The 72,089-nt window shown below is 39.0% G+C and overlaps 1 protein-coding gene across 2 annotated transcripts; it reads right to left on the reverse strand.

Moving 5' to 3' along the window:
• Positions 1-28,659: 28,659 nt before the first annotated feature.
• Positions 28,660-48,668, reverse strand: Fam174a (family with sequence similarity 174 member A). Of its 2 annotated transcripts, XM_032901700.1 has the most exons (3): positions 48,051-48,664; positions 37,350-37,484; positions 28,660-29,205 (listed from the first exon to the last, which is right to left on the reverse strand). In XM_032901700.1, exons 1-3 carry the CDS (start codon positions 48,482-48,484, stop codon positions 29,202-29,204), a joined length of 573 nt encoding a protein of 190 aa, XP_032757591.1. In that variant the 5' UTR covers positions 48,485-48,664; the 3' UTR covers positions 28,660-29,201. The 2 variants fall into 2 exon arrangements, with proteins under 2 accessions (XP_032757591.1, XP_032757592.1); XM_032901701.1 differs by lacking the exon at positions 28,660-29,205 and having other exon boundaries at positions 37,346-37,484; positions 48,051-48,668.
• Between the last annotated feature and the right edge of the window lie 23,421 nt (positions 48,669-72,089).

The following is a 72,089-nucleotide window of genomic DNA, read 5'->3' on the forward strand; positions in this document are numbered from 1 at the left end:
AAGTGGCTTCTCTTTAATCATTGCCTTGGAACAGTCTCATCCAGAGGTCCTGACCTCAATTGCCCTACTGGGACTATGAGAAACTTCACCATCCAAACCCTTGCTGGCCTTCTATCATGGCCTCATGTGTCTTCTGGCCCTATGTTTTTGGGTCTAGTTGATATTACTATTTGGGAGTTGATACTCCCTTGATCAGGAGCATTTGTCCTAGTTGCCCTTGTGTGATATCAACCGTGCCACAAGGAGTAAGCCACAACTAGCTTTTGGTCGTTTGTCCTTAGTGGATCTTTCAGACAACAATCTGTTTTCATATGCAACAAGCCGAAAGCATTTGATTGTATATTATTATAAATTAATATGAGAAGTATTTTTCATGGATAGATTTGACTTTTCCCTGGTAATAAAAAAGCTCCATTAGTTTGTAACAAGTTGTGTTTTATTTTTGTCTCTGCTTGCTCCGATTTATTATTTGTTCATTTATTACCCCAGTTGTCCCTTCAAAAGTTTCATATATTGCAATTTTGAATCATCTTTCCTTAATCAAGTACGCTTATTTCTATTAAAATTCAATTACTTCCATCTGGTCTACAACTGTGCCCCAGAGCAGATTGGGTGCTACACACACACACACACACACACACACACACACACACACACACACACACACACACACACACACACATACTCAGAGACACCTTGACTCCCAGGAGGACCATTATAACCAGGCTCATAGGACATACAGTCTCCAGACAGTAAAAAGAAGGCCAGTTAACACCAGAGATAACCAGATGGAGAGAGGCAAGCACAAGAACATAAGCAACAAAAATCAATGCCACTTGTCACCATCAGAACCCAGTTCTCCTGGGCATATACCCAAAATATGCCCCAACATACAACAAAGATGTGTGCTCCACTATGTTCATAGCAGCCTTATTTATAATAGCCAGAAGCTGGAAAGAACCCAGGTGCCCTTCAACAGAGGAATGGATACAGAAAATGTGGTACATCTACACAATGGAATATTACTCAGCTATCAAAAACAACGACTTTATGAAATTCGTAGGCAAATGGTTGGAACTGGAAAATATCATCCTGAGTGAGGTAACCCAATCACAGAAAAACACACATGATATGCACTCATTGATAAGTGGATATTAGCGCAAAAGCTTGAATTACCCAAGTTGCAATCCACAGACCACATGAAGCTCAAGAAAAAGGATGACCAAAATGAAAATGATTCCACCCTTTCTTAAAAGAGGGAACAAAAATATCCATAAGAAGGGATATGGAGGCAAAGTTTAGAGCAGAGGCTGAAGAAACGGCCATTTGGAGCCTGCCCCACATGTGGCCCATATATATACAGCCACCAAAACTAGATAAGATTGATGAAGCCAAAAAGTGCATGCTGAAAGTGACATAGATCTCTCCTGAGAGATACAACCAGAACATGTCAAGTACAGAGGTGAATGCTAACAGCAAACCACTGAACTGAGAATGGGACCCCCTTTGGGGGAATTAGAAGAAGGATTGAAAGAGCTGAAGGGGTTTGCAACCCCATAAGAACAACAGTGCCAACCAACCAGAGCTTCCAGGGACTAAACCACTACCCAAAGACTATACATGGACTGACCCAGGGCTCCAACTGCATATGTAGCAGAGAATAGCCTTGTTGGGGCACCAGTGGAAGGGGAAGCCCTTGGTCCTGCCAAGGTTGGACTCCCAGTGCAGGGAAATGTCGGGCAGGGGATAAAGGGAGGTGGATGGGGGAAACACCCTTATGGGAGAGGGAGATATAGGGGGCTTATGGACAGGAAACTGGGAAAGGGAATAACGTTTGAAATGTAAATAAAGAAATATATCCAATTAAAGAAAAAGAACCCAGTTCTCCTAACACAGCAAGCCCTGGATAACCTAAAACACGTCTTAAACAAGATTCTGACCTAAAATCTCATCCAATGAAGATGATAGAGGATTTCTAAGGAGGACATAAATAACTCCCTTAGAAAATACAGGAGAACACAGATTAACAGGTAGAAGCCCTTAAAAAGGAAATGCAAATCCCTTAAAGAAATACAGGAAAACACAGTCAAACAGATGAAGGAACTGAACAAAACCCTTCAAGTATCTAAACATGGAAATAGAAACAATACAAATATCACAAAAGGAGTCAACCCTGGAGATGGAAAACCTGGGAAAGAGATCAGGAGTTACAGATGCAAGATCACCAACAGAATACATGAAGGAGAAGAGAGAACCTCAGGCACATAAGATACCATAGAAGATATTGACAAAATGCAAAAAACTCCTAACCTAAAACATCCATGAAATTCAGGACACAATGAAAAAAAACCAAACCTAAGAATAATAGGAATAGAAGACAGTGAGGATTCCCAATTCAAAGGGTCAGAAAACATCAACAAAACCATAGAAATGGGGGTAAAGAGCTAAACAAAGAATTCTCAACTGAGGAATCTTGGGCTGAGAGGCACCTAAAGAAATGTTTGACATCCATTGTCACTATGGAAATGCAAGTCAAAAGAACCCTGAGATTCTAATATACACCAATCAGAATGGCTAAGATAGATCAAAAACTCAGGTGACAGCAGATGCCTGCCAGCATGTGGAGAAAGAGGGACACTGCTTCATTGCTGATGGGACTGCAGGCTGGTACCACCATTCTGGAAATCAGTCTGGAGGTTCCTCAGAAAATTGGAAATATTTCTACCTGAGGACCCAGCTATACCTCTCTTGGGCATATACCCAAAAGATGCCCCAACATATCACAAAGACACATGTTCCACTATGTTCATAGCAGCCTTATTAATAATAGCTAGATGCTAGAAAGAACCCAGATGCCCTTCAACAGAGGAATGGATACAGAAAATGTGGTACATCTACACAGTGGAATACTACTCAGCTTTAAAAAATGATGGCTTCATGAGTTTTTCAGGCAAATGGATGGGACTTGAAAATATCCTGAATGAGGTAGGCCAGACCCAAAAGGACATACGTGGTATGAACTCACTGATAAGTGGATATTAGCCCAAAGGCTCAGAATACCCAAGATAAAACTCACAGACCATATGAAGCTTAACAGGAAGGAAGGCCAAAGTGTGAATGTTTCAATCCCACTTAAAAGGGGAAAAAATGGGAGGTAGAAGGAAGAAGGAATCTGGGTGAGAGAAGATGGGGAAGGAAAATGGGGGAGGGGTAGCATCAGTTATGGGAAGAGACAGGAGAGAAGTAGGGAAGGCTAGGAGAATGAACAGATACATGTGTCCCTAGGGGATAATGGTGGGACAGGGGGTTAGGGTGAAGCCACTAGAAAGTCCCAGACTCCAGGTGTGCAAGAGGCTTCCGGACAGATGCAGATACTCACAGGCAACCGTTGAACTGAGCCAGGGGCCTTCAATGGAAGAGTTAGAGGAAGAACTGAAAGAGCTGAGGGAGATTGCAACCCCATAGGAATAAGAACAATATCAACTAAATGGATCCCTCAAATCTCCCACGGACTAAACCACCAGCCAAAGAGTACACATGGAGGGAGCCATGGCTCCAGATACATAAGTAGCAGAGGATGGCCTTATCTGGCATCAGTGGGAGGGGAGCAGCTCGGTCCTGTGGAGGCTTGTTACCCTGGCGAAGGGAGATGATAGAGGGGTGAGGCAAGAAGAGACCAGGGTGGGGAACATTATTTAAAATATAAATAAATAAAAGAATTAATAAAAGAAAAACATGCAATTACCCAGTGTTCAGTTTGCCTCTGTCTCATCACTTTCAAATTCTGGGCAATTTAATCTCTTCTATATGAATATAATAATTGTATTTAGGTATCTAGAATGTGATAAGCCTTTTCTATTAAAATACTATGTAATTATTACATATTAATTGTAATATAGTATGATTAATTTACATTACCTTGTATTAATGATTTTATTATTTAATAATTCATTTATATCTTTGATTCTTAGGTAGTCATTGAGAGTTTTCTTTTATTCTATATGAGATATATGGGGCTAGAGAGTACGTTATGCTATTGCAGAGGACTTGATTCTAACTCTCAGTTCCAAACAGCTTACGATCACCTATAACGCAAGCTTCAGGGGATCTCACGCCTTCTGCCTTCCAGGGGCATCCACCCTCATGTGCACCTATGCTCTTACAGACACATATGCATAGTCATAATTGAAATTAAAAATAAATTATCACAAATTTCACATCCGTATGTTCACATTATTTTTCCGTATGCCAGTGACCCCCTAGATGGATTAATACATATTTTAAACTGAACTATTAGAAGTGAAAGCATCACCAAAGACATAGGACCTTGGATTTTAGTGTCAAAACATGATTCATCCACTTTTCAATTGTCTGAAAAAAGAAACAAAAGTCTTGTCCTTTAAGGTAGTACATCTTAGCTCGAAACTCACCTTGTACTGGAATGTTCTACTTTTTCTCTGCCTCCCTGTGCTATGAGGTTATTTCTGCTCAGAAATTCATAGCACAAAAATAGGTCATTGGAAAATGTGTAGAACATGAGGTGAGAATGTATATGCCTCCAACATATGGCTTTGACAGAAGTCCAGTTACACTGCTTTCTCTTTTTTGATTCTCTCTACTAGTACTACTACTGCATATGAGCGCCCGCGCGCACACACACACACACACACACACACACATACATATTCACACATGTATACATACACTCATACTCATGTATTCACACAGAAGCTCAGGCACACATTTATTCACCCTCATACACACTGGCACGTGCGCACACACACACACACACACACACACACACACACACACGGTTTCTTCTAAAATAGAAAAAAAGTCTAACTATTCATGTAGCTCTCCCAGCTATGTTGACACAAGCTGAAGCTACACTAAATCTCTGTCCTCATGCTGAGATGGAATATCATGTCAAATCTCGCTTTTAATTCCAGAATCAATATTCCTTGTTGAGACGGTCTAGATATTGTTTCTATATGTATTTTTTAGCATGGTCGTACTACTTTATTGTGCAATAAATTAGTTCTCTACATTTGTAAAAGAGCAGAGATCTTTGTAAATGTAAAACAATCTCATAAATTCTAACAATTTGCCCTGAATAATATCTACATAGAGCGATATGCAGAATAACATTTGTTTTAGCACCTCTTATAAAAGTGTGAAATAAAAAATTAAACAAATCATCAAGAATATATGTTTGATTAAAAATATCAATGCCATTCCACAGAATCACACTATATGTTGAGTTTTAAAAAAAAAGAGAGAATATACTAAGATTTCTTGATAACCAGAAAAATAAAGTTTGTTTTTTAAAGGAACTATTCACTGGATACACCTACAAAACTCCTGCATGTTAGCCTCCGGGAATATTTGGAAAGTGGAAAGAAAGACAGAAAGATTGTGTGATCCAGGCAAGCAGGGAGCTTGCTCTGAGCCTGCGTTTCTTAGTCATGTCAGAAATAGTTAATGACTACAGTAAGACAGAGAATTATGAATTAAAAATAAGTCTTGAATCATTTTAAGTTAAATTCTTGGCCATCTGTATGTTTCAAAGAAAGGATACAGGAATTCCTCTTCCATATATGTCCTAACTTCTCTTTAAAGTAACATGGAGGAAGCTTACACAGCTAATAGCATACGTGGGCCTCCTTTTACATCACTCTATATAACCTGTGATTATGTAGGCATGTCTCACCAACATGAATGCGCAAATATCAGCTTAACAAAGGCGATACAATGGCCATGCCAAACCCCACAGAAAACAAAACAAACAAAAAACCCACGAGGCCTAACCCAACGTAAAAGATCACAGGCTACTGAGGAAATGCAGGAACAGAATAGGTTGTCATCTGCAGGGGAGAGAATACCCATTGATTGTTCAGTACCAGTCAGCCCCAAGTATACATACAAGTAACAGTACATAGACTAATCAGATTATATTTAAGAATATATATGTACATATACATATCATCATGCATATATATAAAATACATACATTTCGTATACATATATAATATACATATACATCATATACATGTAAATCATATGCATATTCATCATATATATACACATACACATACATATACATGTTCATGAAATAACAGCACAAAAAGAGACCATGAATCTGAAGATGAGAGGGAAGGGGAATGTGGGAGGACTTAGAGGGAAGAAAGGCAAGGGAGAAATGTAATTGTGTTATAATCCAAAAACTAAATTTTTAAAAAATGCTAAGGCTTAGAAAACTTAAAACTCTCAATCCTCTACCCTCAGCCTTTTCTGTACTGAGTTCATAGCCACGCACTGCCATACATAACAAACATCTTTTAAACAAAAGTACCCCACCCTACTCATATGAAATGGATACGTTCGTTTCTCTGTGTGTTCTAATGATGTTTCATAGTAATACAATATATCATAAGCTTAGCAAGCCCAGTGACTTCTTAAATTTGTTATCTATTTTGGAGTGACAAAAATTTTGTCACAGATATCTTTTTATATGTCAAAAAACACGATAAAAATTAAAATACTAAAGGGCATCAGACTTTCAGATAGAAATTGTTGGTGAATAGCACCACCAGAAAGAGAATAGTTTATAATGCAGTTATAGACTTTTACAGAATTGTAAAATAAAGGGAAGAATTATGAAGAAAAATAAGTTTTGCATTACTGTTTTTTCTTGATCATATGCTTAGAAAATAAATAAATATAGGAATTCCTCCTGTGACATGTGTCCTAAATTCTATCTGAAACATGTACAGAGCTTACTTAAAGAAATAGGATAGATTGGGTTCCTTTTAAATCACTCTATATAATCTATGATTTGAAGTGTCTGGATTAACAGGTAGTTAAACAAACAATAAATGTTTACAGTCTAATTCATCTGCCTAGACAGTTCCATGTTATAAGGGATCCTGAGCTCATTATTAAATTCAGTACACTGATACAAAGTGACAAACATTAATCACATAAATGAGAACAATGATACAATTAAGTTCTGAAAATGTAGCTGTATTTGATGCAACTGTTTCACTTTCTCTTTAGTAACCTTTGAAATTTCTGGCAAATTAGAAGACTATCCTTGTATCTTTTTCATGCCACCAGCTTATTCATTTCCCTGCTCTGGCTAAGATCAATGGGAACAGAAATAGATCTTATTTTCCTAGGGAAGTGGTTTTTTTTTTTTAAAGTACATAAATGATTACTATACCTTGGCCCACAGGTTAACTGAAGAGCCCATGATCTGACCCACTCAGGATGACTTACCATCCTCAACTTGGAAGAAATTGATAGCTTTAAGTTTTTAGGTGAAATCAGACAAAAGAGAAAGAGGAAAGCAAGTAACCCAGGAGGGGGCAGGTATGTTTTTGACCCTGATGTTTGGCTAATGGGTATTTTTACATAAAACAAGGCCTGCTGACCATGGGTGCATAACCTAACTCATAGGAGTCCTTCAATGCGGATGGTAGGGCACAGCTGCAAGGCAGAGTCAGACTGCAGCAATGAACTTGGCAGTTCTCCATGTTGCTTCAGTTAGCATGCATTGATATCAGCTCTGTGGGGTAATGGCTAAGGACCCAGGGTTGTGGCAAGGGTAAAAGGACACAAGGAACAAGCAAAGTAAGAAACTAAAATTCATAGTCCACTAAGAAACATTCTGCCATGATAGCTGTCACATCAAATATTATCCATAATTATCTCTAATTCTTCTTTAGGTAATCACAAACTTTGGGTGATAATATTCATTTTTTCTGAAGGCAGATTAGTGATAACCTTCAGCCAAAGTCAGTAACTGACACAGCAAAAATTTTACCAGCCTTTGTTTGCACTCTAATAAATTAAACAGTTTGCAAGCAACCTTCCGAGATACTGTGCACTTTGTATAACTTTATATTGTTCCCCCATAATATACCTCTATTTTTTATTTTCTACACAATCTGAATGAACTTCATTTAAACACTTATTTCAACTGAAACCTGTCATTAAGATGTTCTTTTGAAAGCTACAGAAAAAATAAACTCCGATGTCCTGTCAACCATTTTAAAAGTGTTGATGATAATATATACTAGGATAAACACTAGGAAATTAACTACAGCTGGTATAAGAAAATTTAACATTCTCACACCACCACTGTTTATTCCACCATAATTTATTGGATTGTGTTAAGGGCATTTGGAATGAGATCTAGGCTTTAATAGGATACATACAAAGTGAAGTATGATCAACTATGTTTAGTGTTCTTCAAGGGTCTCCAGAACATCTTCGTTTGCATAAATGAAATTTTATATCCATTGAATATTAACTCACTTTCTTTCAATCATTTTCGCTTACAACCTCGAATCTTAGAAAAATGCCACATGAGAAAGGTATAGTAATTATCTTTCTATGGTTATTTCACTTTGTTACAACAGCCTCCAAAATTTTTCATGTCATTAATGCTGCAGTTTCCATTCGTAATGCTGAATAATATTCTCTTTGTATCCATTTACCTACTGATAAATATGTAGCCTTTTCCCAAGTACTACCTATTTTGAACCCTGCTAATGGTTAGCATAGTAGGGCTAATATCTAGTTTTAGATAAATGTCCAGCTAAGTATTATAAAAAGCTGATAACCCAACTGAACATTGGGCAAGTGACTAGAGTCTATATTTATTTATAGAAGACCTATGAATGTAGTAAAAGTCAGTGAAAACATTCTCAAAGTCCTTAAGATAGAAATACAAATAAACCAGTCTTTTCTTCACACGCTATTATGATTGCTCTCACATTCTTGGTTTTAAATATCTCACAACTTCAAACCCTTTCCACCAGAAAGTTTACTTCAATAACAAACCCATGACTTATACAGAGTTTTGATTTCTTGGTGACTCCCAGTTTGCTGGTCTTTCTAAAAGTTCAGAGTAGCTCCAATGTTTGCATTATCTTATTGCCCATCTTGCATTGCATTATTCTAATCACCATTTGTAATCAATTAAAAATTAATGTCATTTGTTCCTTCTCTGATATTCTGTGAAATGTTTAGTTTCACTGAACAGCAAAATGAATGCTTTTTACCTATATATCAATTACTGCTTCTTGTGTTTAAACAAAAATTTAATTAATTTTATTTTCATGTGTATCAGCACTTTAATTACTGAAAAAGAGACCATAGTTTAAAAGAAGACTAGTGGGGGTGTATGGGAGGACATAGAGGGAGGAAAGTGGAAGAAATGATGTAATTACACCATAATCTCTAACAATAAAAAAGAACAATATAGGGATCTTTTAAAATCAAGGAGTATGCCTTAAATTATACATGAGTATTTTTTCACCAATCACTTAGCTAAAAGACAGGAGACTTTTAGTCAATGAAAGAAAACTTCTTTTACTTAATTTACTTTTAATATGTTATTTTAATTGAAATACGATTACATCTCTTTACTTCTTCCCTTTCTTCCCTCCAGCCTATCTAGGTACCTTCCCTCAAATCCCCCTCAGATCCCCATTTCGAGTTAATAGACTGTTTTTCTTTGGTTATTTTTATGTGTGCGCATGTGCATGTGTCTCTATATGTAGCTATCTGTTTTAGTTTGCTTGTACACAGTGTCACGTCTAATCAGTCTGCAACAGACAACCAATAAGGGGGCTCTTCACCAGAGAGGCTAGTTTTTCCTCCAGGTGGTCAGTAGTTGCCTGTAGTTCTTAGTCTTGGGGAGTGGTCTGGTAATAGTGACATTGTTTCTGTATTGCTCACACATCATTTATAAGACAAAATGTTTCATTGCAGATTTCCTCTAAATGAACAGTTCCCTGAGCCACAGAAGCAGTAGAGATAATGAGGATGTTCTCTGGGGTTGAGCACCCCATGGACCATTGATCCCTACATTGTGTCCAGTTGTGGTTTTCTGTGAGCATCTCCATTTTCTATAATAGCTAATCTTAGCTGTGGGTATAAGGATAAAAAGAATACAGTAAGGGATTATTCTGGTCTAGAAAATGGTGATAATAGATTTGTTTCTAATGCCAATGCCCTCACCAAGCCCCGGGGAGCTGGCTAGGTTTCCAATACCAGGAATAATTTACCTGTTTGGTGGTCTTATAGTTCAACTGGGCAGCTATTGGTCCCTACTGACCAGTGTATGTAACTTAACGAACCTTTCTGCATAGCTTTTCATTGTGATTATCGTCATGTTTCAAAGGGGTTGCAAATGGGTTGTGCTGAATAATTACTTCCCTCCCTAGACACTGTGCATATTTTTCTATAGTACCTACACTGTAAGGAATGGCTTGTAGGTCACATTTATATCAAATTATTTGAGTCCTGTGTCATATATATGCCATGTTTCAGCAATAGAGGTGTTTGCTTAAACTGTGAAAGGCAACCACGGACTCCATTGCCTGTAGTGTTTTGGAAGTCTTTTGGACTTTCTTGAGAAACCATTCATGCCTCACGCTGGGGTTTTTGTTAGTCTATGGTTTTGTTACTCTATGGTTTTTATGGAGAACATTGTTAACCTGATGAATATACTAGCTTCATGTATATTACATATAATACTTAATATAAATTATATATTAGGTAAATATAGAATAATATAATTCCTTGAGTATTTATCAAATAACCGTGGTGTTAGTTGTCCTGTTGTGGTAAATATTTAAAAAAGGCAGAACCTTTTATCCCGCACTAGCACTGGTACACATAGGGTCACATGCACTGCAATGAATCTTTATCTCAGTAGCTCCATGCTGTCCCCAAGTACTCTCAGACCCAGGTGGTCCGCGAGCCTTGCCAGCGTGGCACCCTGCCAGGCTGGTCCCTAGAGTTAGTTCCGGCACCCGTGGGGTCAAGTGGAACTAACCATAATTTATCTCTGGTTAGTATCTCTCCTGGTAGCTCTCTGCTAGCTGCGAACTCTCTGGTTCCAGCTACCAGGTAAGATCAGAGCTCTAAAAATCCATCATGGGGCTGGCCTATCGCAGCTAGCATGGACCTTGGACTCTGCCCACACTCCCTGTAACCACCCCCTGGTAGTTAAGGTATAAACTCCCAACTACCTGGTAAAAGTCATGACTCAATAAGCTGTAATTTATCAATCAGATTTATATGTTAAATTCTCAATCCACAATACATCCCTACAATAGACCCACAACCAATTGATAAAGATATAAACCGCCCACCTAGACAAGATATAGAAACCCATCCCTTAAGAAATATAGATAACTACCTAGGGCCATTCAAGACCACCCGGATCCTTCTCTGTCTCTATCTTGAGTCTATCCCTTTCCCTTCTCTCCCGCCTAACAATATCTTTATCCCCACCTTACCTTTTTACTGTCCAATTTTTTTTTTTTTTGTTTAAGGTCCCCATGCTTGCGACATCACGTGATTCAACATGGTGTTGTCCCACTCTTACTTAGAAGACAAAACTGAACTCTTCACCTTTAGGCTGATAAACTTACATTTTTAGTGGATTGTTGCCTAACACGTTGGTTCGCCACCTGTGGTGCAACACTGTCCCACTTCCCTACACTGCCTACTCTCATTTTTCTATTTCCCACTTCAGATCACTTGGATCTTACTGTTCCACTGTCAAGCCAAACCCTGCTCCCTCCTGCATATGGTCTTTATATACTTTTCTGGTTTCTGTGGTTACTCTAATCTGAGTGCTCATGTCTGAGGATTTGGATCTAATAACTGGAAAGAGAAGATATTTGTCTTTCTGTGTTTCTGGGTTTCCTCAACATATTTTCTAGATTCATCCATTTACCTGAAAAGTAATAATTTTTATTTTTCCTGAATTGTATTCCATAGTATATACATACCACATTTTAATTATCCAATTGTCAGTTGAAGAACACTTAGGTTCTTCACATTTTCTGGCTATTGTGAATAAGCAGTAATGATCATGAGAGGCCAAGCATCTGTGCTCTGTTAGAGATTTGATTTTGTTTTCTAATTTGTAAGAGTTTTCCACACTGATATCCAGAGTGGCTACACCAGTTTTCATCCCTACCAATAGTGATGAGTGTTCCTTTTTCTCCACCATCACCAGCGTTTGCTTTCAGTTGTTTTGTTGATCATGACCATCCCACCTATGGTGACAGGAAATCTCAAGCTGTTTTCATTTGCATTCCCCAAACTGCTAAAGACTATGAACACTTTTTGAGGCATATTTTTTTATTTTATAGCTCTATAGTATATCTTGAAGTCTGGAATAAAAAAAATAATCACTCCAGTAATCCCGCTCGCCCCCCTACCCCCAGTTGCCATGAGAAGTTGGTATTACAGTTCCTATTATTTGGCTGAGTACCTCCATGAACCTTTCTGTAACAGCAGTGGCAGCCATTTTACAAACAAGGATGACTGTCAAGAAGAAGATCAACACCAAAGTAAGGTACAGTTAATATAGGCTGCTGTGTCAGACATGGGCTCCTTCCTACAGCATGGGTCTCAATCCGGACCATCATTGGTTGGCCGTTACTAAAATTTCCATATGGCCCTTTTCCCAGAAAATCTTATAGGCAGGACATATTGTAGGTCAAAGGTCTTGTGGTTGGTTGGTGTTCCAATCCCTCCACTGGAAGCCTAGCCTGGTTACAGAAGATGGACAATTCAGGATCCATATTTCTCGTTGCCAGGAGTCTTAGCTAGGGTCACCCTGGTCGATTCCGTGGAGTTTCCATTGCACCAGACTTGCATCTGAAATGACCCTCTAATGCCAATCTTCTTTCCTACTCAGCCCTGACATTTGTTCCCTCCTGTTCCCATCTCCATGCACCCCCGAGTCCACCCATGAACTATTCGGTTTCTCCCTACCACGGATATCCATGCATCACCTCCGTGAGCTCTCCTTGTTACATGGCCTCTCCAGCTCTGTGGATTATAACATGATAATCCTTTACAGCTAATTTCCACTTTTAAGTGAGTACATATCATATTTGTGTGTCTGGGTTTGAGTTACTTCACTCGGGCTGAATTTTTTCAAGTTCCTTCTATTTGCCTGCAAATTTCATGTTTTTTTAAACAGCTGACTGATAATCCATTGTGTGAATGTGCCACATTTTCTTTATGTTCTTCAACTGAAGAACACCTACATTATTTCAAGCTTCTGGCTGTTATCAATTAAGCTACTATTTATAGATGAGCAAGTCCTTGTGGTAGGGTAGAGCATTCTTCAGGTATATGCACAGGACTGGTATAGATTTCTCTTGAGGTAGGTTTTTTTCTGAAACACAGGGCCGTGAACAAGAGGCTAAATATCCAAGAGACCTAGGATAGAGCCAAACATGGCTGGCAAAAATAATAGTTAATAAACTATATATAATACTAATACTACTACTAATAATAATAGAAAAAGTTTTAAAAAATGATTCCTAATGATATTTTGCTATACGTGTACACTGGAGCCTAGCATAATAATAATTAGAGTGGCTTCACCCAGCAACTGATGGGATTAGATTCAGAGGCCCACAGTCAAATAGTAGGCTGAGCTTGCAGAATTCTACAGAAAAGGACAAAGAAAGGTTGTAGGAACCAGTGGGATCAAAGACACTATGAGGGAATGACTTAGAGAATCAACTATCCAGGGATCAGAGGGGCTCACAGAGAGTGAACTGACAGCCAGCAAGCCTGTATGGGTCTGACCTAGGTTCTCTGCACATACGCTACTGGTGTGTAGCTTGGTGTTCTTTTGGGACACCTAATAGTGGGAGCAGGGGCTGGCTCTGATTCTTTTGCGTGCTTTTAGGGCCTTTTTTTCTACTGAGCAGCCTCATCTAGCGTTCATATGAGGGTATATGTCTAGTCTTATTGTAACTTGTTATGCTGTTTGGTTGGTATCCCAGAGAGACCTGCTTTTTTCTGAAGGGAAAGTAGTAGTAAATCTGGGGAAGAGGACAGATGGGGAAGAGGGACTGGAAGACAGGAAGGAGGAAACACTTCAGTTGAGATGTAATATATGGGAGAAAAACATACAAACAAACAGTAGTAAATAGAATATTTATTATTCAGAACAGAAATATAGGCTGCTGTGAACTACAAAGCTAAGCAGCTTTAAGGTAAGGCATGTGAACTTTGTGCATATACATATTATTAATATATTATTAATCATTTAATTCATTTACACTTCAAATGATATCTACCTTCCCAGTTACCCCTCCACAACCCCTCCATCCCATCCCCCCCTCTTACCCCCTTCCCTTTGCTTCTATGAGGGAACTCCAATCTGCTTTATTAAGTTGATTTGATATTTTGTCTGACCTACCATGAAACTGAAGACATTGAACAGTATGGGATGGCATGCCTTGTCTCTTTTAACAGGGCAGATGAGTAACTTTGAATTAGACACTGTAGGGACGACACTCTTACAGGTCACCCTACATTGCTGCTGGCCCATCCTGCACTTAATGAACTTCCTTTTTGTCTATTCCCCTGTCATGTGCATGAAATTGCTGATCACCTCACAGGACATCAAGATTTCTTACTTTTCCACCATTAATATTATACCATAAAGGTCTATGTCACTTTTTGTGTTGTGTTGCTGTTGCCTTTTATGACATTTTAAGAATCTACATTCCTATAAAATACAAAATGATTTGCTTGCATTATTATTTTTAAAGTATTTCTGATTCCTTCCTGAGTCCCATCTTTCTACTCTCACTCATAAAAAATACTTTTTCTATATATAGTATTTATTTGATCTCATTTTTTTCTTACTTTTATCTTGCTTAAATTTTCCTGACTTAATGGTTCCAGCCAACAGGAGCTGTTATGTTTCTGTATTGCGTCTGTACTGTTAGGTCACACTGTCTAAGTTCTCAGAACTTCCTAGTAGAGCTGAGCACTGTATTTTTCTCAAGCATTTCTCTTCCTCGGTTATGGATGGTGTAAGTGCCCCTGAGAACCTATTCTGGATCCCTTCGTGCCTTTCTAAATTTACATGCTTTGCCCTGATGTATGGGAGATCAAATATTCTTAGGACCTTTTCACTTTGGGCACAAATACACTTACTTTTTCACCAATCTCAACAAATGAGTTAAACATACCACATTAGAATCTACTCACAATTCCTGTACATTGAAAGCTTCCGGACTGGGATCACATAATGTCTCTTCTGCAATGTGAGCAACCTCAGTAAATGCTTCTTCCCCAAAAGTATTAACTTTATGTTGACATTTGATTTGATATGACTATGAAGCATATTTCAAATCTCTCTAGCGAAGTGCTGAGCATCTGATGAATACTTACCACGCGTACAATTGCTTCCCCAAGCTGATAGCAATTAAATGAGCATTCTGTGTGAGATAAATGGTTCCGTGGTTAAGAGCTCTTTCTTTTTCTTACAGAGGATCTGGGTTAAATTCCCAGTGCCCATATGGTGGCTCACAACTATCTATAGTTCCAGCTGTAGGAGTTCCAATGCCCTCTATGACATCCACAGACACCTGGCACAAATGTGGTGCACATGAATACAAGAAAAACACTTGTACACATAATAAACAAAAAGATTAGGTAGACAGATGATAGATGAAGGTAGATAGATAGATAGATAGATAGATAGATAGATAGATAGATAGATAGATGATACATAGATATTTGACTAATAGACAGATGGATGATAGATACACAGAGAGATAGAGTTAAATGAACATTTAATACCTCTGAGTTCTTGACCTATAATGAATGGTTCACTCAACCATCACTTCCAGATTGTAAATTTCACTTGAGCAAAAGAAAGGCTGTAAATTCTAAGAATTATATTCCACCTGTTTTATAAAATTCAGTATCACAGTAATTGAGGATATTGAGAAGGATTCAGTCATTGAAACAACATATGTGGCAGCATTTGCTCCTACACCTTTGGTCTTCCTGACCTAGTTAATTGGCCCTGTAGACTGCCTGTGTCAAATTGCATCAGGTTTCATTCACTTAACCCATTTACTTGTCAGAATTTCTGTGTTATACTGTGCCTATTTCTTTAGAAAGCCCCATGACTACTTTCCTCATCCATCTGCACTAATATAACAGCAAATGGGGCCTTTAAAATGCAAATAGATTGAATCACCGACTACCTAAAAATTTCCCATAGGTCCTCATTCATGTCAGTTACAATGAAACCAAGATTCTTGCCAGTTCTTAATTGTTCTTTACAGCCCAGCCATGATGCTATCCAAGCTTTGTACCAGTGTCTTTGTAGTATAGTATCAGACACCATGACACCTTTAAGTTCAAAGTTTCTATAGCAATTCAAATCGGCTCCCATCTGAGGAACACTGAGATAGCAATTCCCTGAGAATGCTTCCCCACTGGTTTTTCAAATACCTGACTCTTTCTCTGCATATCTCATTTTATATACATGGTTTGAGAAGCACATCTTGAATACTGTGTAGGGCAGTTTACTTTATTTTTACCAGAGATTTGCTAACACAAAAACTTGGTATTTCAAAATATTTGTCATAGCTGACAATCATCTTACTGAACTTGTGTGTGTGCTTTTCTGTTCTGTTGCTGGAATACACACTCCACGACTGTATCTCTTTTCAATCTTTTTGCCTTTATGTGCACAGCAGGGTTTCTACAAAATTGCTGTGGCACTGATGTCTAAGTGTTGAGACTAAGTGATGTTATTTATCATCCAAGGACACATGTGAAGTGGTATTGTTTCTCCAGAAAATCTTTAGTTGTCTCGCAAAGATACTCAACTGCTGCTGAATACCCCAAGGAAATTTTCTTCCAGAATTTAAATTTTTATGCAACCCTTTTTAATATTCTAGCACAGAATTACTTACATTTATGCAAACCAGGGCTCATTCTAGAAAGAATTATGAAGATTCTGAATAACTATTTATGATAATATACAGAATATTTTAAGTTGAGCAAAACTGAACTTAGAATTTATTTTACAAGTTAAAAAAAAAGGTATAAAGGTCATCACTTGTTGAGAATTTACTTCAAAGAGACACTTCTCTGAAAACTATTTTTATTATCCTGTATTGTTGTCACGTTCAAGAATAGGCCATCGTTATTATCATCCAAGGTTTTCCAAGTCATAATATTGAAGCTTTAGCAGTTTATTAACAATGTTCCCACGATGAGGAAGAAATGGATGTCCCCAATATCCCCTGTGTGGACTCTCTTACACTATAGTTGCCATGTGCTGCATTGCTTCTCAGCAGGGGTGGGAGCATAAGAAATCCAAACACAGAAGCCCCTACTTTTATCCTGGTTTAGCATCCATTGTGCACACAGGTGTGTGTGTGAACTAAAGGCTTGTATAATGTTAGGAACTGTAGCCCTTAGATACCTTTCCAATGCCAAGAGCTGTCTGGTAGTAGCAGAGAACAAAATGGAAGCAGCCTCTCGCCAAGGAGATGAGAGCTCCCAGCATACATCATTTCAAACCTCTGCTTTCTGGGCAGCTTGCTGCAGTTTGTGCTTTTTCTGTTTTCAGAGGCCCAGGAGTAAAGTGAGAAGCTAGGACACAGGATTTCCTTTTGAATATTTTTTTCCTCTCTGGCTATCCTGGAGATTTTATGAGGTATTTGCAGTTTAAGTTAGCTGAAGTGTGTTGCCCTTGGACCTCATCGCCTTGATTGATTTAGTAATTGCTCTAAGAAGTTGTTATAAACAACGGATAACAAATTGTGGATCTGCCTTAACGAAGCATGCGGAGAGCGAGGAAGTTGGATGTTGAGATACTAGACAGTAGAAAGATAATTACTTTCGATGGACAATGGACAACAGAATTCCAATTTTACCTGCTGTACCATGCGAAGCGCAGGGTATGCTGTGTGAATGCAGCATTAGAAAGAGAACTGACAGAACCTTAGGAGGAGCCGTCCTGGCGACTCTGGAAGTGAGGAGGGCCCTACAGGCACAGACGGGGGAAATGCCACTTTAGTAAGAGAAGTACTTTCTGCCCACAGCTTGACATCTGTTTTTCCAGATAATCCTATAATTCAGATCTCTAGAAGATTAAGAGATAAAAGCTCAGCCAGTACTCTAAATAGAAACCGTGGTGAGCACAGCAAACTCCAGCCTTCAGAGGAGAGGTAAGCTGGGAAGAGGCCAAGCAAATTCAGATAGAAACAAGGAGGAAATGAGAGCGAGGGTTTGGTTTCCGCCCCACACTGTCTTCTAATAGACTGAGCCAATGGTCACTGAGAGGGGGAAATGGGCGGTGTAAATGCCTGTCAACGAAAGGAACACTCAGTGTGAAGGCGCCCAGTCTGGACTGTAAAGCAGTGGGATGTCAGTGCTTCACCAAAAACATACCAAACAGATCCCAAGGTTTCCCCATCACAACTATGCAGTATTGAAAATGTACAGGAGTCTGAGACACTAGGTCTGTACTCATCGCAAAGGATAACGCGAGGAAAACCCAAGCTAAGAAGGAGGAAAGATTGCCTGAGTCAGGAGCCCACTCTGCAACTAGTGCTGGGCGGCCTTGCCATGCTTGGCAGAACGTGAGATCTATTATAATATAGATAATATTATAGTATATGTATATTACATATATTATTACATATTACATATCATATATACATATAATAGATACAGATATATAGATAATAGACTGTAGAAAGATAATTGCATTTGATATACAGTGGAAAACAGATTTAAAATTAAAATATAGGCTCCAGGGAGTAGGGAGTAGGTGGGGGGACACCCTCTAGGAGACAGGGCGAAGGAGGAACGGGATGAAGCAGACAGGGAGGGGAGGACAATGATTGGACTATAAAAAATAAAAGTAATAAAAAATTCCATATACTTTACTCATGTATGCAGGCATCTAGACCTTTAAATGAACTATTTTTTAAAAACATGCCTTCAAATATTCACAAAAACTGAAAATCCTTGTAGGATAAAACTTAAAATATATTTTGTTTTATTAAGTTTGGGGAAAATAAATATATATTCCACCAGGTTTCAGGTTTTACCCTTGTGTAATTATATATGTGTGTGTGTATGTGTATATGTATAAAAATATACATATATATGTTTTTATATAGGTATTTATATATGGTAATTATGTATTATATATATGAATTCTCTAGTACTTTTTCTTGAATGGAAATTTTCATAGTGACCATTCTATTTCTTCTCTCAATTGTACTTGCCTTGGGGACATTTGATTTGTCTTTTGAGTTGTAAGTACAGGAAGCTGGGGACAGGCACCCCTCTTGGTCACATGACAGACTGCTAGGCATACGACTTAAACTCTATCTAAATAGGACAGGACACCACTTGAGAGGAGACCGTGAGGTTAAAAGGGTCCAAAAACTACTGAAGGGAAGCCTTAGGCTAGGATGGGATGCAAAGTGCAGGTCTCCTTAGAGAGGATTAGGGGGATTTTCTAGAAGAATTAGGTAATCTAAAATTTCATTGACGGGTGCTAGGGGGTCACAAAGGCTTCGGAAGTAGAAACAAGGGTACTTTGAAAATTCGATTGGATGGCGTTTTGCTGGGGCAAACACGTGAAGGAATATTTAGCTGAAGTGGACACAGGTGAGGTTGATCTGCGTTTGTCAGGACTCCATGGAGAGAAATGCAGCGAAAACTGGTGGCGTGCTGCAGTTTCTTACCACTTCTGTGGACTCGGGCTGATTGGCAGTGTGATGTCACCTGAGACAGACACACTTGCTAAGGCAAGATACATGGTGAGACAAGATCTGTGGAGGACACATGATATTTGGAGGGTATAAATAGGACTTGCCCTCTCTCTGCTCTCTCGCCCTCTTCCCCTGTCCCTTCTCTCCCCAGCCCCCCTCTTCCGTCCACGTGCTCGTGGCCGGCCTCTATTCCTCTCCTCTTCTACCCTTCTTTTCTCATTAAACCTCTCCACGTGGAAAAAAATAGGACTTGTAGGACATGACAGAATCCGAGCTGGGCTTGCTCACAGAACTAGCCGTGCAACTCTTATGGATCTTGCCTCTTTGCTGATAGGCTGTCCTGCACAGATGGCCCATCCCGAGATAAGATCTTTTTTCTTCTGGTGGTTATCCCCAGCTGTTCCTTGGGAAGAGATTTTATGACTTTTTTCCTGGATTTTATGGTCTGTTCCTGGAGCTGGTTGCCTTATGGCCTTCTTCTCCGTATCAGGGCTGGTCCTTAAATGGAGACAAATGGGGTGGTTTTATTTTTCCATTGTGTGGCTACTGAAATGCTCAACTGTATATGGAGAAACCACCAAAAAATAGGCTACAGCCAAGTAATTTTTTTTGGAGATTCTAGTCAATTGCCCATTTCTTTCCTGATTTGTTGTTGTTTGTTTGTTTGTCTGTTTGTTTTCGTTTTTCAGTTGACAATGAACTCAAACAAAAATATGCATTTCCCCCTTGCACGCAGCTCTTTTTCTGAAGGAGAGACTTCTGAGCACTGATAAAGGGCAAGAGGGCTAAGAATTTCTGCACAATCTGATATTTTTTTCGATTCTATGTACAGTTCCCAAAGGCAGACACAATAAAATGTTTATTTATAAATCCCTCCCTCTATCAAGACTTGGGATTCAATTACTCTCTTCTTAAATGAAGGAATGGTTTAATGGCTAATTTGAATAATCAAATACAGCAGAAATCATATCTGAGAACTGAGATATCATATAAAACTTTTCAATGGCAAAAAAATTAAAATTGCACACTGGAAACATGCTACCATAAGGCAGAAAACAAACAAAGGCAGTGTGGTTAAAGCTAAAATCCTAGTACCTGGAGGTTGAGACAGAGAGACTTACATTAATCTCAAACCCTAGGCTTTATGGTGAGTTCCAGGCTAGCCTGGGCTTGGGTGAGACCCTGTCTCAAAACACAAAAACCCAGAAACAAAGAAAATGGAAAACAGTTCTAATAATTTATATACATGGAAAAGGATAAAAGTGCCAACTACTGTCTATTGGATTCATAGTATAATGTAAAGACAGAATTAAAAAAGACAATATTCGGTATTTCTGAAGGAGAATTTAGAGGAAAAGGACTATAAGTCACAAAATTGGTCACTTTATCAAATCATTTCTAGTAGCAGAACTTCCCTCAAAGTAAGAAAAGCATCAGAGCAAACTGGCCTCTCAGGTTGTTTTCAGTAATGTGCAACATTATAACCTTAAAGCAGGACTGTGATCAATAGTGCAGGTAGAAAACCCTTTAATGACAGCTCTGGGGCAGAGACAAACAAATAAAGCAAATTCCTATGCTTATCAATTCTGCTAGTGGAAAAGCAGGACAGCATCAAGACTCTAAGCCCCCAAAACAGAGATCACCTCCAGGGATCAGAGAATCCACAACGATATCATTGTCTAATGGCGTAAATGCCAATGAGAATGAAGGAGGAGGCTCAAATTTCTATCACCATAAAGCAGACTCAGTTATTCACAATCAAGCATAGGCTTTAGAGCTCCGTGTCAGCAGCCTAACAGACCAAGTGGCAAAGACTCAATCCCTTGGATCCCAAGACAGAACCCAACCAAATAGGTGACATGTGCTAAGGAATGAATGTGACAGAGAGAGCTAATACCTGAGTGTTGGTTCAATATTACCGGGAGAACAAATATCAAATGTTTTCATGACCAAGTACCAAGTACTAGAGGTGAGAGACAGTATAAGACATCCAACAGTTTAACATTGTATTAAGCCAAAATGCCATTTAGTATTTCATACAAAGGCATAGCCTAACTTTTTAATGGCACCTCCAGTCAAAATCATCCTTTTATAAGAATTTGAATTTTTAATGAACTTCAGACCTGTGTATCTCCTTTGGACTATTGACTGTCGAAGAGAAAAGATCATTTGTCTCCTTTGTTTATATCATTTGGTTAAAGAGAAATCATTTGGGAGGAATTGCATTAACTTTTATAACTGCATTCAGGCCCATCGTCTTCCCTTTAAGTTTAAATATATAAATGCTAGTGTTCGATCCAAGGCCTAAATGAGATATAACATGGGGAACACTGGCAAAAGCTTGGCCTGTTTTGCAAATAAGGAAGTTATAAATCCTAGTAAAGAGATTGCCTACATTAATGGTCTCCAAAAAACGGACATCCTTCTCTGTGTGTTTTGCATCTCCCATGATGAGTAAGTTAAGCTTAGTTTTTTTTTTCTTCAAAACCTACTTTATTTAGGGTTCTTAAATGCTTCAACCTCCCTTCTAATCTATTGACCAGATGTAGGGTAAGAAGATTAATAGGAAAAAGGTGTTGTGGGCTTGTTCAGAAGGAGTTCCTTGGGGCTATTCTACTCCTTGTCAGATACCAGCAGTCCAGTTCAACAGCAAACAGCAAACACAGCACAGTAGCAATGGTCCAATCCAGCAGAAACAGCAAAGCTCCCCTGAATCAGCAGGAGTCAGGAGAGGTGGCCAGAGTCAACCAGAATACCACAGAAATTCTTTGGCACATTTCTCTCTCTAAAGTGAAGACCAAGAAAAGCCAGCAAAGACCAGCAAAGACCAGCAAAAAGACCAGCAAAGCCTTGCACAGTGTAGCAATGCAAGAATATCCTTTCATTGTTAGTGGGGTTCCATTTATATCCTTCTAACTATCACAGGCCTTCTCAGGTGTCTGCTTTTAGCAAAACATGGCATGGCCTCACAGAAGACAGCTTCCAGGGTAACATCACAAGATACAACTGAGTTGTTAAGGAAACCAGAATCTTCCACTTCACATTCCCCCCTTTCTGTTAAAAAAGTAAAATAAAACTAAACAGCAACGACAAAAACAACCCTTGTCTTTTTCTCTAAAATTAACAATCTACACACAATAGAAATAAATTATGAGAACCATAATACTCGAGATACAATGATCAAACAAAGCAACCTTAAATTTCCATCACTAAACCATAGTCAAACAATGTGACCTTAAAGTTCTATCAAAATGAATCAATCTATGCCAAGTAAAATTATAAGGTTAGTTTATTTATTTATTTATTTATTTATTTATTTATTTATTTATTTATGTTATTATTGTTCCATTTCCCCTCTTTTTTCCATTATTAGATACAGGAGAGAGATCCCTGATTTAAAATGTGTTTCCTTTTTGACCATAACCAATAATAGCCAACCACTCTAGAGGATAACAAACATAACACATCAAATGACCAAACCCAGCCATCCCACCTTTTGGAAACAGGAGAGTCATATTCTTGAAATTTCTTGTCTGGAGACAGAGGTATCTTTTGGGTTTCCTATGAAAACTGGGATATTGGCCAAATCCTGGTAAGGCTGGCTGTATCTTATTCTGTTTCTGTTGCCTGTCCAGTCTGTGTGCTGTTCCATCTCTGTGATAGCCAGTCTCTGTGTTCTCTGTCCAGTCTGTGTATGATCAACCGGTTGAACTAGCCCTTTAGAAATTGATTTGCATGGCTATTTTAGAAAGGTCGGTGACTGGCATAGCCTGTGAGCGTGAATCACACGGGCTCTTTGCTCTGTGAAGACACTCATGTCTCAGCTGATAAGAGTTTTTCCCTTGGAAAATATACTTGTTATAAAGTTTTGTTGATATCCATATTTTTTCATTCCCTGCAGATGCATAAGCATAACCACATCCCATCTTAAAACTACTGCAGGTTTCCATTCTAACATCAACACATCCTTACAGTATGTTGGTTGACTTAGTTCCTCAGCCTTTTTTTTTTTTTTTTGATAACCAGTGTCTTACAGCTACTGTTATTCCTTTTTTCACCAATATTAAGAGAATTGAGAGTTAATGAAGCGTTATTCAGTCTTTTTGTACTTTTTTAAACTTTCTGTTTAATAAGCATCTCTTTTTAAGGTATAATTAGCTCTTTCTATAATTGCCTCTCCTGTGGGATTGTGTGGCATACCACTAATATTTTAGCATTGTCATTTTTAATTTGGACAGGTATCTGCAAAATTGCCATTATTTCTAATAAGTGGGTAATTACACAATCAGTCTTTTCAGAACTTAAAGCAATTGCCCACTGAAACCCCAAGTACCTATACATTGTATGGTGTATATACTATTGTTTTCCAAATTCTACAAAATAAAAATCATCAATTTGCCAGATGTCATTTCTTTTGTTATCCCTAGGGTTATTACCAGAAAGTAGCAGGGTTCAGTTATATTGAGAACATGCAGGACATTTTAATTTTTATTGTTTTTTTTTTGGCTTGTTGCCAGGTAATAGAATTTTTTTTCTTTAAACCTTTCCTATTAACATTATAGTTCTAATGAAATTTCATGGCTTCTTACATATTTCCTGTTAGAAACTGGGCAATTTCCTCATTTCCTCATGCCAGTGGACCTGGCAAACCTGTATAAGACCAAATATGAGTACTATATAATGGACAGTCTTCACTTCTGATGGCCTATTGCAATTATATAAATTACAAGTTAATCCTGAGTTATCAGGAACAAATTCAACAGTCTCTATGTGCTCAAGAAGTTACTACAAACTTTTTTGCCAATCCTCATTAATCACCCATGACATAATCTCAAATATAGTAAGAGGTACTACAATTTCAGCCAGATCTGTTCCTGACAGTTGGTGAAGCCTTATTCTATCTTTTATGATTGATTCAGAAATCTTTTCTACACATTTTCAATTTTTTACATTGTTGATAAGCTAAGAAAATCCATTCCATAATACAGTCTTCTGGTTTCACAATGAACTCAGTAGGAGAATGAGTTGAAGGCAAAATAACCAAAATACAATCAAGTTTGCTTTCAATATGATCTTGCTGTCTTTGCTCTATAAGAATTAACTTTTTCTACTCCAGCTGTTGGACATCTTGGACTGCTCAAATTTGAATCTCCTTGTAATGTTTGAAACAAATTACTTAACTTATAAATACTTAATCCTGTTGTAGGCCTCAGCCAGTTAATATCTCCCATCAGTATTTGAAAAACATTAGGTTGGAACCCCAGTGCAGGGGAATATGGTGAGGGGGGCAGTAAGGGGAATGTATGGGGGGAATACCCGTATGGGGGAGGGGAGGAGAGGGGATGGAGGTTTATGGACAGGAAACTGGGAAGGGGAATAACATTTGAAATGTATGTAAAGAAATATATCTAATAAAATTTTTTTTAAAAAAATGTTTGAAATTGGTTCCTACAGATCAAGGTCTGTTCCTTCAGTGGTCTAATTTTTTTGACTGACTTTTATAGCCCAAATAACTAAGAGAATCTCCTCTTAATATATAATTTTCTTGAGCAATCTGTAACCCATAGCATGGCAGAACTCTTTGTATTTCCTTAAACATTTTCCCTAAAGCATCTTCGTGAAAATCAGCCAACAAAATGTCATCCATGTAATGATAAATGATAGACTGGGGAAATTGCCTGCAAATTATTTCTAACGGTTGCTGCACAAAATATTGACATATAGTTGGACTATTTAATATTCCTTGTGAAAGTGCCTTCCAATTGTATCTCTTTATTGGACCATTGCTGTTTAGAGCATGTATTGCGAAAGTAAACTTCACTGTCTTACACATGGAAGGGTATTGTGAAAACACAATATTTCAAGTCAACTATGGATCATAATATAGGTAACAGAGAATATAGACAAAGTCCAGTCAGTAAAGGACCCACTGGTTGAATTACTTTATTCATTGTTCTTAAGTCTGCTGTCTTCCTTCGTTTTTCTGATTTTTTTTTTTTAAACAAGGGTATTTCCATTGGCTGGGAGACTCTTCTATACCTTGAGACTCCTGCTGCTCTTGTACCAGTTGTTCAAGTGTCTGCAATCTTTCTTTTGTTATGGGCCACTGATTTTGCCACCCAGGTGTTTGATAACAATTTTAGGTTCAAGACTGTTGGTATGTCAGCAGTGGCCCCTTGTATACATTTGGAAACTCAGTCCCTGTGATGTCACTGTGTTTCAACAATGGGCACAGGTTATGATTATTCTTAGTCACCTGTTATCAATACCTTCCCTAGGAGCATCTACCATATCATTCCTAATTTTCTTATTCGCTCTCCTGAGAAATGCAGGGATATTAATTTGAGTACCACATTATTGTGAAAGATCCCTTACCCATCAAGTTTTCGGTATGCCAGCTACATAAGGTCTTAACTTCCTTTGCCTTTCTGGTTCCACATAGTTAATCTATTGGACACTTTGTCTTAGTGATAATTTACCAATTCCAAGAGATGCATGCAAACCTTCTGAAGGGACCAATCTGGACTCCAAGACTTTGGGGAAAGTATACGAAGGTCAGCTCCAGTATCCCCCAAGCTTTCCATTTCAACACCATTCATGGACCATTAATTTGTGTCACTGACCATTAAGCACTGCTTTCCAGAACTTATTTTCCAGGACCCACAAAAGCCCCTGTTCTTTCTGCTGGAGTGACCTTGCCCTTGATGTATGGAAACAACTCCTGAGCAATTCTATTCCCTGCATAAAATTGCATCTCCTTTTTCACATGTGCCATAATTCTAATTTCTTCCTTGTTATCTGAATCTACTATGCCTGGATGCACAATAAATCCTTGAGAAATTAAGCTACGTCTTCCCAAGATTATTATCCCTACTGTCCCTAATGGTAAAGGACCATTAACACCAGTGGTTAACTTGTAACATCCAACTTTTGGGGATAGGGTAAGAGGTGTATCTGTGGCCAGACCAAAGCTGCACTTCATTCTGTAGCATGTATATGATCAGAAATACTTAGTTTTATTTTTCTTGTCTGCCTGGTACCTCCTGGTTGACCAAAGGCAGATAGCTCTTATCGTTTGCTGCAGGGTCTCAAGCTGACAGGCCGTTGGTTTGTTTCCTAATGGCAAGAGATTTCCTCGCATGTCTCTTTTGGATCCATGTTTGCCCTTTCCACAGTGGCTACAATACCCTGGAAACCTTGTTGTTTCGTAGCAGTCAGAATCTTCTTGTTCTCATCTACAAAAACCATGTTCTCTGTATCTGCTACTTTGAGCTCTGAATCTTTTAGCCTTATAATTTCTTTGGAAATGGCCAAAATCACCACACAGTTAAAGCATCAAGCATTTTCATTCGTGAGACTTTGAGCTATGGCTTGTCCTATCATATTGGCGTGAGACCTCTGAAACCAATACCAGTTGTCTCTCTTACCCAGTCATTCATCAGGGATCATCACACTTGCTTTCAATGGTTTGATTGCTCTCTTACTTTCAGTATTTGCACTTTCAACTGCCCAAATCTCTATCAATGACTTTCTGGTTTCAGCGTCTGACATGGCTCTCCCCCGGCTCCTTAGTCATATCCCAAGGTTTTAAAGCTACAACACAATAATGGTTAATTATGTATGATTTCATCAGATTGGGTTTGTTCTCATAGGCTAGTATAATGGCCCTTGATCAAGAAGTTATCGTTAGCAACATTTATCCCCCTTGCTATATTACGCTGTTCTATTTCCATGGCTTCTTGCCTCCACCATGACAACCGTTGTCAAGAAACATTCTTTGCTGTATTTCTAGGAAGTGAAGACCAAGGAAGACTATCAAAGAACAGCAACGTGTTGCATGGTATAGCAATGTAAGAGCATCCTCTCAACTGTTGTAGGGTTCCATTTATAGTCTAAACATCATGTTCCCTCTCAAGTGTCTGCTTTTTTTGCAAAATACAACATGCTCCCTCCTAAGACAGTTTCCAGAAAAACATCACATGAATCAACTGAGTTGTTAAAGAATATGGGAATTTCCACTTCAAATATGTAGACTGTAGTTTCTTTCCCTTGATTCTAAATTAATATTAGTGACAGGCTTAATGAATAGAACCAACTGTTAACCTGTGAGTAAGCTGCTCTGCAGTCTCAGTCAAGATGAAACTTCAGATGAGAACAACCCCAGCCACAGTATGATGGTGCCACATGTTCTAGCTGGACAGCCAGTAAAGCGTCTCTATATACGAAGAAAATGTGGCAACAAGAACACTTTTTAGTATGCAAACTTTTAAGTTTTATTTGAAATATTACAGGCCTGGGTTATACTCAAATATACAACCATTTTTCTTGTAATCTTTTTCTTTTTGTTAGAGGACTGTCTATTTTGAATGAGAGTAGCCTCAAGGTTGGCTTTAGTCAATACCAAATTAATTTATCATCATAAAGCAGAAGCCTATTAAATAGCCAAGTTTAGCTTTTGAGGTAGATTTTTTTTTTTAATCAGCTTGGCTATAAAGAAAATGTCAAGCACAGTATAAGTAGACTTTATAAAGCTGATGTTAGTAAGTAAATTCTTGTAAGCCACTATGACTAGGAATATTCCATTCTGTCACACATTTAAATGACCTAACTGATGCTAATAAGCAATGGAGTTTATGACCCATGCTTTTAAGTTTTATTCTAAATTTTAAAATACGTAAAATCAGTCCTGGGTAGGATTAGATTTGCTGCGAGGTAAATCTAGTCTCTACATAAAATCTGACTTTTAAGTCTACAGATGAAAAATTTCAATCTCTTGATTTCTGACAAGATTCAGATTTATCAGCATACAATTTGTATTATTAACTCTCACTACAAATGTATTTGAAATTCATAGATTTCCAAAATATCTAATCTCTAACGAGATATTCAACTTTGATTTATCCTTGCCCTCAAACTTCCAGAGATCTGCCTTAATAGAGGACATACAGGTATGAGACACTATAGCTAGGGAAAATAGATTTGGACTCAGTATATAAAGATAAAACACATGTTAATATACAATTATGCAGTATTTATTGTGTAAACACGTCTGCACCACTTAATTTTAAATTATATTTATTCTTTTTCATACGTTAGCACAGACAATTATTACTATTTACAAACTGAAAAACAACATAATAGATTTGGCTTTTTCCCCACAAAAACGGAAAAAGTCTTAGTAGAATTTTATTTATTTCATACCAGTTGGTTGTGGCCTATAGTTCTTTCAATTATGACACTGACAAAAAAAAGCAACAACAACTGATTAATACCTAAAGAAAACAAAGTTACAATAATACGGTAAAAGGAAGGGACAAATGCGCTGCAGAAGTCATTTTTAAAAAGAATTTTCAAACAGAAAATCCAATATAGTATAGTTTGTCCCTAAGAACATGGAGCCCACTAATAAATACAGCAGTTCCAAATATACAAAGTTATAACAAAATGATACAATATTTATTGAGTAGCAACAAATTAAAGATTGACATAATATATGTAACTTAAATTCCCCTCCCCTTGATGGAGTGGCTTCTTATTCCTTAGACATAGAAACTCAGTTCCTCAATAGAAATATGAAGTCTTCTCATTAAAGGCACATGCTCATCTGCAAAATGAATAAATAAATATATGAATAACACTTGTCTATAAACACATGGATATTATCCTTTGACTTGAAATTTTAATTATTCAAAATAATTTTATGCATTATATTGTAATAAACCCTCGCTTATATTCACAATAAAAATTTTCTCACAGAACATTAACAAATTATTTCAATGGGAATCAGACGATACAGTTTGTTGTTATTATTGTTTCTTTTACAGTTTCTGCAACAGACATGTTTTCCATAAACACATACACTGGGATGTCTGATCACTTTTTCTTAAGTACTTATAGGAATACGAATCTTCATCTTTATTCACTCCTCACTGGGCCATATAAAGTATCTCAAAATACTGCACCTCGAGTTCTTTCTTAAATCTAGTAGTGAGGCACTTACAAGTCACTGGAGTCATCTACAACATAAATGCAATAGGATCAGATCAGTCATTTATTCAAATGTCTGGGAACATTCTTCACTGACAAAATCAGTCTTTTTGTTTTTCCATGACCTAACTTGGCCCCAGCTATGATACCTTTTCCCATGTTGTACATTCAAAGCCTGAGAACAAGTGCACACTCACATAACACTACACACAGCTGGAGCTTTCAACTCTCCCTGACACATCCCACAGGATCTCATCTGGCTGTCTCGTGCATTTTTAAAAATAACTGCAACTCAAGCATCACTTCATCAATACACCCTTCTCATCTGCTACACTTCATTCAGTCGCCCTTTCTCAGGAAAACCAGGACGTTATTACATGAGGAAAAATAAACCAAGCTCTACTTCCTGGAGAAACAGCAGGTTACAAAGGCGGCCTGCTGGACTAGAGTCAGGGCCACAGGACACTGAGAGTACCTGGAGCGGAACACTGTGCCTATTAAGAGAGATCAACACTGAAGCCGGAACACCACTAGAATGGCACCAGTACTCGATTTAAAAGCTGTCGCATTAATTTTGAGTTGTCTTCTAATCCATATCATTATAATAATTTTTTATTTTTGACAGAATTAAGCTTTCCACTCGTTCTTTGTGCTCTAAAGTTGTTTTACTCTTCCAATAGTGAAGTGAATTATTGACATTCTCTCTCAAGATTTGTTTTTTCAGAAGAGTGGTAGGTTGTTTTAATGATAACATGCTACCTGATCTCCTGAGTTTTTCTGTCCAAAATAAGAGAAAATGCCACCCAGCATGTGAAACCTGGCATGTTCTTCCCAGGTTTGTAGCTCCTACAGAATAGAGTGGACAAGGAAGACAGCAACACTCTGTACAAATGGAAGAAGAGTCCTCTTCCTCCCTGGAAATGATATGTACTTTAAAACAAACAGACAACAAAACAAAATCCAACCAACCAAAAGGACAACAAAGAATCTGGGCGATAAAGGAGACCTTTATAACTGTTAACGCAGTAGAAGTAAGACACGATTGAAAAGTTACCACAACTGCTAGTACAGAGCCCAAGGTTCTTCAGACAGCAGGAAACAGAGAAAACCACAGGACTCCCCTTCCTTACTTTGGATCCATATTTAGAAAACTAATAGAATGGAGACACTTAGGTGAGGTATGGGACAGAATGGGCATGTTTATGATTTAGATGTAGCAAATAAATACTAAACAAACGGAATGAGATTGTAGCAGGATGAGAACTCTAGGTTATTTAAGTTCTCTTAGCCCCGATTTTCCTCCCTTGAACTATTTTACAATTACTTCAGCAGAGCAGTCTGCTAGCACTCCTAGTAAAGAGGGTGGTGGAGTGTCTATTTAGTCACTCCTGTGATAGTTCTACACGTCAGGTTCCCAAGACAAAATGAATTGTTCCCTCCTAGTGAGATGTGCATCAATTTCTGAGATAGTGACTACGCTGACTATGCAGTAAATGTTGAATATTGTTTCTGCTAATAGAATGCAGATTCATTTTTAATTTTTACACAATACAGTAGTAAAAGTGAGACATGATAACTCCCACCTACAATCTTGGCATTTGGGGAGCTAAGGACAATCTCTACAAGTTCAAGACCAGCTGTTTACATAGCAGTAATATATATGTGTGTGTTTGTGTGTGTGCACGCATGTATGTGTGTGTATATAACTTCACATATATTATATACATATACATAACACACATATATTAGTCTATACCACTAGAAATATATGGATATTATATATAAGTAGTATAGACTACATGTCCATATCCATATATATATATATATACATATATATACATATATATATATCCAATGGTACAGACTAGTATAATACACACACACACACACACACACACACACACACACACACACATATTCAATGGTACATTGGAAAACTATTACGGTTGTACAAAATCCTATGTATTAATCAGATGCTGCCTTAAATTGTATTGACATAATATTAAAATAACCCACCAGCAGTGTTTTCTTCCTCTTTGTTACTCTGTCTTTTGCTGGATGTTTCCACTTTAGCCTCTTCCCACTTCCTACTGTTCCCTCTGTGTTCAAGCCCTTCTGTAGGGCAAGCTGTCCAGTAGCTCCATTCATCTTTGTACAGATACAGATTAAGGAAGGAGAAGAGCTGAGAAACGTAGCCTCCTTCTTCCTGTCTCAGTGTTAAAGTCACTGCATTCAGTGGTGAGGACAGCTAGTAATGTACAGCAATAGAAGGAGCAGGCTTCACAGCGGACGCTGGCGACTGACAGCATGCGTTCTGTGCAGCCTGACTATGGTCATCAAATACTGGGCCATAAAGGGGAAATTAAAGTCAGCCGTCAAGGAAGGGACATAAAACTGTTGAAGTTTGGAATTTGTCATAGTATAAAAAGGATCAGATGCTGACTAGGATATTCTGATTTTTTTTCCCTTAGAACTATTGAAAATTTGATAGAAGTACTATAAAATGTTGCCCTAGGTTCTCAGTGGTAGTGTGTTTTATTAATATATGTGGAGATACCAACCTAAAAATTATTTAATAAGCTACCCTAGTAATATAAATTCTTAAGGATGATGTGCTAATGAAAGTAAATCTACTAAGTGTGACTTAGGTTAGATAATTTCATAAAATGCTTTCTTTTACTAAATCATTAGGAATTCTGTGAAAACATATTAAGTACATGGATAAGACATATATATGTTCTTTCTCTGAAATTCAGTCATCTCTGCTACTATAATATATTTGCAAGCAAAATCTGTGGCTTTATTTTTAATCTTTTTGCTTCTTTTATGCTTCTTCACACAGACTTGATTCTTGTGTTTGGTTTCTTAATATGCCTTTATTCTTCTAATTTTTTATTTTATTTTAAGGTTCTATCATTCCTTTTTCACTGTCCAACCTCAAAATCTTTCCATATAACACAGCTTGCTCTCTTTCAAATTCATTACTCTTTTCATTTATTGTTATACTTACATGTATATAAAAGTGAACACATATGCATTCCTGAAGGCACATATACAACCTGCTCAGTCTATGGATGGTGTACACACATACAACAGGGCTGACTGACTGCTGTTGGATAACCAATGGGGGTGTTCTTCTCTGAGGAAGACTATTTCTTCCACTCTCAGCACTCCTTAGTTGGCTGTAGTCTTTTGTGTAGGCTTCAGGCCTGAGGCCTTCCCTTCTCTGGTTTGGGATGCCTGCTGATGCTGACTTTGCTGAGCTCCTCTTAAGCAGTTATGTTGGTGAGAATTTGTGAATGTAGCTTTTGACATTTCTAAAACCAGTCTGACACAGAAGTCTTAATCCTTTTGCTCTTATAACCCTTACATTCAGAGTTGGAAACATAAACCTATATATGTGCCTATGTATGCACATAAGTATGTCCATTACAAAGCTGAGTGTATTACTAACAGTCTTACCAAAGAAAAAGCTCCACACATGAATTCTAGCAGCCAACCAAGAAATACCAACCTAGCATAAAACACAAATGCAGAGCTGAGGAGTTAGCTCAGAGGTGCTTCTGCAGCACAAATCTGCTAGACTGTGGATTTAATCTGCATCAACACACACACACACACACACACACACACACACACACAGGCACACACACACACATACACACGCACAGGCATGCCCACACACGCACACACACACACACACACGCACACACACACGCACACACACAGGCACGCACACACACAGGCACACACACACACAGGCACACATGCACACGCACACACACACACACACGCACGTACAGGCACAGGCACACATGCACACACACACACACACAGGCACATACGCACACGCACAGGCACGTGCATGCACACACTAAAGGATGATGAACACAGAAACAATTCCACTGCATTCTGCTACTTTGTGTCCCTAACTATCCACCTTTGTTTCTCATTTTAAAAACAAACATATGCCTCCAAAAGTAAATTAACATTGGTTCTGGAAACCTTAATAAAAATGTCAAATCCCAAGTTTACTACTTTTACATTTCTTTTTTCTCTTCTGTCTTGCTAGCCTTAATTCTATCTAACAGACCATTAACCACATGAAACTGGGCAATTTGCTTATCTGTGTTCACCCTATGAGGCCAGAGGTTGCTAGAATACCTGGGTACACAGCAAATGTTAATCATTGATCCTAATATCAGAATGATCATCAGTTTTCTCTGATCACTGGGACACTGATTACCCACAATTCCTTACAATAAACCTGGCTTCATCCTTGATGGCCATACTCACTCCTACAGCTTCAGTACAGCTTCACTGTGCTCCCATGATGGCGGTTACATTCAATTCCTACTGAGATACAAGCGAAGACTCAACTCTCAAGATGACTGCACTACCTTCTTGTTAAACTAAACCACTTTAATGTTACTGTGTCTTTCTCCTTAAACTAGAAAACTTAATTCTTAAATTTGTACAATATCCTTAGCTATCCTCTGATATCCTTAAATAGTACACGCAACTCTCATAATTGCAGGATCTAACTCATCTTTCTTCTCACTCGGGCTGCCTACAAAATCTACCAAGTAGTTTTTAAAATGGGTTGGAGCCCAGTCCTGATGGATCCATGTACAAAACCCTCCTCCACCTAAGGCTCAGGGAAAGTTGCAGAAGGAAAGGAGAAGAATAAGAGACAAAGGAAGGGGTCGGGGGTGGCTGTGAGAATGCATACCTACACCCACAAAGTCTTACCAATGTGACTACCCAAATGTGAGCTGAACAAAGGTGACACCAATGGCCATGCCAAACTGGATGGGGACAAGCCCTTGAGGCCTCAACCCTATATAAAAATCTACAGGCAACCGAGGAAAGCTGAGGGCAGAGAGGACGTCTTCCCAGCAAAGAGTACACCAGCTGGTTGTCTAGGAACGGATCCATTTTTTTCCTCTATGTTTCAAACTTGATGGCATATAATTACACATAATAGTCTCGGGAGCTTTTCTTTTTACTTCTGAAGCAACACCTTCACAACAACTAAACTTAAGGCGATTATCTTTGCCTGCGGTAAGCCCTTGATGAATCCCTGTATTAGACTTTATGGGAGAAAGACTGTAACGTGGCTTACACTTTGGAGGGCACAGTCAACCATGGTGGGGAAGGACGGCAGTAGGGAGGAGTGTGACAGTGAGGCTATTCACATTGTATCCATGGCCGGAAAACAGGAGCCGGATGAAACTGGAGCTGGATACTGAACTGGTAAGCCGCACTGACAGCATCCTATTTTCCTCAGCAAGGCTCAACTGGCTAATGTTGTAATGTACAAGCTTGAGTAAACACTGCTACCAGCTAAAACCAAGTATTCAAATGTGAACATACGGAGGATGACTCACGTTCAAACTACAACATATTTAACACAGATGAACTGATGCTCCAGCTGAGTTTCTCTTTGGAGGCAATCATGAACTGTAAATTTCATTTTACGTCTTTCCTTTTTGTGAATGTATACAGCAAACATCTTATACATACCTAGCATAATTAAATATAAAATGGTCATTGCAGATGATAATAATGATAGTTCTACGGCGTAACTCAACTCTAAAGCCTGTCTACTCAGCACTCTGACATGGCGCCCAAGGTCGACTTCTATTTCCCTAGTGTGTCTTTGGGCTCGTGCCACTGCCTGGCATTTTTCTTCTGATTCTAATATGAAGGTAAGCACGAATTACACACATTGACTATTAAAGGCAAGCTAACAAATTTAGCTGGCCCACACTTTAAAAAGAGACAGCCAAGGGGTTGGGGATTTGGCTCAGTGGTAGAGCGCTTGCCTAGGAAGCACAAGGTCCTGGGGTCCTGGGTTCGGTCCCCAGCCCCAAAAAAAAGAAAAAAAAAAAAGAGACAGTCAATAAAACCAGTCTTACACAAAAACAGTAGACTCTTGCTACTCCTCTTGTTAGTCCATCAGAACCAGATAAGAGCATCCATTGCTGAAGACAGCGCACATTCAAATCCATGATATAGAGACACCAAGCTAGAACTGAGCCACGTTTTCTCCCTGTTAGCTTTCTCGGGCTGGAAGGCACCATACAGACTACTGGCACTCTAACTACCAACTCTCAAAGAGGAATCACAAATTTGGCCTGAGAGTTTTATTTAATCAATAAGAGTTTCTGGGGGCATTGCTTGTGATTCAGCTATGTAGGAGATCTACATCCCAACAAGAGAGAAATCTTGGGATCTAGACAAAGGTAACGAAAGTTGAGCTATTCCATTCTACATCAATACAAAAAAGTAACCCTGCATGAACCTTAACAATTAAAATGACAGCCTGCACGGTATGGCCCCGGCTTTTAGACAGGACTTTAGGCCTCTACCAACAGAATGTATGCCTGGCATCCTAAACATAGCCAAACAAAATAAACAAAAGCCACATAGCTAAGAGCTTGGGAGCATAGGGCCCAGAGGGGATTCACTACTGTGGTTCAGATAAGTTGACTTGGAACCCACCACATTCTAAATATGTATACCCATAGACAAATGTTACTCTTATTCTTAATCATAGACACATCTCTCTGCAAGGAATGATAGTGAGTGCAGAATCAGGGCTGCCCCAGGTGTTAATACGTAGTAGTTGAAAGCTTAGCCCTAAGCAGGGCTTTTAAGCCACTCCAATGAAGCTCAGAAAACTTTTGAGAAGAGTAAGTGGAAGGAATACAATGGCTGGAAGTTAGACAGAAGGATGATGGGATGCTGTCTTCAGGCCATGGCAAGCCATGGCGAAGAGCAGCTTGAGTCTTCTTCACCGGGCCTTTATACCACTGCACCTGTAAATAGCCAGTCATGAACTGGGGCCTGACTCCTCCTAGCTGAGTTACTGCTACTAAACAACTCTGGTGACAGGAGAGTCCTGCATGCAGTTACGGACCTCACTGTGAGACCACAATGCTCACACATTGTGTTCACAAGTCCAGGTGAAACTCACTGCAGCTGATCCAAATCAAAAAGGCACGATTGTGGAAGAGAAACTTGTAACAAAGAGGGTGATAGGAACTCTAGGGAGAGGGAGACAAGGTAGGGGTGAGGTCAGGTAGAAGGTACTACATCCATATATGAAACTGTCAAAGGATAAATTTCAACAAGCAAAAGATTTCTGTGCCCTCTGATTTATATGATTCTAGATTCTACCTTGCCTTCGAAAGAAATCCTGTGTGCTCTTAGCCTATCTTTCCTACCTGCTGGGACCTTTGTTGCCTCTTCTCATTCCATTTTCACTGATACTAATTCATATACCCTTGTAATTCTGTCTGTCCAAACACCCCAGGAAAGGTTTGAATGTGTTGTGGGACTAGAGATCATAGCTATACTATGAAACAACAAACTTCTAGTCTTAACAGTTCCATCAGGAAGTATTATTTGCAAACCAAAAAAGTGAAATAAAATCATCTCAGATTGTAAAACTAAAAGCATGTTTACAAATGTTTCTCAAAAGCAAACATTGGCAAGCATATGCTTTGGTAATGCACACTGTAGGAATAAAACATGTCAGACATTAACACTGCGAAGAGAAAGCTCATGGTAGGGAATGTATAGCATTGTTTATATCCATTTCAGCAAAGCCTTATGAATGAAACCCATGGCTTGGGCAAAACAAAGAACACTAAGCAGAACCCAGTAAAGTCCACTAGACTAACGCCTGCAAAAATGATAGTGTACTTCAATTGTCTGGGCAAAGGTCTGCACCGTGACACTGTAGCAACTTACCTTCTAGGATGATTGGCATCAAACAATGTATTGTCATCATCCTCATCGTCTTGTTCTAAAGGTGTCAATTCCATGTTTTCTATGTTAGTATCCAAAACACCATATCTCCTAGTTTTGCGGTTTCTTCTTCTCATCCTAGTAAACCAACCAAATAAATAAATACAATTTGAATATAGCCTTTACTTTATATGTAACTGTAAACTAAAGAAATTAGTCTGTGTTTCCTATCAAGCACACCCTTGTAAAACTGATAAAATGCAGTCATATTAAAACAATCAATTTAGCATGAAGGATTGCTGGTAATTCATTAAATAAACTCATTCCTATATATTCATATGGCTTCAGCATTTCTCCTGAACCTCTGTGAACTAAAGTTGAGTGATATGTTATTTTTATTTGTGTGTATGTATATGTGTGAATATGTATAAGTGAATAACATGTGTGTGAATGCTACATAACCCAGAAGGAAGAGGGGGCCACATCCCTGCAGCATAGCTACAACTGGTTCTGAAATACCCCACATGGGTCCTGGAAACAACTCAATGTCCCGTGGGAGAACAGCAGTCATCTTAACTGCTGAGCCATCTCTCCAGCCCACAGGGCTACTTCTGCAAGCCTTCCTTCAGATGCTAACGCTTTCTGAAGCGCTCTGGTTCCAGCCTTTATCTCTTGTCCTTGATGTCTTCTTATTGACGGACACAACTACGTATTGCTATTACCACCCAAAAGCTGGGCACTGAACGTCCTAGACATACAATTAGATTTAGATTAGTGGCTCATAACCTAGACTACACATCAGAATCACCTGAGAGCTTTAAAATGATCATACTTGGGGCATGAATAACCCAAAAATTTCAGGAATAGAAACTCAGCATCACGAAGCTGGTGACTTCTGACTCAGAGATCCAAACTATGATGTTACATTTGATACCTGAGAATAAATAGTGTTAACACTATAGAGAGGCCATGCAGTGAGTGTTATACAAGGACTTGTTGGTGATTTGAAACAAAACAAAAAATATTTCAGCAAGTGATCACAAGTAAAATTTATTTTACTTAAATTATAATTTACTCAGCTTAACATATTAACTGATATTTAGAATATTCAATTCAGTTCCAATGACAGAGTAATAAGAGCTCCCTCAAAAGTAACTGACAACCCTAAAAGACAAGTGCCTGTATATTTATGCATAGATGCACACAATAAAATCAAGTGTTTGCACCATATTAACCAATAGACACTATATTAGGTTTTTGAGTATAAAATGTCTATCCTCAGCTATCAAAGTTTGTGAGCTATTACTACATCTGCAGAAAATATGATTTCCACAAGTCATTTCTTATAGACTTATCTTTATATCTACCTGAAGGTGATGAAGTAATAAACTAGTTTCAGAACAATATTTAACATAATAAAGGCTTTAACTAGAAAGAACAAGACAGTGTAAAGTGTAAAGTAGCATTATATAGTAAGAAATTACATGCTTAAACTAGCAAATGACAATGAAAAATGTGTTGATGTATAAATCAACACACAGATATTTGCCCACATTCTCCCCAGTCATATAAAACACAATCTGAAGTTTTTGCTTCTATTTGGGTTTTATAGGCCAATATGATTTCTGTCACATATCTGTCTTAATATTTTGTATTGCTTATAATCCTTAAAAATTCTTTTGTCTAGGACTTTATAAGAACTTGCTGGCAGATGGGATTTAACTTGTTTACTAAGCTAAATATAGACTTCTTAAAGTACTTCACAGAAAAGCTATCAACATTACTATGGAAAGAAGAAAAAAATGAAGGGAAGAAATAGCCACTATTGGTCCCTTTCACTTAAGGATTGGTAACTGAGGCGCTCCTTAAATATCTGTGATGCTTCACATGCGCTCACACAGCAGCTGACACGAGCACAGACTGTGGATACAGACAGTTCTACCAGAGCCTCTTTCTCCTTGGCAATTCTTTCAGTGGGTTTTCTAAATCACATGACTTCTAGCCTAGAGTTTTAGTCAAAGAGGATCTTGATGTCATGTGAACTATCTTGGGTAACAACTTACCACTCCCATGTAGAACAAATGAGCAGCATGCTAGGACCCTGGGTTAACTCGGCTAATGCTTTAACTGTGGTAAGTCATCACAAGTTCAGTGATGTCTCAATCTCAGCAAACAGGTAAAGCAGCTAACATCATATGCCATTCCCAGGTATGATACAAACACCAGGGTGCACTGACAGGAACTCAGCGTGTATATAATCTGGGCATATTCTCTCTGTAGTTTACACTGTAGATGTATTCAGTAACATGTAAATACTATCTTTCAAACATCTCTTAAAAACAAGAGCCTATTCATACAAGAGAGAATAATTAAGTGCTAAATAATAATAGTGTGAGATGCAGCTAGATTAATGTAAATTTACCAATTAATATATGTATTAACTCATATGAAAATTAAATAAAACTTAAAGGTCTTATATTAATAGAATAACTTGAAATGTCATTTATCTAAAAATGTCTTTCCTCACTCTAGTGGTTTATTCAATGATGCTCACATGGTCATGACAGCTACTGTTAACACCCACGCTTCTTAACTGGCCTGCCCAGGGACCCTGCAACAAACAGGATATGTCATCGCTAGTTGCCAAGATGTGACACATTTCCACGACACTTATCCACTGACCATGAGTCATATCCCCTCCCTATGTGCATGTGCTATATCCCCTTATAAAAAGCCAGTGCCTCCTCTCCCTACTCTCTTCCCTCCTCCCCCTCACCCACAGGCAGTGTCAGTACACCTCCATCCCCCCATAAACCTGTCACGAGCGATCTGCTGTATGGGCTGACTTTTTCCATCGGTAGCTTAGATGCTAAGAGTTATACCACATAAAAATATCAACTGCTATATAAACAGTACTACATGTAGTGGTATTTCTAAAGGAAAATTAAAAAAACAGAAAACTATAAAACCATTGTGATGGCCTAATGAACTATTTAAAATGTTAAGTATAAGATATAGATTTTAATAAAGAAAAATATTAAGGTAAAAATGCTATTTTTAACTTTTACTATCCAGTTTACATTACTTTTCAATCAAAATCTAAATGAGGCTTTAAAACCACTTATATTCTTTGCTCTCATACAGATAAATGTGCTAATAATTATATATTCACTAATATGCATACTTTTCAATTTGGCATAAAAAACATATTGTAACACAAAGTTATATTTTGTGCCTCATGAATATTAGGAATACTACCTAAAATAAGCAGAGGAGTATGGAGTACTGAACTGGCAGAAAAAGACAGTAAAACAGTAATCCATACTCAGGCACAGTTAATCACAGCATAAGCCATTCAAATGGATGTCTTAACATAAATGCAGATTTCTTAATGTTTCACTAAATATATCCAGTTCAGTCAGAACTCTCTTTGTTTCAATAATATGCATCAGTCATTTATTACTGAAGTAAGCTTGATAAAATTTTATGTGAAAACATTTGATGCCACATAAAATAAACACAACAGAATAAAACTCCATTTCACTTTACCACTCAGTGGAGATGAGAACACCTGACTTGGTTCACAAATGTGTTCCTTTTCATTTTCTTCTAATGGAATATGTGTCAGGACTGTATTAAGTATGACCTAATATAACTAGCTGAAACTCTGTTTCATAGTACATTCAAGCTGGAGTGAGGAATATGCAAATCACTCCTCGAGGTGGTCCACAGCTGCCTACACCTCAACTGGCCAAAGGTGGGGTCAGGAGGGGTTGGAGGGCACAGCCTGGCTCGGTTAGACACTGAACTGGAGGAGGCCATCTGCTACATGCCACCATGTCTCAGACGAACATAAACCAATAACCAACCAAACGCAGAAAAAGAGAATTCATCAAACAGGGAATTGATGAAAAAGCAAGATACTCTAAATAAGGAGAAAAGGACCAAGGAGGAGCGATGCTGCCAAGGCCAACCAAGCACATCCTGTTGTGTGCACCGCTGACAGAAAGCTGTGAGGATGCATGCAAGGGGACCAAGTACTAACAAACTGCCCTCTGTGCGACTATGCTCAATTAACTCAGCCTGCTGCAGTTAGAAGCCAGGCTATGAGAAGGAAATGAAAGATGAGGAGACGACCGGGGTATGTCAGATAAGAGCAGGCATGTGCAGGGTGGGCTGCCATAGATAAAAGCTCTCAGGAGCCCTGCCCACGTTACTCCTACTGAGTGTTAGATAATCCTCGCTGTCTTCTGGTTCTTTGCTTTCCGAATTCCTTCAAATGTTCCTTCTCTATTGCTCCTTTCCCAGTGCTGGCATTTAAACACAACTCAACAGATTATTCTTGAATGCACATCTTTTTATAAAGTAATCCAGAACTTCTCTCTGCCTGTAGGAAGCACAGCTTGGAGTGAGCACTGTAGAAACCAGACTGTCAATTACATGGGTCTATTTTCTTCAACAGAAGGGGCTGAATGAAGCCTGGTCTTCTGGGATGCAGAGTGGAAGTGGTCAAAGAACCATGCTATCCGATTCTACCAGGAGTAGCCTCCACCTCAATTCCCCATAGCCCAGTGTAGTTCAGGCTTTGTCTCAGTGACTGGAACCCATCCTCATGAAAGAGGTCCTATGTACTTTGCATCCTCAATAATAAAATCTACCCTTAGGCTTATTATAGCTCTGTCCGCCAATAAATCTCATTCCTATTATAAAGGTCATGAGGACTTTGCTAGGGAGTTTCTATGCAGCAAGGCCTAAGGCTTTGCTGTGATAACTGCCACATTTGGAAACCTCTTCCAAAGTTTCACTGTGTATAAATATGTAAGATTAAACCAGAATAAACTCTGGAAGTTAACTGAGAGGCTGAACTGACATTTTCACTTTGTCTAGATCATCTCCCTGACACATGAATAGACAGTTATGATTACTAACAGTAGCACGCACTAACAGTAATGCTGAGAGTAATAAACAGCTGAGACATGAAATGCTCGAAAGGTTTTTACAGTGCACACCTGCAACCCCAGTGCTAAGGGGATGAAAGAAGGAAGATCAGGTGACCAATTTCAGCATCTACTACACAGGGAATTTGAGACCAGCCTGAGCTACATGAGATAAAACACTGTCTGAAAAAGAGAAAGAAACTCTCAAAAGTATTCTGTATAATTATAGGAAAAAAGAGGTAGATTTTCAGATCACATGGAAAAATAAGGAAAACAATAACCATTATCTCCCTCAAAACCCAGTAATGGCTGTTACCTGGCAGAATCTGTGCTATCTGTTTTAGGTGGATCCTTAACTAGTCCCCACAGTTAGCCTTAACTAGTCCTCACAGTTAGCCTTAACTAGTCCTCACAGTTAGATACCTTCACTTAACTAGTCCTCACAGTCAGATACCTTCACTTCCTGACTCACAGATCCGAGCTGAACTTTGAGGACAGCATGGAACTTGCACATAAGTTGGGAATAAACAGCACATGGGGCTGTGTGGTGTCTTTTCTGTTCTCCTAGCCAGGTGCCGTTCGGTGTAGCCTGTTAGGAAGGCAGCCTCCTTGCTGCCCAAATCCTCACTATGTTCTGCTTTGTTCTGTTTCCTTTGACTGCTTGATATCTCAAAACTCTAGTAAATTCCATCATGTAGCCAGTCTTGTCTAGTCTGTCTTCCCTCCTTCCTCCCTCCCCCCCTCCCTCCCTCCCTCCCCTCCTCCACGTTTTGTAGGGAGAGAAGGGCGAGAAAGGATATTTCTGCTGAGAAGCTCAATGAAATACCTACTATTTTTCCTAGGAGAGTACTTACATTCTCAAGTCAGCTTTTTTTTTTTTTTTCCCGGAGCTGGGGACCGAACCCAGGGCCTTGCGCTTGCTAGGCAAGTGCTCTACCACTGAGCTAAATCCCCAGCCCCGCAGAGTACTTACATTCTCGGTCTGCTTAGGCCTACTTAAATACTTTGCTAAATATTTGGGTGTAAGCACTGTGCTCCTTCCTATAGGAAATGTGTTAAGTAAAATAGCCACTCTTCTCTGGGTTTTCTTAATCTTCTCCAGCAATTTCATTACACACTGATGACTGACAGGCTACACTGTCTCATCACTGACATCACCACTCCTGGTCATATTTGACATCTTGAGGGAAGGCCACACAGCATAGTGCACACTGCCTAATTTCACAGTTTGCATAAACATTCAGGAAAGTTTCATCCCTCAGAAAAGTAGCTTTTTGAGGAGTCATACTTGTTAAATATCCGTTAATGCACTTCCACCTCCCTTGATACAAAACCAGAGCACAAAGGACACTTTCAAAGGCTATCTAAGCAACTGGACGCTTTAAAAATGGAGAACTTCTCATCTTACCTACTGCTAGTTCTTATTACAAGGCCTAATACTGACAGGCACTGAGCAATCCTTACTAAATTAATGGCAGTGACTAATAGATATAAATAGCTATGCAGGCTTTCTATCTTTGTCACTGTCTAAACTGAATTTCCATCAATGACTTAATTTTATAATTAGTGGTAAAACTCATTCAGTAAGTCACAATTTTAAGGAAGCAGATAAGAAGCTGGGCGTGGCAGCAAACAGTTTAATTCCACTGCAGACAGAGGTGGGTACCTCTCTCAGTTTAACACTGCCTTGCTCTCCACACCAAGTACTAGGCCATCTGGGTGGCATAGTGAGAATCCAAATACATATAGATAGATAGGTAGTTAGGTAAGCAGACAGATGGCAGACAGACAAAGAAATAGAAATAAAAAGGAATCAGATAAACAAGACAATGTATACCAGTTAGTAGTTGGTTTAAAATACAGTCATTTTCAGACTCTATCTAGCGAACCAAGAAAATCTTTGAAGGGTGGAATGTCGGGTTAACATAGCACACAAAATTAATTTATTTTCAGTTTAATACAGTAATGAATATCAATAAATACTAAAGTTCTCTTACTTTTTCAATTTGCAAAGTTTTAAAAAGTAAACATTCAACAAAACGCGTATTTTACACAGAAACATTACCAATTTCATTTTTTTTTTTCATAAATCGGCTGGCCATTTTCACGTACACTATCACCCTAAATAAAATGTATCTGTTAAAAGAGACGCTAGCCACAGGATACGTTAGGTTCAGGCAGACCTGGACTTGGGCAGGTCCCAAGTGCGTGCTCCAGATAAACCACTGAGCCTTGTTCAGGCGCAACTGATATTCAGAAGAATATCACCTACTCTGAGGATGTTTGCAGGAATTAAATAGAAAATGTACTCCTATTCTGACATGGCAGCTGACACACATCAGTCGGTGATTAATACTGACTGTTTATACACACGTAGGTAAAATCAATCAGCGATTAGTACTGACTGTTTATTCACACGCAGGTAAAATCAATCGGCGATTAGTACTGACTGGTTTATGCACAGGCAGGTAGAATCGCAATAGTCTTAGTTACAAAGTCAGATTCTTTGAAGGAAGCCTTGTATTACTTTTCAAGGTTCTAGTAAATGGTTAAAATTATATTAATGCTCTGCAGTTTCTGTATGCTAAGTAGTAACAGAACACAGACATAATTTTTATATCTGTTTTTAATTGCTGTCAATATCTGTACATGCATATTGCCCCTATCACCCAAAGAAGGCAAGATGGGAAGGTACGACGGACCACTAGCAATGGACTGCATTTATTTATCTGTGGACGGTTTGATGAATGTCCCTGTGCTCTTTATGTGAGCGCCGTGGGGGCAGTAATGCCGATTTATTTCAAAATGGTACTGGGATTGCCCAGTGTGGGCAGCTGAACAAATATTGACAGGCTGAGTGAGGACGATCAATGCAGAGTTTGGTGACACCACTTCAAAGAGTTCTTTATCTCTATTTCATAGAGTCCCATGACTGGAGAAGTCAAGGAGCTTCCCAAGGAAGGGAAAGTAGAAGCATCACAATGAATAAACACGACACAGCATGACAGAAAAAACAAAAAAGAATGCTTAAGACAAGAACAATTAATCATAAATTTATGATAGAAACTTTTTTTAATATATAATCAACATATACCCTTAAAATTATAATAACCCTCTATGGTTGTTTCCGGTCTTACACAGTTTACTATAGGAAGAAAGTCCTACAAAGAAGAAAGAAATTCTGTTGTGATTGAGTATTTCTTTGTTCCATCAGCAAGTAGCAATACCGTTTAAGTTTCTAATCCTCACCACTCACCTAAAGCGTGAACTGAGGCCAACCCTTCAAGCAACGTTATTCTCTCTAAACACTGCACAGAGCTAGCAAGGCTAGCAATGGGCGTACAGTAAAGAACAGAGCAGACAAGATGCATTTTCAGAGAGAGGCTGTGTCCTTGTGTGAAGTTTAATTTGCTCCTACAGTACTCCAGCGATGTATTCAAGTTCCTCTACAGAAAGAATGTCACTGCTTGGAGGAATTCTATACTGCCAAAATAAGTTATTTCTACCCAAGTATTTGTGATGCTGAGTTAGATTAAGACAAAACATTTTCAAAGTCTCGTAGAGTTTGATATAATAAAATTTCCCAATGAAAATAACCAGTTTGTCCCCATGTCATCGGTTATGGAAATGGTTCGGGAACGGACTCCTCGGCACAAATAAGCCTCTCTGGTTCTCTGTCACACATATTTTGGGAAAGGTTCCAGAGTGAGCAACCACCATAATGAGGATAAAAAGCACAATCTGGAAGGAAAGAGGAAGAGTTCTGGATATAACCAGATTTAGTCAGCATCAATCAAGCTTTGGATGTTAGACAGCCCACTAAATGTAGAACTTGGAGTACACCAACGGGTTAGACGCTGCCTGAAGTACGCAGTTTTTATCAGCAACAGTGCTAAATCTGGCTCTTCTCATACCGCAGGATACGGAATCATCCGAGAATCAGAAAAGGAGAGTCCTTTCAAGATGTACTGAAAGGAACACAGAGAGGAGACAGCAGTGACCATTTTTACAGAAGATGCCAAGTAAGGGGGAACAAAATAAAAACACAAGAACAAGCAGCACGTCAAGGAAATGGTCAGTATAGCCATGCTTTCTTTAAAGGATAACATGGTTCTGACAGGAATTATGCACAGTATTAAATAAAAACTGCATAGTAAAAATGATTTAATTCTCCGCTAAGATTTCTTAAGTCTCACTTTGGTGGTCATAAGCTTTTAATAACTTCTGAATACTAACTTCCCAGTGACAAAGTGACAAAGTTTTCTGAACTTTGTAAATCAACAGTTTCAAGCTCAATGACACTGTTTATATGAGGCACTTTTAAGTGCTTCAAATTCCTTTCCATTCTTAAAACTTATTAAAGAATCCGGGAGGCTATGTAGATTCTAACCTGTCAACAAGATCTGAACGAAGAAAACACTTGATTTAAAACCTTAACCCTTAAGTTAGCTGTTCTTAAAACCAAAAACAGTGAAAAGAATGACTTTTTTCCTTCAAAAATCTATTTAACAGTTGGCCTAAACCATGTATTAAAAAAAAAAAAAAAAAAAAAAAAAACGGAAAAGAAAAAGAAACCCTAGATTGTCAAATTTGTGTATGCATCCAATGATTTGTAATATTTGGTTAATGGATATAAAGAAAATCCACCTGCAAAAACATATCACCTTAGCAAAGAAGGGATCAATTTACTACACACTTTTCTGATTCTTCTTTAAGAATATATACAACACTAACTGGACAGGACGGACTTCCTTGCTATCAGTTTCAATGTAGAATTTCAAACCTTACCAGTAAAGAGTTTGTATTTTATACACTTGTAAGATAATGTATTATTTGGAAAACAAATGTAAAACTGTAGCTAATGAAGATGTGTAAAAGGAACAAATTCTGTAAGATTCTTTGGATTACATAGTCAGAAACACTGTAGCTTTTTAATCAACCACTCGAGACAAGTCATGTTGGTTTTCCATTCACAAACACCTTTTAAAAACACTAAATTCTGTTTTGAGGATTTAAAGACATATTAACTAATGCAGTGTGTAGCAATGGGGAAAGTGTGAAGTAATTTGGAAAACAGGAAATAAATAAACCAGTACAAATCTCACAAAATACCATCTGTTCTTACTTTAGGGAAAGGAAAAACCATTAGCTTTTCCACAGCTGTTCTCTTGGCTAGCCCCTTCTGGTGGGGTCTTCTCTATTTGATACCTCTCCAGAGATGTAGTACCCAATTAATTGAGTACAAGTTACTTAGGGATAGATCAAGGGCTCCAGCTAAGAAACACAACTGGTAAGTTTTGCAGAAGTGAAAGGTCCGTTAGGTCTTTCTGGTTTTACTTTCGTGGTACCCTGACTGACAAATAGGAGTGCATTCTAACAGGCGACAGCACTGACAGGTGAGTTACACCAAGTGCAGAGTAGTAAGTAAAGTATCGCACAGCAGTGTTGTCAAAATTCCAGGGGATGGGAGAGCACTTCCACTTCAGGGTATATTAAGGCAGAGGCAAGTCTCAGAGGGCAAGATGCTGGAGGTAGGTTACTGATTTACAGATGAAAGGCAACAGCTGGTGTCACCTGCTAAGGTAGCACAGGCCATTAAGACAGCCAACCAGAAGGTCTTAGATTCCAGCCCCTGACGCTGGGGACTGGGGACGGGAGAAGTGGGTGAGTGAAGCCCAGGTTACAAACATTCTCCCTGCTTCACACAGCAGGCCTCCTGTCAGCCAGCTCTAGGCCGCAGGGGATGCCCATCGAGGCTATGCCTCACCTGACGGTCCTGACCACGAAGTACACCAGCACCGCGGCGCTCACCACCACCAACACGGTCAGGGCCCTTTGGGTCATGGGCTTGTCGCTAGGATTGGGACTCACGGCCAGGCTGCCACCCAGAGAGCTTTCTCCGGCCTTCCCTTCAGGACCGTCCGCCTCGGACGCCGCCCCGGGAATGCTGCCATTGCGGCTCTCCGCGCCTCGCGGCCCGGCGCCTTCAGACTGAGCGTGGCCTCGCGGCTGGGCCGCGGTGGGTCCGGGAGGCAGCGGCGACAACGTACGCGGCCCGGGTTCGAGAGGTTTGGACTCCTGCACCGCCCTGGGCACAGTCGACGGTAGCACCCCGGACCGGTTCAGCGCGGGCAGCAACAGCAGCACGAAAGCCGAGGCCAGGAAGTGGCAAGGCCCGGAGCAGCCGCGCCGGGTCGGCATGGTCTCCACGCCGGCCTCTCAGCACGCCGCAGCCGCCGGGCCGGCCTCCCGGTCCGCAGCGCCGACCATGGGCGCGCCGGAACCGCAGGGCCCACTCTCCGGCGGAGAGCAGGTGGCTGAGACTGCGCCGGGCGGCTTCGGCGGCGGCGGCAGCGGGGGCCTGCGGGGACAACCGGAAGTTCGTACATCTCCGCAGCCACTGCTGCTACGGACGCCTCCGGTTGCTAATATGTAGGGGCGGGCCGCGCTCAGTGACGTCAGGGGTTCGAGCCTATTGCGCACGCGTGGCTGTGGGACCCTCAGGGCGGTCTATTCCAGGTTTTCCATTCTTCATGAGTCTTCCTATTAGTGAGACAGCTAGGCTGGAATGGGTGACCTGAACAAGACGAAAGAATGTGGGGAAACGTGAGCAATACCAAACTCGCTTTAATTTCCTTGATGCCGAACTTCCAAACTGCACCTAATCAGTAAACACTAGCTCTCTCTTACAAACTTTAAAGAGAGCTTTTCCTAGCTTTAAGGGTTCCGACTTTCCTTGGAATCTTTTACTTTCGAAAATGTAGAGTTATTGATTCCGATTCTCCACCTTTAAAATGTAAATATTTGTAAAATAAAACCCTCATGTCGGTTTCCAGGGACCTACAGTCATCCTTTTGAAATATGTTCCTATTTACTAGTTTCTGCTTATGGGGTGCCTTAAGCTGCAAAACTATCCCAGGACTTAATAGAAGACCGAAAGTTTGCATATTAACTTAGCAAACACATAAGGCTGTATTTTCAGAACTTGAGATCAAAGTTTTGTACTCTTACATTTGAATAAAGTTGTCTTTATCTAAGATTTCCATCAAGTAACACTGACACAAAGCAGACACCTGCTTGGGGCACTGGGAAAGGGATTGAATATAAATATGGCTAGTTTTTACTTGAGCTTTCTTTCAGTTTTATAATAGACAATTTTAGCTTTCTCAAACATCTGTCAAGAGTCAGCTACTTAAGACTCTGGAACTACAATTTAGTCCATGTCCTGGTAGCTCTCAGAATCACTCTGAAGACCCGCAGTAGCTACTGAGGACTTATGAAAGTATTCAGTGTGGATTCTTTCTCTTGCCCTCACCCTCCTGTGTCTTGTCTTGTGACCTTGGGACACAGGTTAATTGAGAGTGAAGTCATCATGACTTAAAATACTATTTCCTTTTGGACAAGAGCCATTAGAAAGTGAAAAATCTTTCATGTCCTTAAAAAAAAAGTCACAGCTGAAGACATGTTCTAGACAGCCTGCACCCATCTTAAAATGAGGTATGATGCAAGACAAGTGTCTGTGAATTCTACTTAATTCTGCAGCCATTTTCAACCAAGAGCTGAGGTATTTTCCCTTGTGAAGGCTAACAAAGCTTCATTTTATGCTTAGCATCAAACTTGGTACCCACTAGCCATTTGTCTCCAATTCCAGTCCCTAGAAGATAAGGTCCCAGTAACCCTGTCTCAGTAACCACATATAGAAATGCACAGCCATGAGATTATGATATGACTAGCTGCTCTTTTGATTGTGTGCTTTGCTTATGCAGATACCCAAAGATTGTTTGGCCTTACCCACGTAAGCTTGGCATAACAGACCTGTTTTTGGTTATTTGCATAAATATTGAAGATCTTATGGTTTTACCTTTAAGAAACCCTTCCCCATACCACTCCTTGCAACATACCTGAGCTTGGGCTTTAAGGCTATGGCCTGCTAGCAGATAATCAACAAATCTTTTAATTATAATTTAATTGAATCTATGGCATTTTCCTAGGGGTCAAAAAAACTCCCTATCACCCTCTTGGCCCGCAAGAGATCTCTGGTTGGAACAAACACAATCCTTCATTCCCATGAGGTGTTGTGCTAAAATTTTTACAAATACACTCTCATTTGTCCAAAGGTTTGCCGTAATCAGTATAGACATTCTTATAAACTCCTGTTTTTTAGCTGTTTTAAGCCACTTTTTGAACCACCAAGAGACAGTCTTCTGTGTTGTTCCCTGTTTTTGCAGTATGGGGCACAGAGTTTTCCTCTATGTTGCCTTTCCTTGCTGAATTTTTGATCTTTAACACTCCTGGAGCTGGATGAACTACAAGCCAATCAAGAGAAGAGTCATGGCAACTGTGATGGTTTGTACAGGTTTGACTCCCATAGACTCGTTGTAAGGCAGTGGGCTGTGAAAGGTACCCCGATTTCCTGTCTGAATGCTTGACCACAGAGAGTAGCATTATTGGGAGGTGTGTCCTTGTTGGAGTAGGTGTGGCCTCATTGGAGGAAGTATAGAACTCTTGGCTCAGTCTCTAGCTCTATGCAGAGGTATATGCTGTCTTGCTTCCTACCATGAAAATAATGGACTAAGCCGGTGAAACTATAAGCCAGCCCCATCTAAAATGTTCTCCCTCATCAAAATTGCCTTAGTTGTGGTGTCTCTTCACAGCAATAAAAAACCAAAGTAAGCAATAGACAAGCTTCAGCAGTGTCGAGACAAACAGTGAACCACGGTCACTAGAGTGCTTCCAGAGTGCTGTCACTTAACGGGCAGGTATCCTGAACATTGTAGGCTAAAAAACTGAGAAGGTCAAGGCTGAGAGTCCTGATCCCCTCAGGCCCTCAGCTGAAGGTTCGTGTCATTTGTTACTGTAGCTCTGACAGCCAACGTAAGACCTGAAATCCGCTTGTTATTGTTTGCAACTGTCTTACGTGGTCGCACTCCTGAGAATGTCAAAAGCCAGGACTTCCCAGAACTCAGAGAACTAAGTCTCCGACCTGAGCATGTGGGCATAAGAGCACTAAGTGAGCAGTCCTGCAACTACGTATGTGTTTGATTCTCAAAGAACCAGAGCTGACAGAAGTAGGAAAGATTCTTCCTACCTAACCCAAGGGTAAATCCAAGTAAAGGACCCCAGCAAGATGGTTGCCAATGACTGAGAACTTCAGCTTAAGCAAAGATTAAGGAGAACACCTGTGACCCTGACCGCTTGTAAGTATCTGCACCAGCCATCATCAAGTACAATTAGAAGCTTTCAATTTTTCTGACACCAGCTGAAAAATGCACCAATCTCTGATTCTAATACTAAGTCATGAGGAGTTTGATTAAATTCTTTCTCCGTATAGCAGCATAGTAGTGGTTGTCACACCTCAGGGCCTATGAACTATTTAGTCACAGGGTTTTTGGCCCAATCATGGTGACAGGTATGGGTTTCATCTTTGAACAGGGATTTACATGCAATCAGAAAGTGGTTGGTTACAACCGTGATGTTTTGCCAATATTACCTCAGCGGGTAATTCTTGCCAGACCATTTATGTCAACATACATGACACCTGTGCAACATAAGCCTTCCAAATCCCAGAAAGGTGAAGTAGACAGAAAACGCCACCCTTGGCTGTGGGAATCGGTAAGTTCTAGGAAACAGAGGATTGGTCTTGTTTGTCCATCTGTTTGTTTGCTTGAAGAGTAGCCCTGGTAAGTTGACCCCTCTCCAGTGGAAGTCCACATATTCAAGAATATAGGAGAAACTCAAAATGAGTCTGGTGGTTGTCAAAAATTACTGAGAAGAAGACACAATTGAGAGGACAGGGAAGAAAGGGAGAGCGTGGGATGAGCTTGGGAAAAGTCAAAATTGATCAAAACACATTTTTTTTTAAATTTTCTATTAATGATGTTTAAAAACAAAGGATCTAATGTCAGCTAGTTGATACTTTTTTTAAGCTTTTTGAAAATATATTGGGCAAACTTCTGAATGCCAGTGAACAAAAGACGTCCTGCCTGTCCTGTTGAAACATAGGTGTCGGTGAGGACGCCAACGCAATCACTAAGCTAAAATCCTGAAGTATGCATCTTAAAGAAAAGTATAGGGTCTATGGAACCTCTTTACACTGGTCTACCTTTAAGTGGGGACCATACTGTGCATCTTTTAGATGCGTTTGGGGACTGAACTGATGCAGTTATTCTGTCTCGTAACATTGCCGTGACGTCATCTCTGTGATGGGCTGCAGTGCAGTGAAGCCCCCATGACATGACACATCTAATTGCCATCTCTGGCTGACATTTATGAACAATAAACTGACTCTTTTGATTTTCCATTCTTCCTTCTCAGGTATTTATCCCACACTCTACGTGTCGGTGAATTAATATTCATTGATGCTCTCTTAGACCTCCCAAGAATATCAGCATTTAACTAAGCAAAGAAAGCAACAGAGACAGAGGAAGAAGGGGGAAAACATCATCCCTCTTTCCTTCTGAAATCTTATTCTAATATTTCGTTCTTCATTTCCCTTCATATAATTGTGATTTTACTAGATGGTCAGGCATAAACTTATGGGACCATTTGTGACATGGTCATTCCTGTCTCTAGGCATCCACGCTGATGTCTAGGAAATATAAAAATCTACATCACTCTTAATCGGAGAGTCAGACTAATGCTTCTCAATCATTAAAACTTGCTGTTGCCCAACATGTCTCAAAGTCTGACTTGAATTAAATAAAAGGGAATTTATAAACCAGAGCATCTAGGTCCCTATTTTGAAATTTCTGAGATGCAACTTTCAAAAGTACTAACACAGACCACATATGAATAAAAACAAACCCCCAAATTCTCTTGGCATGACTTTATTATTACTTTAAGAATCATTTTCTTTCCTCACCAGCTGGATGTGGATGCTGTTCTGTCTTTCCACGTCCACTGGCAACTTTTCTGCTCTGTAACTCTAACAAGAAATCTTTATGTCACTGTGGCTGCTTGCTATGCGTCCCAGCTTCTCGAATTAAACTCAATCCTAAGTATTAACTTCAGATAAACTTTCCAAGTTCCAATCTACCTTGAAATATCAAACTGTGAGCAATTACATTTTCAAAACTAAGATTCTTTAGCAGCAATAACAGCAAATAAATGGCCCGAAACCGTTGTACTCATTCATTATGGAACGCCATACTCTTTTAAATTAATATGGTACAAAGATAGAGTCAAATCTATAATAAGAAAAACAATTTTCATAGGGAAATACTACTTTGCTTTTACAATTTTAAAAACATTTTAATCATATTTCTATGTATAATACAAGTAATAGGAAAAGAATGAATAAATGCGGGTTCCCCCAAATTTGTGTAAATATTTTTTCTGAATTTTTAATAATATTAATGAACTAGTTGTTAATTTGCTTATTGTTTGACTTACAGTTTGTTCCAAGCATTAGCTATTTAAAAACCCTTAAAGAATTTTACAAGAAACTTATATTAAATTGACCAACTTGGTATGCATAATGGGAATATCGCTATAATGTTCTAATTTATTACAAAATATAATGCATCTTTCCAACTAAATAAACTCCATCACATTACACATGTGCCAACTGATTGTAATTTGAATTTAGTCTGGATTTAAAGGTGGCTTAAACACCAAATACTAGGAATGAACCAAGTATCATGCTATCCTGCTAGCAATTATTAAATTATTATCCTGTTTTATCAAAGCCACGCCATTATTATTCTTAATTTACAACTAAAAAAAAAACTGAGAAAGAGGATAATTTTGGTAAAACAACTGTGACTAATAGTATTGCTAAATACAGACCCCTTGTGGTTCCAGCAAACAGATTATTTACTGCTTTGTTCAAAATTATATCTGCCTAATTAATTATGCATATGGCTTGATTCTAGCTTATTGTCTCAATCTGCTGTTCCTGGGATAATAGACCATAGCCAGTAATCATAAAATCATAGTAGCACAAACCAAGTAAACATTTCTCCTTCATATATGAGTGATTGAATCTTGTTACTTCAGCTTAACCCCATCTGTACTTGATTCTATATTCTTCCAGGATCAGAGTACTGAAGACATCATATTCTTTCCAAGGGTAATGGAGAACAGACATAGAGAGGAACCATCTGTCTGTCTGTTTGTCTGTTTTCAATGAGGAAAAAAAAATTAACCTAAAAGAGGAATCCCACCTGCTGCTGCTGAGTGTGGTATCTGGTGCAGTTGACAGGAAGTTTTGAGGAATCCCCAGAGTCCAGCGTTTAAAAGGACAAGCTTGGGTCTCCATCACAGCTCTGTGTATGTCAGCAGGGAAAAAAAAACTTGATATTGACAGATATTCTATTGTCAGTTGAATCATCCATAAGAAAAAAGATTAAAATTTATTCTCCAATGTCAAAATCTCCATAATTTTCCTTTCCTGGTGAGGTTCAGCATTACTGATCATGTGTTACTAATATACCTGATGGAAAGAAATTCACATGTTCATACTGTTTTTTTAAACATTTTAAATTTTTGTTCTTTAACAATGGTATGTGTGTGTGTGTGTGTGTGTGTGTGTGTGTGTGTGTGGTGTGCATCTGTGGGCTGTATGAGAGAATGAGCACATTAAATCTTTCTATGTCTGACTCTGCAAACATTGACCATCTGGGTCTGAGCATTCTATTAGCCCATTTACACAAAGTTCTGTGTTTGTCTCATACTCTTCAGTCTGGACTGTTGAAATGTATCACATCTGGATTCCATGGAAATCCCCCCACCCTCCCCATCCTCTGGTGTTATTTGTTTTACTTCATCTTTGATAATGTCCCTTGAGGGAGTGATGCATGCTTTCTCTTTTGGACAGTTACTTTTTCTCAGAATATTGACCAGTTTTGTTTCCCTGCATCAGAAATCACAAGGAAGCAAATAGAAGATCATCTGTACAGAAACTGACCCTGTCCCACAGCTCTCTGTACTCAAATCCCCTGGGAGAGAAAGCTGGGCTTTCAGAATTGTGGACAATCCTGAGAGCTCAGGGGAGACCACTGCTTCTGCTCACATTCCTGGCACAAGAGGAACACATCCAGATCCCTCTAGACACAGAAACCTAGAAGCAGTCAGAGACAGGATCCTTCCAGTCTCTGCCTGTACCCAGAGCTAAAAGTCAGTCACCAGGGGCACTGGCAAAACTGAGAGTAGAGGTAAGACCACCAATTCTGCTCCAAGGGATCGGTCCGGAATCTTCAGGACACATGAATCCAGGAGAAGTTGGGGACGGGACACTTCCAGTTCCTGCCTGCACCCAGAGCTTACCCAGTCCCACAGCTCTCTGTACTCAGATCCCACTAGGAGAAAGCCAGTCTCCAGGAGTGCTGACACACAGGCTTACAGGAGGGTCAGGCCACGGTCAGAGCAAGACAGGCTAACACCAGAGACAACAAGATGACAAGAGGCAAGCAAAAAAACTAAACAACAGAAACCCAGAGTACTTGGCATCATCAGAACCCAGTTCTTTCACAAAAGCATATATGGATATTCCAACACACCAGAAAAGTAAAATTCTGATTGAAAATCACATGATGATGATAGAGAACTTTAAGAAGGACATAAATAACTCCCTTAAAGAAATACAGAACACAGGTAAACAAATAGAAGCCCTTAAAGAGGAAACACAAAAATCCCTTAAAGAGTTATAGGAAAACACAAGCAAACAGGTGAAAGAATCAAACAAAACCATCCAGGATCTAAAAACAGAGATAGAAATAATAAAGAAATCACAAAGGGAGACAACCCTGGAGATAGAAACCTAGGGAAGAGGTCAGGAGTCATAGATGCAAGCATGACTAACAGAATACAAGAGATAGAAGAGAGACTGTCAGGGACAGAAGATACCATAGAAAACATTGAACCATCAAAGAAAAAGTAAAACACAAAAAAGCTGCTAACCCAGACGTCCAGGAAATCCAGGACACAATGAGACGATAAACCTAATGGTAATAGGTATAGAAGAGAGTGCAGACTCCCAAGTTAAAGGGTCAGTAAGTAACTTCAACAAAATTATAGAAGAAAACTTCCCGAACCCTAAGAAAGAGATGCCTATAAACATATAAGAAGCCTACAGAACTCCAAATAGATTGGACCAGAAAAGAAATTCCTCCCATTACATAATAATCAAAACAGAAAATGCACAAAACAAAGAATATTAAAAGTAGTAAGAGAAAAAGGTCAAGGAGCATATAAAGGCAGACCTATCAGAATCACACCAGACTTCTCACCAGAGAGTATGAAAGCGAGAAGATCCTGGGCAGATGTCATACAGACCCTAAGAGAACGCAAATGCCAGCCCAGGTTACTGTATCCAGCAAATCTCTCAATTAACATAGATGGAGAAACCAAGATATTCCTTGACAAAACCAAATGTACACAATATATTTCCTCAAATTCAGCCCTTCAAAAAGTAATACATGGAAAACTCCAACATAAGGAGGGAAACTACACCTTAGAAAAAGCAAGAAAATAACGTTCTTGCAAAAGAGAGAGAGAGAGAGAGAGAGAGAGAGAGAGAAACATAATTCCACCTCTACCAATAAAAAAATAATAGGAAACAACAACCACTTCTCATTAATATCTCTTAACATCAATGGACTCAATTCCCCAATAAAAAGACATAGACTAACAGACTGGATACATAAAGAAGACTCAGCAGTTTGCTGCATACAGAAAACATACCTCAGCGACATAGACAGACACTACCTCAGACTGAAAGGTTGGAAAGAATACTTCCAAGCAAATAGTCCCAAGAAACAAGTTAGAGTTGCCATTCTAAATAACAAAATCTACTTTCAAGACCCAGGGCTCCAACTACATACATAGCAGAGAATAGCCTTGTTGGGGCACCAGTGGAAGGGAAAGCCCTTGGTCTTGCCAAGGTTGGACCCCTAGTGCAGGGGAATATGGGGGGGCAATAAGGGGGATGTATAGGGGGAAATACCCGTATGGGGGAGGGGGAGGGAAGGGAATAGGGGCTTGTGGACAGAAAACCAGGAAGGGGAATAACCTTTGAAATGTAAGTAAAGAAATATATCTAATAAAAATTTTTTTAAAAAAACAATGGGAAAAGGTAACCTTGGCAGGTAGGACGTGGGGGAACCTACAGAATGTACTACAGACTTGATAGGTGGGAGACTTCAAGGACTCAAAGGAGTGACTTAAATGAAATGCCCCACAGTAGGGAGAGTGAACTTATAGGGCTCATCTGCAGCAAAAAGACAGGGCATCAAGTGAGTGAGGGGGTTGCCATCCCACAGTCAAAAACTCTGACCCAGAATTGTTTCTGTCAGAAAGGACTTCGGGAACAAAAACGGAGGAGACCTGAGTAAAATGAGGACCAGCAACTGTTGCAAAGTGAGCTCTAGCTCAAGGGGAGGCCTCAAGACCTGACACTGTTACTGAGGCTGTGGTGTGCTCACAAAAAGGGACCTATCGTGACAGGCCTCCAAAAGACCCAACAAGGAGCTGAAAGAGTCAGAAGCAAATACTTGCATCCAACTGATGGACAGAAGCTGCTGATCCCTGTGGTTGAATTAGTGAGAACCTAGAAGCTGAGGAAGAGGGCAACCCCGTAAGAGAACCAGCAGTCTCAACTATCCTAGACCCCCCGAGATCTCTCAGACACTGGGCCACTAACCAGGCCACATCCAGCAGCTGATATGGCGCCCCCAACACATGTATAGCAGAGGGCTGCCTGCTCTGTACTCAATCACTCTGAAGATGCACCTAACTCTCAAGAGCCTAGAGGTTCCAGGTAGATGGGAGATCTGGTGAGGTATGGGGTGGAGGTGGGTACATCCTTGTGAAGATGGGGGGAAGAAGGTATGGGATGTGGAACAGTCAGAGGGTGGACTGGGATATAATCTGGACTGTAAAAAAGATTAAATAAAATAAAATAAAAATATGTCTTTCAAAAAAGTTATCAAAAAAGATAAGGAAGGATATATTATATTCATCACAGGAAAAATCCACCAAGATGAATTGTCAATCCTCAATATCTATGCTCCAAATGCAAGGGCACCTACATTAATTAAAGGAAACTTACTAAAGCTCAAATCACACATTGTACCTCACACAAGAGTAGTGGCAGACTTCAACACCCCACTCTCATCAATGGACAGATCATGGAAACAGAAACTAAACAGAGACATAGAGAAACTAACAGAAGTTATGAGCCAAATAGACTTAACAGATATCTATAGAACATTTCATCCTAAAACAGAAGAATAAACCTTATTCTTAGCACGTCATAGTACCTTTTCCAAAATTCACCATATAATCGGTCACAAAACAGTCCTCAAAAGACACAAGATGACTGAAATAATCCCATGCATCCTATCAGATCACCATGGACTAAGGCTGGTCTTCAATAACAACAAAAATGACAGAAATCCCACGTACATGGGAAAGTTGAACAATGCTCTATTCAATGAAAACTTGCTCAAGGAAGAACTAAAGAATGAAATTAAAGACATTTTAGAATTTAACAAAAATGAAGGCACAATATACCCAAATTTGTGGGACACAATGAAAACAATGCTAAGAGGAAATCCACTGTTCTGAGGGCCTCCAAAAAGAACCTGGAGAGAGCATACACTAGCAGCTTGACAGGACATCTAAAAGCTCAAAAACAAAAAGAAGCAAATATACCCAAGAGGTGTAGAAGGTAGGAAATAATCAAACTCAGGGCTGAAATCAACCAAGTAGAAACAAAAATAGCTATACAAAGAATCAGCAAAACCAGGAGCTGGATCTTTGAGAAAATCAACAAGATAGATAAACCCTTAGCCAAACTAACCAGAGGGCACAGAAAGAATATCCAAATTAACAAAATCAGAAATGAAAAGGGAGACATAACAGCAAAATCTGAGGAAATTCAAAAAATCATCAGATCCTAATACAAATGCCTATATCCAACAAAACTAGAAAATCTGGATGAAATGGACAATTTTCTAGAAGATACCAGGGATCAAATTAAATCAGGATCAGATAAACCACCTAAACAGTCCCATAACTCCTAAAGAAATAGAAGCAGTTATTAAAGGTCTCCCAACCAAAAAAGCACAGGACTAGATGTGTTTCCTGGAGAAATCTATCAGACCTTCATAGAAGACCTAATGCCAATACTGTGCAAACTATTCCACAAAATAGAAACAGAAGGAACACTATCCAATGAAGCCGCAATTACTCTTATACCTAAACCACACAAAGACCCAACAAAGAAAGAGAACTTCAGACCAATTTCCCTTATGAGTATCCATGCAAAAATACTCCATAAAATTCTCACAAACTGAATTCAAGAACACATCAAAAGGATCATCGATCTTGATCCCAGGGATGCAGGGATGGTTCAATATATGGAAATCCATCAATGTAATCCACTATATAAATAAACAAAAAAGGAAAAAAAACACGCAATCATCTCATTAGTTGCTGAGAAAACATTTGACAAAATTCAACACCCCTTCATATTAAACGTCTTGGAAAGATTAGGAATTCAAAGCCCATACCCAAAAGCAGTATACAGCAAACCAGTAGCCAACATCAAACTAAATGGAGAGGAAATTGAAGCAATCTTACTAAAATCAAGGACTAGACAAGGCTACCCACTCTCTCCCTACTTATTCAATATAGTACTCGAAAACTTAACCAGAGCAATCAGATGGCGAAAGGAGCTCAAAGGGATACAAATTGGAAAGGAAGAAATCAAAATATCACTATTTGCAGATGATATGATAGTATACTTAAGTGACTCCAAAAGTTCCACCAGAGAACTACTAAACCTGATAAACAACTTCAGCAAAGTGGCTGGGTATAAAATTAGCCCAAACAAATCAGTAGCCTTCCTCTACTCAAAGGATAAACAGGCTGAGAAAGAAATTAGGGAAATGACACCCTTCACAATAGTCCCAAATAATATAAAATACCTCTAACCAAGCAAGTGAAAGATCTGTATGACAAGAACTTGAAGTCTCTGAAGAAAGAAACTGAAGATCTTAGAAGACAGAAATATCTCCCATGCTCAATTAATACCGTAAACAATTAATACAGTAAAACTGGCCATTTACCAAAAGCAATCTACAGATGCAATGCAATCTCCATCAAAATTCCAACTCAATTTTTCATAGAGTTAGAAAGAGCAATTTTCAAATTCATTTGGAATAACAAAAAATCGAGGATAGTGAAAAGTATCCTCAACAAGAAAAGAACTTTTATGGAAATCACCATCCCTGTCCTCAAACTGTATTACAGAGCAATAGTGATAAAAAAAAAAACTGTATGGTATTGGTACAGGCACAGGCATGTAGATCAATGGAACAGAATTGAAAACCCAGAAATGAACTCACACACCTATGGTCACTTGATCTTTGACAAAGGAGCTAAAACCATCCAGTGGAAAAAAGATAGCATTTTCAACAAATGGTGCTGGTTCAACTGGAATTCAACCTATTATTCAACCTATTATTGCCCTGTACAAATCTTAAGTCCAAGTGGATCAAGGACCTCCACATAAAACCAGATACACTGAAACTAATAGAAGAAAAAAAGGGGAAGAGCCTTTAACACATGGGCATTGGAAAAATTTTCCTGAGCAGAACAATGGTTTATGTCCTAAGATCAAGAATTGACAAATGGGACCTCATACAATTCCAAAGCTTCTGTAAGGCAAAGGACACTATCATTAGGACAAAACTGCAACAGCAGATTGGGGAAAGATCTTTACTAATCCTACATCCAATAGAGGGTTGATATCCAATACATGTAAAGAACTCAAGAAAATAGACTCCAGAGAGTCAAATAAACCTATTAAAATGGGGTACAGAGCTAAGGAAAGAATTCTCAGGTGAGGAATATCAAATAGCAGAGAAGTACCTAAAGAAATGTTCAACATCCTTAGTCATCAGGGAAATGCAAATCAAAACAACCCTGAGATTCCCACCTCATACCAGCCAGAATGGCTAAGATCAAAAGACAGGTGACAACAGATGCTGGCAAGGATGTGGAGAAAGAGGAACACTCCTCCATTGTTGTTGGGATTGTAAGCTGGTACAACCACTCTGGAAATCAGTTTGGAGGTTCCTCAGAATATTGGACATTGCACTACCTGAGTACTCAGCTATACCATTCCTGAATATATACCCAAATGATGCTCCAACATGCAACAAAGACACATGCTCCACTATGTTCACAGCAGCCAGAAGCTGGAAAGAACCCACATGTTCTGATGAGGGGCTATTACCCCAAAGCTCTAATTACCCAAGATACAATCCATAGACCACTTGAAGCTCAAGCAGAAAGACCAAAGTGGGGAAGCTTCAATCCTTTTTTAAAAGGGGAACAAAAATATTCCTAGGGGGAGATATGGAGACAAAGAATGGAGCAGAGACTGAAGGAAAGGCCATTCCGAGCCTGCCTCACATGGGGCTCCCGCCCATATCCATACAATATTCACCAAACCCAGACAATATTCCTGATGCTAAGAAGTGCATGCTGACAGGAGCCTGATATAGCTGTCTCCTCACAGGCTCTGCCAGAGCATGACAAATACAGAGGCAAATTCTAGCAGCCAACCATTGAACTGAGAGCAGGGTTCCCTTTGTAGGAGTTAGAGAAAGGATTGAAGGAGTTGAAGGGACTTACAACCCCAAAAGAACAATACCAACAACCAGAGCTCCCACAGGCGCAACCACTACCCAAAGAGTACACATGGACAGACCCGTGTCTCAAGCTGCAAATGTAGCAGAGGATGACTTTGTTGGGCATCAATGGGAGAAGAAGCCCTTGGTCCAGCCAAAGCTAGACCTCCCAGCCTAGGGGAATGTCTGGGCAGGGAGGCAAAAAGGGGTGGGTGGTTGGAGAGGGGGAACACCCTCATAGAAGGGGGAGGGGGAAAGAGATAGGAGGTTATGGACTGGAAACTGGGAAAGGGAATAACATTTGAAATGTAAACAAAAAATATCCAATAAAAAAAAAAACTTGCCTTTTAAAGCTAAAACATAATATTACCTGTGCAAGAAAGACAACGGTCCAAGTTTTGTCTCTGCCATTTCTTCCCTACAATTGTGAAGTCCTCCTCATTTATTTCATAATGGGCAATTTCCACATGAGATAAATGAATGACCTTCACAAAGTTAAAAATCGATAGTCCAGTGAATAAAATATGTAAAGAACACAGAGCCTTTTGGTAATGGTTCAGCAGAATGAATTAAAACTGGAAGTTAAGTCGGAATGGCAATGTCACAGAAAGAATTAAAAACAATAATATATTAAGAATAATGCTTAAATGGATAGAGCATTGCCAAAAAAGAGTATGAATAATATCTAAAATCATAGAAACACCACACACAGGCTGTGGCTGTGGTGATGAACAAATGAGGAACATCGCAATTATTCTGTCTCTTTGTAGAACAATATATAGTGGGCAGAAACCTTCAGTTAAATCATAGCTCTCGGCTTCACAACGGATAGAATCCAGGCTTCCAGGCAGCAAAATCCCGTGGGGTTTGTTTACATGTCCCTCAGATGGTTGCAGGGAACTAGTCAGGGCAACCACAAATCCATTTTACTAGAGTTTAAACTCTAACCTCAACAGAGTTTTTAGAGGAAAGGGAGCTAGGACATTGACACCTATGAAATCAGCGAGAATCTGAGCTCTCCAGGAAACAGTTCTATAGGAGTTAAGGTGTTTATTTAAAGAACGAAATGATCTAAGAAAAACAGAAAGGGTGACACTCCTGCAATTGGAGAAAAAAAAATATGGTTAAATAAACACACATTGAAGTGTCCGAGAGAGAAGACTATAGGTAGTAAATTAAACAGTCTTTAAAACGGATGGACAGTAAATTTGAGACAATCCCCAACCCGAGGCCACACAGACCGCGTTAGGAGCAAGCCTGAGATGAAGTCTGCCTCGTGTCTCATGGCGCAGTCAGGGCATAGCGCTCCTGACGTGACTCCAGGCTCGGAGACAAGTAAGATGACCAAGTGAGTGGAAAAGAAGGAGAAGCAGAAGGATGTGTGCACAGTGAAGAGAAGTAAACCTGAGGACAGAGAGGTGTGAGGAGCGCCCTGATTTGAATGATGAGCAAAGTGACTTAAGACCTTGGTAAAGTCTGACACGGCTGCCTCTAAGAGCCCTGTCCACGGTCCTGAAGCAGCACGGGACCTTTTACCATCAGAGTCCTGGTAGATGCCCCTGGTCTGGGCTGTTGCTTGAGACCAGGTTGATGTCAGAGGGCTGTGCAGAGCTGGACCCACCTTCTCTCTGAGCCTTATGGGAGAGTTGGCCTCGTAGGAAAGATGGCCCTATCCCTCACCAGCTGCAGTGCTAGATAGAGCTGGCCCTGGTTGCAGGCAAGCGCATTTGCATTTGAACCAGCCATGACAGCCTGAGTGCAGGAGAGCTGGCCAGGTCTGCTGTATCACTTCTTGGCCTCACAATCTATTGTCAGCTGCCTCTGCTGACAGGAGCAGGTGAGCCAACCCCATGGGCATGAGATCTGGAAAGCTGGTTCTGTCCCTTGCTGGCTGTGGCATTGGATGTTAGCCAGGGCAGGCTAGAGAGCTGTCTCTGGGGTTGTTTGTGCAGGAGACCTGGTGAAATGACCAACTCAACTGGCAAGCAGGCCCAGATCCAGGGCTTTGAGTTGGCCCACCTCAGCAGCTACCATGTCTGTGAACTGCTGGGAGTCCATGAAGGTGTCGGTCCTATAGATACAATGTGGCAGGAACTGCATGACATAGGAAAACAACAGAATCCCCGTAGGGGCCAGTGTAGCAGAAGCCAGAGACCTTGACCCAGAACAAGTACCGCTCATTGCAATGAGCATTTGCTAGTAAGGTATTCTTTGGACACATTGACATATTATACCTTCCACAATGAGATTTTTCTGGGGAGGGGGTGGTGTAAGTTGCAAAGGAAGAGGGTGGGTACAAAGAGAGGGAGATGAATGGGATTGGGGTGTGTGATGTGAGATTCACAAAGAATCAATTGAAAAGTTAAATTAAAAAATACCTCAGTGTTACTCTGCCTAATGGACTTCTTTTTTTTTAACCACCCTTCAGCTTGTAAAACAGAATTTACATACATATATCCCTACCCACTTTGAATTTACAGGTGGTAGTTTTTGTGCCTAACAGAATGTCTTATACATGGTCAGCATTCACGAAGTATTTACTGAATTGAATGGAAAAATGAGTTAATTTATGACAAAAACTGAGAAAACTACAAAGGCAAGCTTCAGAAAAACTAGAGGTTAGTGTGCTAGCGAAATGACAAAAGGATCCTTATCTACACACATCCTAGTCACATGTGACACCAAAAACCAGAAAAACCTGCAAGCACAAATGAATCAGCATAAATGAATCAGCAAGCGCCTTCCCTCCGAAGAACAGGCAGCCAAAGAGACTTCAGCAACACTGTGGAAACGGCACAAGAAACCAAATGGTACAGAGATATATCCCAGTCTCTCAGACTGCCCTTGAAAGTGGTGGTTAAAACTAAAGACATTCCTACAGAATTTACTGTGAGAAACCATAATATCCATTTCAGGGGGATAATATGACAACAAACACTAAAGACTGTGTTTCAGACTGAGTGCAAAGATGTTAACTGATAGAAGGACCTGCTTTTAACTCTCTTCCAATTGATTGAAAGAACTAAAACATTATACAAGATAATATTACCCAGCTACATTTATTGTACATCAAAGTAAACTATGGCCACAGCCCACAGGAGATGGCTTCAGCCCATCTGTGAAATAAGTGAAGAAATAATGAGAAATGAAAAACATTCCTGAGGAATACATTATTTGCCTGTGCAGTTACTCACTCACCCCATTGTAAGGTTTTTACATAATCGCATGTAAAGCCTTAAGTGGTACATGAGAAACATGACATCCCAAACATTGAAGTAAAATGAAATTTATGTCATGTAGCATTAAAGTAATAAAGAATATCTTTATATATCCAGAAGATAGTCAAAATAAATGAAAATAGGTATATCCAAGGAAAGACAGTCTGTATAACTACAAATAAAAATTCCTTGGTGAGACATTAGAAATGGTAGATCATAAAAATAGAATCTTACCAAAACACACACAAATATTAAAAATATTTATTATGTAAAACATGATGTACTTCCTCTCTTATAAGGATTCCCAAAATCCCAATACTCTATAGGCCAAACATTATACATATAATTTTATTATATATAACAATTAGTTTATATAACATACTTAATATAAAAATATCTTGTCTAAAAGTAAATCTAGATTTAACACACTAAAATACCTGCCTTTATTTGCGACACCATATTAAGTATACTCCTTAATTTCTGTTTCATTTTTATTGGGTTTCACTGTGTTGAGGTCCAATCTCACTTTGATGTCAGCCCAGGAACTGAACTTCATACATCTCAAAAGGAACTCATCATTCTACTACTCTTTCTGGGTGCTGGGGTGGAACCACACACATCTTTCATGTCGTTCTCTTGAAATGTCTTGCAATACTTGTGCTACCTAATTATTCCTAAAATAATTGTATAAAATTGATTTCATTTAAGGGTGTTACTAGATCTGTCTGTCTTACAGACTAAAACGTCTCCATTGGTTTAAAACTCAAGAACCTAAAACAGGGGCAGCTATTAAATAGCAAATAGATTGATTGATTTATTCATTAATTGACTGATTGATTCATTCATTCATTCATATTTTATGCATTCTATAATCTACTCTGGCCTGGAACTCACTGTGTAAGTCAGACATATCTTTAATTTAACAGTTCTCCTGAATTGGTCTCACAAGAGACGAGGTTAGAGCAATGAGCCAATATGGCCAATTGAAATGGCAAGTAGGCCTTGCTTCGGATGGTCATTGTGGAAATCTACTAGAGACAATGGCCAGACCATGAGCAGGAACACAAGGAACTGTTTCGTGAGCAGACGGGCTGGGAGTAGCATAGCTCCCACTATTACTCTTATTACTGCTCTGGGAGGCCAAGTCTTATAAAAATGATAGTATTAATGAATATTATGGACTGTTTTCTTTTTATTTTAATTTTTTAACTTATTCACTTTCCATCCTGCTCACTGTCTGCCTCCCATTCACCTCCTCCTAGCTCTCCCTACTTCTGACCAGGTCAGGAGTTCCCCTTGGTATCCCTCCCCGCACACTGGCACTTCAAGTTGCTGAGAAACTAGGCACTTCTCCCACAGAAGCTAGAGAAGGCAGCCCAGCTAGTAGAACATATCCTGTATCCAGGCAACAGCTTCTGGGATAGCCCTGGCTTCAGTTGTTCAGGGCCCACATGAAGGTCAATCTGAACATCTTTTTCATAGGAGTAAGGAGGCCCAGTCCAGCCCATGTATGTTCTCTGGTTGGCATTTCAGAAGCTGAGAGCACCGAGGGCCCAGGTTAGTTGTTTCTGTTGACCTACCGAGTTCCTATCCCCTTGTAGCCTATCATCCTCCTCCTGTCCTTTCTATGGAGTGGTTTAGTGTACTGAAGTTAAGGAACAGTAGACTAGCGATGAAGCTAAATGAGGTCACTATTAGCTTTGGAAAGAAAGAGACTGAGACTTCACTAGACAAATGTGTTGTGACAACATGTCTTTACTGAAAATCAGTCTTCCTCATCCTCTGTACCATTTGCGGTATTTAAAGAAGAAACAAGCATCCTGCTCTAGTGTCACAAGCTTGTAAATCTGGCCACTGGGCTGAGGCAAGAGAGCAAAAGTTCCAAGCAATCTGTGAACTACAGAAGACCTCAGTGAGGTGTGTATGTGTGGAGACAGGTAGGTAGGTAGATAGAAAGATAGATATGTAGATAGATATATAGATAGATAGATAGATAGATAGATAGATAGATAGATAGATAGATAGATAGGTAGGTAGGTAGGTAGGTAGGTAGGTAGATAGATAGATAGATAGATAGATAGATAGATAGATAGATAGATAGATAGATAGATAGATAGATAGATGATAGAGAGATAGAGAGAGATTTACTCACTGTTAATCTGAATCTTCTGAAGTCTGAAAGTCTTTGAGGTTATAGGCCATGGGTTCTGTAATCTGTTAAACAGTCGTGTCTGCATCTGCATTCTGTAGGACATAAACAGTAAGTTAGGGTTAGGAGTTTGATGTTTACAGGGTTAAAGTATGGAATAAAATTTATGTTTTACAGAAACTCGGCGATGTAATTGGATATGAAAATATTTGGAAATACAGCTTTTTAATCCCTTAATAGATGTTGAACACATATACTTTGCTTGCAAACTTTGGGAAAGAAATTTATACTAAAATCAACCAACGTGTCAAATTAGATTAAACAAAAAGAACAACTGGCCACACTTAATGCATATGTGGTCCTTTAGAATATTGTCACCCGCTGAACTAAATGCCTAATGTTTTTCTTTCATTTTCTGTGCCTGTGCCCAAGGATCCACAGGGAGTCCAAGGTAGTGTATATTAAGCTTCTGTCTGGATTTTCCTCATGACAAACTCAAGAAAAATTCGGCCCATCAAATCGGATGTCTTCAAAGATGATTGGAACATAAAGAGAGGAAAGGTTAAAAAGTTAATATGAAGGAAAATAGAAAAATACCAATTGGAATGAGAGTTGATTAGCAATGCTTAGTGATTAGTGTGGAAGCTTGGTTTAGTTTTCTTTCATCATATATATATATATATGTATATATATATATATATATATATCACATTAAGGAAGCTATACTGCTGAGCTCCAACCCCATATTTAGATTTAAAATAGGCAGATTTCATTTTGATGTAATTATTTTTTAAAGAAAAATAGTGGTATAATTATGTGTTAATTTACATATGAAAAGGTAGAGACCTGCTTATTTTATAATTAAACCTTTATGTAACAAAATACATAATTTTTGGAATATAACACTCTAAGCATTTTTATTAAATATAAATTTCAGATGCCTTTACAGTTTCTCATAACATGATATCTATGAGCACATCAAAAAAAAATGAATCTTAGTAGAACTTAAGAATTTAGCTGTAAAGTAAATATCTAGAGGCCTAATTTATCACATATTGATTATAATTAATAGTAATTGTGTTGCTCGTCTCAAATCGGGGAAATTAAGAATTAATCCTTTACACATTCATAAAAAGGTATCAATTAGTTTAATGGTGGTAATCACCAACAAAGTTTTAAACATAAAAGAATCACATAACATTGCACTTATTAAATTCATAATTTTTATGTGTAAATTCTGTTCCAGTGAAGGTAAAGAAAGAAAGTGAATGCATAGAAGTGGAGTGCACTCCTCAGTCAAACAAGGCACTCACTCTTACGTCAACTTACAACTTGACTTCAAGGCAGTATTCGTGGAAAACACAGCAGTGCCACATGTGTGAAAATTTTATGTTTCTAAATGCTGGTGCTCTGAAGATTTTTAAATTTAAAGATAAATTGCTTTGGGTGAGAAGGTTTATAGATGAATATGTTGCTTCTGAAACAGTTTTGAGGAAGTAGAATGCAACTTGAATTTAATTTAGAATGTCAGGGTATTTGAACTGAGAAAACTATGGAGTTTATTTTGCAAAGCAAAATTGAATGAAAGTCATTTCCATAGCGGTGGTGAAGTGGCATTTCCAGGCATACGGTAGTACTGAAGAAGAAATTTTTTTGTCAAGGAAATATAATCTCATTCTGGAAGAGAACTTGACGGATTGCTACTTTAAGACAACAATATTGAATGTTCGCAAACTGTGGCTTTTTGATTATTCAACCTATAGCAAAGAATTGGGATAAATTGAGAGGTAGAGCGCTTGTCTTTCAAGTTTGAGTCCCTACAGATCATGCTCAACAAAGCATAAATAAATACATATATGAAAAGACAAATTACAGCAAAGTATTAGAACTTCATTTCAGGCATGAGAGAATCCTTTCTTACTTGGAAGCATTTAAAAATCAGATTTTCCATCACTCTCGTAAAATCCAATGCCCTATAAAACCATTGTTCATGATATCATATACAAAAAAAAATTTAAATAGAAAACATCTGATATTTTAATAATGTCTTTGTAATTAAAAAATTATATCAATCACTTTTGGTGTGTTTTAAGTCCAATTAGCAAGCTGTTGGTTGCCACTGAAATATGCAGGACAGTGAAGGTACCTTTGTGCATACCTTGACATGCTGGTAATTATGGTGGTGCACAGTGTTGCAGTGCGGTAGAACTATTTAATTCTTTCTCTCCCTTGGCATTTTGCAAAGTCTGATAAGCAAAACAACAGACAAATGCTCATGAGTCGGTGAGGAAAAAGAAACTCATTCACTGCTCGTAGAAATGCAAATTAGTGCATCCATTTTACTAAAGAGTATGGTGCATCACTCTAGAAACAAAACAAAACAAAACAAAACAAAAAACAAAACTAACTAAAACTGAATTTACCAGATGATCCAACTATGCCATTCCCTGGCCTATGCCCAAAGGACTCTACTTCTACTGATTCTTGCCCAGCAATCTTCACTCTTTGCCTTATTCACACTAGCCAGGAAATGGAAACAAACTAAATGTCAAATAAATGGATAACTGAGATGTGCTACATACGAACAGTGGAGTCCCATTCAGCTCTAAAGGAACACGAAATCATGAGATTTTCAGTAAATAGATGGATATGAAAGTATAACATGGAACGGGATAAACCCAGAGACAGAAAGACAAATGCCACATTTCTGTCCTACCTGTGATTCCTAGCTCCAGATCCTCTGACATGAGCATCAGTCATTGAGTAACCATAGAAACCAGGAAAGTATAAAGAGACCATAGCTGGTGGTGAGGTTTAGGAGGGGAATAATTGGAAACAGATAACATGACATCAAAAATGATGGAATGGGGATGGCATGCCTACTGGGAAGAGGGAAGGGAGGTAAATACAAAAGGAAAAGGAGAAATTGGGGACAAATAACATCAAGGTTGTTTCAAGAAATCATGTTATTTATATTTACCTAAAGTTATACATAATACCTTGTAAGTAAATGTACACACACACACACACACACACACACGCACGCACACACACACACACACAAACACACACCCCTATACCTTTATCTGTACCTACTTGTGCTGGGCTGACCATGCTTCCCACAAGAGCTGTAGACTAACAAAAACCCCAGTATCAGGTATGAGAAACCTACTTTTGAATTGTGGTCAGGGTAGATTCTGTGACTCCCAAAACAGTACAGTTTAGATATCTTGGGGTTTGAAGATGGGCCCTTGCTACTATTGACATTGCATTCTTAGGGCGTAGAACTCAGATCAGACCTTTTTTAAAAGACAGATGTGACATCAGTGAGTCGAGTAGTGGAATACATTCAGAAGATACACAGGGCGCTGTCGAACTTAGTTAGCCATCACAAATAGGTGAGATGAATTGTTCAACATTGTAACTGTTTTCTTATTGGTAGCTGATTAAATTAGCCACTTCATGTTTGTCCAGTCATCATTACAGAGCCAGTAAAAGGATGCATAAAAATGAGGCTTCTTCTTTTGCTTCTACGGGGGATGGTCAGCACCCAGTACAGGCACAGGAGGAAGGTGTATAAACTCCACTATCTGTTCCAAGACAATGGAAGTTGTAACTGTAACCAGGAAGCACAAAACAGGAGATGTGGAGACCGGCTTGGAGGCCAACTACCCTTCCAGTTATGGTTTACAGAAACGTAATTGCATAATAATTAGACAGCTCTTCTCTATCTCCATAATGCAAGGATATTTTCTAGTTTTGCACTGTTTAAATGGAGATTAAAATGATACAGTGCTACTCATTTCTTTTTCTTTCTAACCTGAGGCAGATTGCCCCCAACTTACTTGCCCCACTGAAGTTAATTCCTACATATTCAAGTGCTCAGAATAATACTCAATAAATATACCATATGGTATTTGGTGTTTGTCTCAGTCTGTTAGGTAGTAAGATATACTATTTGTTATTTTGTAATACAATGTTTTTTGTGTGCTCATAAAATATTTTTCTTTCCTTTTATATGTTATGGTTTTGCTTATTTCCTTAGTTTTACTTCCCTATAGTAAAATATGAAGAGCGTAATTTGATTTTTATTTATTTTATCTTAATTACATTTTATTGATAATAATATCTGTCAAAATTAGCTTTACCTACCATGTATATTAAAATTTCTTATTAGATTTTTTTGCTGTCAATTTTTGTTAATAGAGAAGTATTTTTCCATTTATCCTTTTATTACATAACTATGTCTGTTTGCATTTTCTTTACGGCAGGCATATTTGATGTTTAGAGTACATTTTATAAATATATATTTTCAGAAGTATAATGTTTTTACCTATAGTTTTGATATAAATTGCTTTCTTGTTCTTAAATCTGTTTCCTTTATTTTTAAATGATAGTAGTGTGCTGTCGGTATAGGTATAGATTCATTTTGAATGCAAAACTCTGGTGGGAAGCAGGGTTGGGCAGAAGTATGTGGGGAATCTATACATTTTTCTTTCTTTTTGTTATGCCATAAAAGAAACTAAAAACAGCAAATATAATGTACTATAGAATCTACTGTGGTTTGTTATTTTATTTTATTTTAATTTTTGCTCATAGTAATCGAAAGGATTCCTAAGCATCAAATACTGCCCTCATGAAAGTTGGGCATGCCAACTAAAACAGTCAAAGATTCTTCAACAAAAATAAGGCAATAAACAAAATCAGTGGTTTTTTTTGTTTGTTTGTTTGTTGGAAGTTAATAAACAATTAATTTTATCCTGCACACCAAGGAGAGTAAAACTTCCAAAGAAAAGCAG

The sequence above is a fragment of the Rattus rattus genome, chromosome 4 (assembly GCF_011064425.1).
Source record: "Rattus rattus isolate New Zealand chromosome 4, Rrattus_CSIRO_v1, whole genome shotgun sequence".
Lineage (NCBI taxonomy): Eukaryota > Metazoa > Chordata > Mammalia > Rodentia > Muridae > Rattus > Rattus rattus.

Coding starts and splice junctions, on each gene's coding strand:
- Fam174a (XM_032901700.1), bottom strand. CDS start 48,484: ATGCCGACCCGGCGCGGCTGCTCCGGGCCTTGCCACTTCCTGGCCTCG. Junction 37,485..48,050: donor TTCGTGGTCAGGACCGTCAG/GTGAGGCATAGC, acceptor TTGGTTTACTAG/GATGAGAAGAAGAAACCGCA.